Source organism: Terrapene carolina, unplaced genomic scaffold, assembly GCF_002925995.2.
Source record: "Terrapene carolina triunguis isolate 2854851 unplaced genomic scaffold, T_m_triunguis-2.0 Scaffold42, whole genome shotgun sequence".
In the NCBI taxonomy this organism is placed as follows: Eukaryota; Metazoa; Chordata; order Testudines; family Emydidae; genus Terrapene; species Terrapene triunguis.
The window spans coordinates 26,699,678-26,771,766 of record NW_020664393.1 but is presented as its reverse complement, the minus strand read 5'-3'; the positions used below and the strand labels follow the sequence as shown (position 1 = coordinate 26,771,766).

Here is a 72,089-nt window from a genome sequence, read left to right as displayed (position 1 = left end):
AATCCATCCCGGGGTTTACAGACCCAAAGTCCTCCAGGGAATATGACAAATCTACATGATGTTTATGAAAGCTAGATTTTGCATTCTGATCTCTGGTTTAGATGACAGATAAAAATCACACATAGCCAAACAACTCTCTAGTGACTACACAGATGCAGATGCTGAAGAGAATCGGTTATTCAAGAAAAAAATCAGCATTAACTTATGCAAGAAAATATTCCTTCTGAATCCATCTTTTCCTGAAGAGAGAGATTTTAGAATGTAGTGGTTGGCACTATAGAAAAACCTTAGATAGATTAGAATGAGCAATATCTCACTGTGTTGTTTTCTAGTGATTTCACACTTTTGATCAAACAATGCCTCTTTTGGATAACAATACCATATTTGTAAAGCACTTCAGATTGATGGGCAAAACCAATACATAATGCAGAAGCTACAGAAATATCTTTAAATCTAGACATAAAGCCAATTATTGAAGACCCAAAGGATGCATCTGACAGTATCACAGGGTGCTTAGAAATTACATATTGTACTTAAAATATAATCAACATTTTCTAGTAATCTAATAATTGATAAAAGTACTTCATGGTGACATAAATCTATATTAAATAGTCTCCAGAAATATGTCCCTGTCTTTTTCCCAAGCTACTTTTCAAATAATTAAAATAAAAATAATAATTGCAATCAAATTCAAAAAAATTATTCTGTCCGCCATTAGGGACACAATTGCGCTTTAAAGTCATAACTCTGCACTGGAAGTGGTGAGAAGGTGCTGGACAGCAGTGGGAGCTCCAGCGAAAATGCCTCCTGGCACTTACAGCCAGTGCACACCACAGTAACAACTCTGACACCCTTTCAACAAGTGCAATCTGTGATTCCCCACACTCAGCTAGCTCTATTGACTGGGGCAGAGGAGAAAGGGCCATGGGCCATAGTCCCCTCCCGTCTGAAGAGACTAGAAGCAGCACTGGTAGACAGGTGTAATACTATTTCCAAGACATATTGCATCTGGCCCATTAACAGAGATGTGAAGATCGATGGGTGGCTGAGAAGTCTTCTAAGCACCCTAACCATTCTCATTTGTGCACATACACCAAGCCAGACACAGTCGGATCCTAAATTTACAGAGTTGTTATACTTCGAATGCAAAAGTGGGAAAAGGTAAAAAATGTATATTTCAAACAATCTAACACAGATGGTAATGTGGGGTGAAATACCTATAGAGTGACTATCCTGAGTTCATGATTTCCTATGTCAAGACAAGAAATTATAAATGACAAATAAACCAGAGGTTTTCCTCCTCTGGGGGAGGAGAGGGGTAGAAGAAGCAGGCAAATAGTACACACATGCAGCCCAGCAAACCCATTTTGTCACTGGTTATATAATCAAGTTTTATTACAATTCAATGGTTGATTCAATGGAATGTGTCACTCTGAAGAACTAAGTATTTTGCAATCTCTTACTGCCATCTTATGCCATTCTTTGTCACTGCACAAGAGATCACATATGTAAGACTGTAATATATTTGTATATAAAATTGTTCTATTCTATAAGTTTTTACAACACAAGTATTTGACTTCCTCACAACTCATCATTTTAGGGCCCTATCCTGCACTAAGCACTCCTATCAAAATGCTGTGTGCTCTGAACTCCCATTGAAGTTGATGAGAATTGAGGACACTCAGCATCTCAGAGGATCATGCTGTAAGGACTACTTGACAATAAACTACATTCACTTGTCCCTTTCTAAACTATTTCTTCATTTGCTCAATACTTTCCAAATATTTGGCCCAATTTGCATTTATACTAATTTGCATTGATTCTCATTTACTGCTCTGACAGTGTAAAGAGGCTTTACTGTAAATGAAAATCTGGTCCAAACCTGCATTGGACATGATGAGAAGGCATTGAGCTGCAGTGGGAGCACCAGCCAAAACTCCTCTTGGGGCTCACAGGAAGTGCACACTATCGTAACAGCTCTGCCACCCTTTTAGCAAGTGCAACCTGTGGTTGTTTTATAACAAAAAGTGATGTATATGTGATGAACAAATATGAATAGTAGATTATCCATAGTAGATTATACATCCAGTGATGTATATGTGAACAAATATGAATAGTAGATTATCCATACAATAAAACTACGTTGAGAGAATGCTAAATTAATCCAAATGAGGAAATGCCAAAGTTACGGTTGCATGTGCAATATTTACCGTGACCCCTTGTGCAGATGCTTTACAATACATTATTTTAAAGTGCAGCTCTGATCTGAAAGTTACCCTAAAAATGACATCATGGGATTCCATGTTTGTCTCCTTTCAATGATTCCATATAGAATTTGCTTAATTTACAAGTGAAAGGATGCTTTTTTTCTAACAGCAAACCCTACAAACTCAACCTAAACTCAAGAGCTAGCTGCAGAGGGTTCTTTCCCTCTCATGCATCATCAGCTGTAATAAAGGTTCCACTGGCCAAATTATTCCCCCCGAGATACATGTGCAAAACCACTAAATACAATAGATTTGCTCAGATGTAATAGATTGGAATTTAATAAAATATCCTGTTGAAGAACAAATAAGAATAGAATCCATCTCTCTTTCTCTTTCATCTATGTTGGTTCATATAAAAATTAAAGCAGAAATTAAAATACAGCTCAGCTCCTCAATGCAGCAAAACTAAACAATCTTTCCAATTCATTGAAGATTCTGCAATGCTCTTTCTTTTTTGTTGTCATTGTTTTCAGGCAATCAAGTATTATGCAATATAAACTCAATTTTCTTCTAATGTGTTGACTTTGAGCATTCCCAACCATCTTAATCCCAAAGCACAATGCTGCAAGATAACATTGGTATTGATTTTCCAATATGTGCTAAAATAACTTCTTTTTAAACATACTTCAGTGATCATTCTAATCTAAATGATAGTGCAACCAAATGAAGGCTGCATATCAGGTATTTTGCTTTGCTTTTCCTAGCACTAAGACAACTGCTGTATTTCACCTAATGCCATATTTTCAAGAGAACCAAATAATGGAGTTGTAATCTACCATGAGGATCTGAGAGCAGAAGTTTACCCTTCTACTGCCAGTTTCTAGAGAAGTTAAAATATCTCAGAATATCTACATGAATATCACAAGAAAGTGCAGCCAAATTAAGGAGGAAAGGTGATTTTATACCACTTTTACACCCCTCTCCACCTATCCTGGAACAGGTCATACTGGCTCTCTGCCACTAGGTGATTCTCTAGTGCTGGGGAATTCCCTGATCACTTGGTTAAGCCTACTTGCAAGTGGAACAGAGCACAGGATCTGGCTTTGAAACTTTCCCCAAACGCCCCCAAATTGATATAAACAGAAACATTTGATTTGCCTTGAAATTCTCTATTTCCTCTATACTTGAGCCACTTCTAGTAGGTCTATTTTTTCAAAAGGAGAAAATAATTAAAAAGAAGGGGTCCAATTCACCTTTCAGATGTAGAACAAGACTTCTGACATCAAAGGAGATTAGAATCAGGCGCAAGGATGTAAAAAATTACAAAGTTTAAAAATTAGCAAATCCTCGCTATTCAAAATGGTATTACTGTTAAGCATGAACGACTGAAAACAAAAACGGTAAAGTTTCTGGGAATTAAGAGGACAGCCTATATAACTTCTTAGCCTACATCTCACGCTTCCAGGTTACCACAAGTGCAGGGCGGGAGCTAGGAGGAGTGTAGGACAGTTATAATAACAATAAAAGGCAATAAAGATTTATTTATTTTTATAAAATGTGTTTTCAGTTCTACACGTAACTGTGTCAGGAAACAGGATGATTGAGAGGATTGGTTGAAACTCAGATGAGGTCAAATAGTCACTGAATGTTGTTAGCATCTGAGGTCAGTAAGTGATCTACAGTATGGTGATCTACATAAAATCATTTGGTGGTCTAATTTCAGTTTTTAGGGAATAGGTGTTCACGGTACATAAATGAAAAGAAAAGAAAAAAAATAAATACAGGCATCATTGTGAGACAGTGTGCTATATCTTTATATTTGTATCAAAAAGCCAAACAACAGGGAGCCTGGGGGAGGTTTTTAGTTAGGACGATCAGACAAGAAGTGTGAAAAATCAGGACAGGAGATGGGGAGGAGGGTAATAGGTACCTATATAAGACAAAGCCCCAAATATTGGGACTGTTTTTAAACATTTTAAAAACCTTATTTACTTTACATACAACAATAGTTTAGTTATATATTATAGACTTATAGACAGAGACCTTCTAAAAACGTTAAAATGTATTACTGGCACGCGAAACCTTAAATTAGAGTGAATAAATGAAGATTCGGCACACCACTTCTGAAAGGTTGCCGACCCCTGATTTAGGGTCTCATTCAGCTCCCTTTGAAGTCAATGAAGTCTTTCCTTTGACTTCAGTGGGAATTGGATCAGGCCTTGAATCCTTGGTCTCTTTTGCAGATGTTACCAATAATGATCAACTGTGGTAGTCTTTTGTATTGTGTACCAGAATGAATCAATCAGCTCATTTAATCAAGACTGACAAACAGACACCAGATAATGACCCGAGTTGTTGCTAATGTTGTATGCTGAGTTTGAACCAGAAACAGAGAAATGGAAAGCTCTATTTCTTATTACCAATCAGTCTCTCTGTTGGCCAAATTTAAAACTGAGGGACAGAACATGACATGCTTGGGTCCAGTGCAGGTGAAAATATTTGCAGCCTTCTAAAACTGCCATATCCCCTCAAGCCAGAGGATTCCAGCTCTGCAAACCAAAATATCCAGGGGAAGTTGGCCTGGAGGAAAACAAAAAACAAAACAAAGCAAAAAAACCAACCTTATTTTCTAAGTTAGGGAGATTTAGCTGTTCAGGAAAGGAGCTCTTGAGAAGTTGCTCTCCATTTCCCAGCAATGTTGCAACTTCTAATCCATAGGACATTTCATCAGCTGTATGTGTGAAGTAATCCCTGACCCTAATGGGGAGATGGACTGGCTCAACTTGACCTTCAACTGAGCAAGCTATATAGTTTTAAAAGTTACTTATGGACCCCAGGATTTCTGTAGGGAAGGGACAGGACTTAGCTGAGGAGAAGAACAGGAGGCATTCCTTCCTCTTCTGAGTTCTGTAGGAGGGAAGAACCCCTCGTTTGCCTTATGAGTCTCATCAGCCTCCCTCCCTTGAGCCTTAAGAGGATTGTTGGTTCCCCACATCCCCCAAGAGACTCAGCGGGCTCATCAACCTTCCTCATGAACCTTCTGATTGAAAATGTTTTTTCCATTGGAAAGCCTCCCTACTAATTGATTTATATTTTGAGGTCTATCTCTGCAAGGAAAAATGCTAGACACTTTTTTGAAAAAAACAAACAAACAAACCCAAAAGTTTAGGTCTCCAGCAGTTATCTGGCACTCTATACTATACTTGCTGGACCCAATTTTACAATTTACTTTCTTAAATTTTGGCCCTGAAACAAGACCTCAGCTATGGGAATCCACTAAATTAGATTCTCTCTCTCTCTCTTCTTTCTGGTGTGGCGTTTGTTTCCCAACAAAATGGGGGAAATGAGACTTTTTCAACTTTGGTGATTACCGCTTTTTAACTAATTCATGAGTTAAAATTCACTTTAAAAGTTTTGTAACTCTACCTTTGGCCCCAGATCTCATCTACCAATTCTGAGTCCAATATGACTCTGTTGTGATTTGGAATGAAGTGGGCAAAACTGGACTTATAGTGAATGTTCAGTTGCAAGGTTTGTATGAAGTGATAGATGTTGTTCTAAATAGGTGACCAATTCTGCATGCAACCACTGTAGCATATAACCGGTCAACATATAGATAGTCTTTATAAGACTTCTATTGACAGGACGCTGTTACAGACTTTGGAATTATTGAAAACTGTTGCTGAAGGAATGACAGAAAAAACAAACAAGACTTCAGGCATCATGGCCACAATACCTTTTCCTTTCACAGAGGACACTTGGAAAAGCTTTGACAAAGGCTTCTTCTTTTCCACTCAAGGAACCTTGAAAATCTTACATTTTCTGTTAAATGATGCATACTTCATTGTTTAAAAAAAAAAAAAAAAAAGGTCGAACTCTGTATATCTCATCCACCTATCCAACCATGTTCCTTTCATAGAGACAGAAATGTCTTCTACTTCTTTAAAATAAAAACATTTATTTCCCTAGGAAAAAGAGCCAGGTTTTAGCACACTTCTCCAAGATCCCCTTGTCTCATATTCTGTCACTAGCTTTTCCATTTTTTAAAAAGTTAATTATAGGCAGGCACAATTGAAAATAAAGCTGGCAATATCTAGTGCCACACTGGCAGGTTCAGGTCAACAGTTCTCTCTTTAAAGAGTACTACAAAACTAAAACATCAATCAAAAAAGCTTATTATACACAGATCTGGCATATATCCAGGTTCTTGAGTGACAGCTTCTCAATAAGAAAATGTCATGACCCATGTATATTTAGAATGGTGCCTTTGGAAAGCATTATTAAACAAACATTGCTGAGTAATATCAGTCAGTTCAGATAGCACATCAGCCCTATTGTATCACACTCGCACTACTTTGCTAACACAAATTAACTAAACAGAGAACATCTTGTGATTCAGAGAAATTTGTTTTCCTTATTAAAAAAAGATTTCCACAAACCAGTTTTGCACATAATGTGACTTGGTAATTTGCCTTAGAAAGGGTTTTCCAGGACATAAAGAATTATTCTTTCACTCTGATACGTTCTTGAAGTATTCCTAGCAGGTTATACTATGTTCCTAGAAAGCTAAACATAATTAAGAATTTAATTTTGGGTATGGTTATAGATATAATGAGTCCAAGGGCCAATGTTCATAGCAGATTTTGACCAATATAATCTGTCTGGCATAATACAATTAACTTAGAAAGAAATCAACTTCAATCATCTCAACAGTTAGGCAAACAGGAATAGTGCTTAACACATAAAAGCCAACTTGAACAGTATGTGATTTGGCTTCACTGGATTATCCAACACTTATTGAAAAGCATCACTGAGAATTCCTTGATGAGCAGCATTCAAAATTTAAGATGTGCCCAGTTACACATATATTGGTTTAAATAAATCCCCTATAAACATATCAGCTAACTGGAAAAAATAATGTTCTGCTTTCACTGAGTGCTTTAGAAATCATTTTGGATTTGATGTCACAGCATAAGAGAGTTTAATGATGAAGAACATACATTTCTAATTACCACTGTATTCTGTATTTTCAACTTTTCTTTCACTTTTGATTAGTTCTCTGCTTTGAGGCAGTAGTGTCTAAGAATATATTTAGAAATAGTACCTGAAAACCTGTGCTATCACATAAGTGCAGCAGTTAGCCAAGTAATCCACCATCTGTGTAGTCTCCCTCATAAAATCAAGGAAATTATTGTGTGCAAATTAGCTGTAGATTATGGATGATGATTGGTTGAGTTACATCTGAAATCACAACGGTCTAGGCCTCTTGGCATGGCATAGAGACATGCTTTACTCTAGTTATAAATCTGTTCATTATTTGACAAATGCTTTCTGTGACCATATTACTCACAAGCTACAATCTGGGATACCTGTGCAAAGAAAAGACTAAAATTAATTAGTATCCTCTGTTCCACACATTTACTGGTGTCTTTTGGTGACTGAGACAAAAAAAAATTATTTTGTGAGAGATAATCTATGTGTGTGATTTTGGATATTTATCTAAGATATTTCAAAAGCACTTGTCTCCTTATTATCAAATGTTAAGCACCAGTTTCATTTTAAACCTATGATTTTAACATGATTTGAAAAATTAAAGTTCTTAAAATGTCATTAATCTGACAAACAATTTTTAGCACTTCTTCACAGTACATTACAACATACAATTATTTACCTCAACTACCTTGTGTCTCTAATATCCTGGGACCAACACGGCTACAAATACACTGTATACAATCATTAACTAATTAATTCTAGCTATACAAACAGTTTTCTAATGTTGGAGATAAAGATATCTGATCTTACATATTAATAATCTATAAGTTACCTGGACTAGTCTTGATGAAAGAATAGCTTTTCAGGGTGATTATAGGACAGGAAAAGTTATAGAGCAAACAGTTTGGATCCTAAAGCCAATGATCCTCACCCTCCACCCTAGACTAACTTGCAATGTACACAGACACACACACTTGGTGCTTTAATAGAGCCGATTTCACAAAGCTGAAATGAGCCAAATGAGCTTGGAGGAAGAATTTAATAAGAATAATTGGGAATTGTTAAAGAAAGACCTTACTAAATGCACAAAAGTCACAACTGAAGAAGAATGCTGTACTGGTAAAAAAATAAAATAAAATAAAATAAAAAAAAACACACACACACAAACTGGTTTAGAGGGGAAATTTTAAAAAATTAAAATGGAAAGAACAAATGGAAGAAAGGGGAAGTTAATAGTAATGAATATAAATCAATAGTTAGGAGTTGTAGAAAACTGATAGGGGATACCAAGGGACACAAGAAGAAATCTATGACCAGAAGAGTTAAGAACAATAAGGAGTTTTTTAAAATATATTAGGAATAAAAAGAATCCTGACAATGGTATTAGTCCATTGCTAGATGGAAATGGTAGAATCAATAATAATGCAGGAAAGGCAGAGGTGCTCAATAAATATTTATGTTCTGTATTTGGGGATGAGACTGCAAACATCTGTTTTATCACATGGTGGTGATAGCACTCTTTCCTTTCCACTTGTCTTTGGAGGATGTGAAACAGAAACTACTAAATTTAGCCATTTTTAAATCAGTAGGTCCAAGTAATTTGCATCCAGAAAGTTTGGATGAGCTGGCTGAAGAGCTCACTGGACCATTAATGTTGATTTTCAATAAGTCATGGAACACTGGGTTTCAGGAGACTGAAAGCTAATGTTGGGCCAATTTTAAAAAAGAACAAACAGGATGACCTGGGTGATTATAGGCCTCTGTCAGCCTGACACTGATCCCGAGCAAGATAATGGAGCAGCTGATACAGGACTCAATTAGTAATGAACTAAAGGAGGCTAATGTAATTAAAGCAAATCAACATGGGTTTATAGAAAATAGATCCTGTCAAACTAACTTAATATCTTTTTTTGATGAGATTTGAAGTTTAATTGATAGAAGTAATAGCATTGACATCATATACTTAGACTTCTCTAAGATGTTTGACTTGGTGCCTCACATTTTGATTAAATAGTGTAATATAAAATTAACAAGACACACATTAAATTAATTAAAAATGGGCTGATAGGACTCAAAATGTAATTGTAAAAGGGAATCATCATCAAGCATGTGTGTTTCCAGTGGGATACCTCACGAATCAGTTCTTGGTCCTACACTATTTAACATCTTTAACAATAACCTGGAAGAAAATATAAAATCGTTGCTGACAAAGGTTGCAGTTGACTTGAAAATTGGGGGAATTGTAAATAATGAAGAGGACAGGTCACTGATTCAGAGCGATCTGGAATGCTTGGTAAATTGGGAGCAAGCAAACGACATGTTATAATATGACTAAATATATATACATCTGGGAACAAAGAATATAGGCCATACTTACAAGATGGGGGACTCTATCTTGGGAAGCAGTGACACTGAAAAAGATTTGGGGGTTATAGTAGATAATCTGATGAACCTGAGCACCCAAAGTGACGCAGTGGCCAAAAGAGCTAATGTGATCCTGAAATGCATAAGCAGGGGGAACCTTGTGTAGGAGCAGAGAGGTTATTTTACTTCCTTATTTGGCACTGGTGTGACCACTACTGGACTCCTGTGTGATCTGAAACTCAAAAAAGTGTCCTATAAAAAGTGGAAACTAGGTCATATTACACAGGTTGAAGATAAACAAATAAACTATATAGGGACAAAATTAGAAAGGCCAAGGCACAAAACGAGATTAAACTAACTAGAGACATAAAGGGTAACAAGAAAACATTCTACAAATACATTAGAAATAAGAGGCGAATGGAAGGACAGGGTAGGCCCGTTACTCAAGGAGGAGGGGGAAAACAACAACAGAAAATGTGGAAATGGCACACGTGCTAAATGACCTTTTTGTTTCAGTTTTCACCAAAAAGTTTAGTAGCAATTGGACATCTAACATAGTGAATGCTAGTGAGAAAAAAAGGTAGAATCAGAGGCTAAAACAGAGAAAGAACAAGTTAAAAAGTACTTAGACAAGGTATATGTACTCAAGTCACCAGGGCCTGATGAAATACATCCTAGAATACTCAAGGACCTGACTGAGGAGATATCTGAGGCATCTCTGAAAAGTCATAGAAGATTGGAGAGATTCCAGAGGACTGGAAAACAGCAAATATAGTGCCAATCTATAAAAAGGGAAATAAGGAAAACCTAGGGAACTACAGACCAGTCAGCTTAACTTCAGTACCCGGAAAGAAAACAGAGCAAATGGAGCAAATAATTAAGCAATCAATTTGTGAACACCTAGAAGATAAGGTGATAAGTAACAGTCAACATTGATTTGTCAAGAACAGATCATGTCAAACCAACCTAATAGCTTTCTTTGACAGGGTAACAAGCATTGTGGATGGGGTGAAGTGATAGATGTTGTATATCTTGACTTTAGTAAGGCTTTTGATACAGTCTCACATGGCCTTCTCATAAACAAACTAGGGAAATATAAGCTAGTATAAGGAGGGTGCATAACTGGTTGGAAAACCCTTCCCAGAGCATAGTTATCACTGGTTCACAGTCAAGCTGGAAGGGCATATTTTGTGGGGCCCCACAGGGATTAGTTCTGAGTCTAGTTCTGTTTAATTTCTTCATCAATGATTTAGATAATGGCACAGAGAATACACTTATAAAGTTTGCAGATGACACCAGGCTGGGAGGGGTTGAAAAGTGCTTCAGAGGATAAGATTAAAATTCAAAATGATTTGCACGAACTGGAGTAATGATCTGAAGTAAATAGGATGAAATTCAATATGGACAAATGCAAAGTACTCCACTTAGGAATGCACAATCAGTTGCACATATATGAAATGGGAATGAATGCCTAGGAAGGAGTACTGCAGAAAGGGATCTGGGGGGTTATTGTGGATCACAAGCTAAATATGAGCTCACAGTGTAACACTGTTACAAAAAAAGCAAACAGCATGCTGGGATGTATTAGCAGGAGAGTTGTAAGCAAGACACGAGAAGTAATTCTTCCGCTCCACTCCACGTTGATTAGACCTCAACTGGAGTATTGTGTCCAATTCTGTGCGCCACATTTCAGGAAAGATGTGGACAAATTGGAGAAAGTCCAGAGAACAGCAACAAAAATGATTAGAGGTCTAGAAAACGTGATCTATGAGGGAAGATTGAAAAAATTTGGTTTGTTTAGTCTGGAAAAGAGAAGACTGATAGGGGACATTATAACAGTTTTCAAGTACATAAAAGATCGTTACAAGAAGGAGGGAGGTAAATTGCACCAAGGGTGGTTTAGGTTGGACATTAGGAAAAACGTCCTAACTGTCATGGTGGTTAAGCACTGGAATAAATTGCCCAGGGAGATTCCACAATCTCTATCGTTGGAGATTTTTAAGAACAGGTTAGACAAACACCTATCTTTGGTGGGTAACTTGTGGCCCACGCCGCTTCTCGCAGTTCCCATTGGCTGAAAACAGCGAACCGCAGCCACTGGGAGCTGCGGACGGCCGTGCCTGTGGACGGTCAATGTAAACAAACTGTCTCGCAGCCTGCCAGCAGATTACACTGACAGGCCGCGTGAGGCCCGCAGGTTGCCCACCACTGGTCTAGATAATGCTTAGTCCTGCCATGAGTGCAGAGGACTAGACTAGATGACCTCCTGAGGTCCCTTCCAGATCCACAATTCTATTATTCTAGTTCCAGTGTCCACAATTCAAAAAGAATGTTCACAAATTGAAGAGGGTTTCAGAGAAAAGCCAGGAGAATGAGTAAAGGAGTAGAAAACCAGCCTTATAGTAATAGATTCAAGGAGCTCTACGTGTTTAACTTAACAAAGAGAAGGCTAAGGGGTGACTTAATTAAAGTCTACCAGAACCTACATGGGGAACCAATATTTAATAATGGACTCTTACTAGCAGAGAAAGGTATAACGTGATCTCATGTCTGGAAGTTGAAGCTAGAAAAAAATCATACTGGAAATAAGGTGTAAATTTTTAATGGTGAGTCATTAACCATTGGAGAAATTTACCAAGGGTTATGGTAGATTCTTCATCACTGACAATTTTTAAATCAAGACTGGACGTTTTTCTAAAAGATATGCTCTAGGACGAGGGGGCCAACCTGTGGCTCTGGAGCCACATGCGGCTCTTCAGAAGTTAATGTGCAGCTCCTTGTAGAGGCACTGACTCCAGGGCTGAAGCTACAGGTGCCAACTTTCCAATGTATTGGGGGGTGCTCACTGTTCAACCCCTGGCTCTGCTACAAGCCCTGCCCCCACGCCAACCCTTCCCACCCCCTCCCTCCCCAAAGCCTCCTACAGGCTACGAAACAGCTGATCAGGAGGTATGGGGAGGGGGAGGCGCTGATCAGCGGGGCTGCTGGTGAGCGGGAGGCCCTGGGAGCTAATGGGGGGCTGCTGACATATTACCGTGCAGAGCCAAGACTAAGGCCTTGGCTACACTCAGGACTTCCCAGCAGCGCTGTGAAGCGCGAGTGTAGTCGTGCTGCCAGCGCTGTAAGTACTCCACCTCTCTGAGGGGAATAGCTTTCAGCGCTGCGGGCTCTGATTACACTGGCGCTTTACAGCGCTGTACTTGCTGCGCGGGGGGGGGCGTTTTCACACCCCTGAGTGCAGCAAGTTGCAGCGCTGTACAGCGCCAGTGTAGCCAAGGACGAAGACTCGGGCGCCCTTAGCTCCCAGCCAGGCAGCCTCCCCCAGGCCACACCGCCGGCTGATCGGCTTTTCGGCTGGTGGCCGGGGCGCGTGGACTGCTGCGAACGCGCGGGCCTGTCATCCGGTGGGAGAGGCCTGCGGCGGGACCACAGGCCTGGGCGAGGCTGCGGCTCCGAGAGGCGAGGGTCAGGCCAGAGGCGCGTGCCACGGAGCTGGGCCGCAAGCGCCTCGGTGCCGGTGGTGGCGGAGCTGCACCCCGCGGAGGAACTTCCGAAGGCTGGCGGAGTCTCCCTAGCTATCATGGCGGAGTGTGCTCGGGCCCCTCCGGAGAAGCTTCCGCATCGCTCTGGAGCCGTGAGCAGTTAGTTCCGCCCCAGTAACAGACATATAGCAGTGGCGGGCTGACCCTGGGTGCGTCACGTGACCCTCTTTTATCATTCCCATGATGCCATGGGTGGGAGGAGGCTTTCCGGCCACCGTGGCGTTGGTTGCTATGGTGCTGTAACGGGCCTGCAGAATGTCGCTGTCCGCGCTGCCGCTATCTCCCGCCCGGGTATTCGCGGAGCTTTTAGCCCCGCCGCTCGGGGGTCGCGGGCGGGAGAACGAGCCGGTGCCGGGGCTCCTCGGCGGCCGCGGCACCCCAGTGCCGCCAGGGCGGGAGGTTCACGTGAGCGGCAGCGCGGAGCTGTGTGCGGCCCCGGACCGGGCGCGGGTCTCCATCCGGCTGGGGAGCAGGAAAGGGGAGGCCGAGGAGGCGCGGAGCAGCGTGAGCCGGCGGCTGGAGTACATCGCGCAGAGCGCCCGGCAGCGCGGGGTGCAGGTGAGAGCGGGCCGGAGACACCCTGCCCCCAACGGGAGCCCCCAGCTGTAAACTCCAACACCCTCCCCGCCGCGCTCCCCGCCTTAAAGCTCAGCCCCTCGGAGTGCCCAGCCCTAAACCCCACCGTCATTCCCCCCTCGCGAGTCCCCAGCCTCAAACCCGCCACTGGGTCTAATCCTTCTCCACCCCAAGTCCTAAACCCCGCTGAGCGCCCATGCCCAGCACCTACGGCTGCCAACTTTGTAATCCACAGAACCCAATACCCTTGTCCCACCCCTTCTCCGAGGCCTCGCCTCCTGCTCGCTCCATCCCCCCTTCCTCTGTCACCCGCTCTCCCCCAGCCTCATTCACCTTCACCCGGCTAGGATATGAGGTTGGGCTGCTGGAGAGTGAGGGCTGTGGCTGGGGGGGTGGGCTCTGGCGTGGGGTGGGGGATGAGGGGTTCAGGGTGCAAGAGGGGGCTCCGGGTTGAGGCTGAGGGGTTTGGAGTGCAGGAGCAGGTTCAGGGCAGGGGGTTGGGGTGTGGGAGGGGGTGCAGGCTCAGGGTATGGGCTCTGGGGTGGGGCTCAGGATGAGGGATGTGGGATGCAGGAGGGGGTTCAGGGCTGGGGCAGAGGGTGGGCAACAGGAGGGGGTTTGGGGTGTGGACTCTGTCCGGGCGGCGCTTACCTCAGGTGACTCCCGGAAGCAACTGGCATGTCCAGCTCTGAGGTGGAGGGGTAAAGGGGCTCTGTGTGCTGTCCGCAGACACTGCCCCCAATGGGCGCTCGGGGTGGGGGCAGTGCGTGGAGCCCCAGTAGCCGCCCCTGCGCCTAGGAGCCGGACATGCTGGCCGCTTCCAGGAGCCGTGTGGAGCCAGGGCAGGCGGAGAGCCAGCCTTAGCCCCGCTGTGCCACTGACTGGACTTTTAGTGGCCCAGTCAGCAGTGCTGAACGGAGCCGCCAGGGTCCCTTTTTGACCGGGCGTTCCAGTCGAAAACTGGATGCCTGGCAACCCTACCTAAACCCCAACACCCTCCCCACCCCACCACCGGCTCACTTGCCCCGGAGCACCCAGCTGATCTCAGTGGTTGTATTATCTTTCCATTGACTTCATGTTCCTTTAATAAACTCTTTACGAAAACAACAGCAATGACAACAAGCAGAGTTGGTGAGGGATTGCAAACAGTGCAGTGATTGGAGTATGTGTTACTGACCTGGAGGAGACCTATACATGCATTAAATGCCAAAATTGAGCTATAAACCAGAGATTTTTCTGTATTCTATCCAACAAGGGATCACTGATTTTATTGTCCCGTTGTTCATTACAGTTAGATGTAACAAAATATTCTAAGAGCCTCATGAGGTGCACTGTGGGTTCCATCAACATTTCACTGGCATTGATGTGGGGGGGCATTGGGTGAGACATGTCTTAAATTCTCAAACAAAAACTAAGACAGCACTTTGCTGCATTTAAAACATTTTATTTTTAATCTTTACATCCATTTCTTCAAAGCTTTTTATTTTTGGCATTTTATTTCAAAATCAATAAGTAACACAAACTTACCACAAACTGGAAGCGTGTATATAGGGGGTAATAGATGTGAAGGATAATTTTGTTAGTTTTAAAATCTGACGGCTCTTTAATTTATACCTCCTTTTTCTGGCTAGGACTTAGAAATCTCCTGTGAAGGAGCTTCCTTGCACAGTGGGCACTGCTTTGTGGAAGATTTAGAAGGAAACTTGCCTTTAAATTCAGCTCACAAACTTATCATGAAAATTTGCACGTCCATGTCTAAGTTTTACTTGCCCACACTCATTTTCATGGTGTGGGTAATATTTTGCAAGGCTGCCTTAAGGATCTTTATCTAAGCCAATCCTGTCTCAATATCTGTGCTTTTCTTTCTCTCCTGTGAAGTAGTTGCTGCTTTCCTTGCTGAGTAGGAGGATTATGCAGCCTTCCTTTACGTTCACCTCATTGTCATTGTGCACTAATAGATATTCTGCTGCAGAGTGTGTTAGCTATACTCTCTGTTGCTAATATGTTAAGAGTGGCACTAACACTTTGCTTGCTGGCCCCTCTGTCCAGTCTGCAGCACTCATTTGTTCCCTTGCAGCAACAGAGCATGGCACACCCTTCTCTCTTCTTCCCTCATCCCTGCCTATGGTTCTGACCCACTCAGAAAACAAATGGGCTAAAACAGGGAGTTATACCTCTAAATTCTTTCAGAGAAGAGGCAGCACCGTGGTTAAAATTTTACAGGGGAATGATGACAGTGATTGTGCTTTCTTTACAGGGAAAGTGAACTGGTTGTGGGAGTTGTACCTCTCTAGTGCAGACAGACCAGGGATCTTCCACCACAGGCTAGGACACATTAATCTGATGCTTTTCTCGTTGATATTTATGTTGGCAAAAATATAGCCGGAAGCAAAAAAAATGAGAGGCTGCCACTAAATCAGTTAAATAAATTCCCCAAAGAAGAACTCACTTTACCCCTAGATTGCTGGAAGGAATCTAGCAGAACTTATGTATATTAAGTTGGTTATCAGTCAGTTTTCTAGTGGCGAGAGATCCATGTCATAATCACAACTTTTTGCTATTCTCATCTGAGAAACCAAAGACTGAAAGTGAATGGAAGCTGAATTGTCTTCCTGCCCCTAGAAGCTGATTCTTCAAATCCGGGATGAGGGAGATAGTGACAGAGGAAGCTTGTGCTGCTGCCTGTACTATTCAGTACTTCTTATATGGATAAGTAGAAGATTGTAGGTTTCCAGCATTCAGCCACCTGTGGCTTCTGTGTGTGAATATAGTGCTCACATTTGGAAAAAAAAATACTTCACACTTATTCACTCCAGCAAGATATTTCTAATCCTATTAAGATATATGCAGCTGGCACATGATTCATACAGACAGAACTGAGTCTATCCTGTTAGACTCCAGTTTGTCCATAGTTCTGTTTCTCTTGCTACTTGTATTAAAATCCATCTGGGGAATCTCCCAGCATTGACCCTCCCTATTCGCTGCTCATACAGAATTAATAGTCTTACCCAAAAATATTCAGTGAGTTACAACAGCTGTCAATGGTTCCTTACTGAGAAAGTTTTTCTATTGAAAGTGCTCTTTACCGCTAAACTTTTGTGGGTTAACTATTAATCCAAGTAAGCTGCTTCAGGAGGTTACAGCCACACTGGTAAGCTTTTCAAATATGGATGGCATTTTTGAGTAAGTACAGGGCTGGGCCAGGAGGAAGCTTTGAAGTCATAGTTGCACAAACCCAGTTTCAAAATCAGTGTTTTACACACTATTTGGGAGGTGTCTGCAGCTTTAGCTCCAAAAGAATAATCTGAAAGCAAACAACTTTATCCAAGGGTTTATAGCATTTCAGGCAATTACACCATTATGAAATCTGCTGAATGAAATCCAGTAGATGAATGTGTGGTGCAGTTTGTTTTTTTCGTTCACACGTTCTTTATTATTGGGAAGCCCTTGACTCCTGGTTTCATTCCTACACCAGAAATAACCACCCTAATAAATTGTCCAACCATCTCATATTTCATTGCTAGGTAAATGAATACTACTTTTAAAAAATGTGGGAAGACCACAAAAAAATGAATCATGGAAGCCTAGCTTGTGGTGACCAAGTTGTGAATAACTGACTTCCAGCCTTGCCACTAGGGTAATTCAGAATAGGATGACACAAAGTGCTACAACACTTCCATGAATGACATGGAAGATGGGTAAACAGCATGCAAATTAAAGTAAGATACTACTCAAATTAGGAGGTGTTGCAAACACCAATGAGGCCTGAAAATTTTTTTACAAAATGAAGTCTGACCTGGACCAAGCCAAGCTATGTATCTGGGGAAAACCAGTCTGACACAATTTCTTTAAATTTATATCGCAGAAAGTAATGCTGGTGAGACATAAGAGTGAGAGTAGACCGCCATTGAGATCTGAACATCCAGTGTGATACAGTGGTAAAAAATGCCAATACAGTTTTGGACTGCAGATGTAGAGACATCAGATCATGGAAAAGGGAGGTGTTAATTCTCCCTTATACTTACTGAAAAGTCCACCTAATACCACATTCAGTTCTGGGTACCTCAATACCAGTAAGGTATCAGAGTCAAGGCAACTTACAGAAGAGTAACCTAAAGTCCCATTGTTTTTTATTGATTGTTTTTTCTTCCTGGAGCTGTTCCCTGTGGTATAAGTTGTATTGCTTTGTTTTACTCTGATTCAAATCACTCCAACACTGGGACTTCCTCCATTTGCATTGGAGATTATTCTACCATCTAACAACTCTCACTACTAGCAATTTGTCCTTCGCTGATTTTTATCTCATTACTTCTAATCAATACCATTATGGACCACACTAAAATTAATATCCTTTCCTGGTGTTTATACCCTTCCAATCTTTGTAAAGATATCTAAGCCCTCATGGGAATTACTAAACCAAGCTATAAATATTTACACCTTTTGTTAATCCATATCACCATTCCCCTTAATCATTTTTTGTTGTACCAGGGAGTTGGGCTAGATCAGTACAGCACAACCTTTGCAGCAGCAAGAGCTGCATTCGCAGGTTGCCAGGAAGCCTGAGGGCTGCACCTAATTTCCATATATATTTACATAGGATTTTTATCAGAAATAAACCACACCGTAGCATTTATTTATAGAGTATTGTAAGTGTATGCAGCATTTTACAAAACACAGAGTCTGCTTTGAGGGCTTAGAGAGAAGTAAAATGTTTGGGGAAATAGTCTTTTACTTAGCCACTAAGGCCCTCTGCCACCCCCTCCCCCCCGCTTTTTTTTTTTTTTTTTTTACACACATTGCAGCTGGCAGTTAATAGTGGCCACCTTGCTAAAAATAAGCAGTGACTTTTGTGATAGTGGTAGCATGAGGATTCAGGGTCAGAAGCTGTTTAAAAAACGAAACAAAACCCACAAACTTCATGCTACTTGAATTCTGGTTTAGACATTAATGTGAAAAGCAGTTAAAGGTTTGTTGCAATAATAACATGTATTCACATATATAGTTAAATAAGTATACACTGAAGGCTGGGACAAGACACCACCTTTACTAGGCAACCATTTGCCCTAAGAAATCCCAAAGTATTCTCAAATCTGTTGAGTCTAATTCTGCTCCACCTCTATTAAAATACACCTGTTTAGCAAGTAAACTTTTGTTGATCTCATGAGTTTGCTTAAGACAGGTTTCATGCTATTAAAGTAAGACAGACTTCTTTGCATTTGACTTGCATGCTGCCAATTTTATAAGCCTCATGTAAGATGCCATCACAAGGTGGATGAGAGAAAAGGAGGGATTGGAGCACAAATACCATTTGTAATTTGTGATTGCAGTATGCTTTGAATACCAGTTAACTTTATCTAAGTATTTATGGCTTTCAATTCCAGATTATCTGTCCAGGGTCATCTTTTAATTAGTTGGGGCTCTTGAGAGGTGTCAGAATACACTATTTCCCATGAGTAAATAGATGGGACCTCATCACAAAAACAAAACAAAACAAAACATAAAAATCTTACGCCAAGGAGGAGAAAAAATAAACATAGAATTAAAAAGTTGAGCAAACTTTTCCTGTGCTATTTCCATTTGTCCTTCTATATACTGTTTATCATAGTGCAAAGGTACATTGTGTACATTTCTCCAAAGCTTTTATCCAAAGGTTTTTAAAAGGCAGTTGCACCTGAGATGTTAATTGGTAATTTACAAATGCAAATAATGGTATAGCCAATTGCTACTGCATATTAAGAACATACATTTTCAAACTAAGTTTTTTCTCCCAACTGTGACCTCTGTCTTACCTTTCATGCTGAGTAAAATGGGTTGTTTCCTTTTCAGTAAGAACCAAAGTGAAGCAGAGCAAAACTTGACTACCTTCGGACATTTTCTTTTTCATAATTGGTTGCTCTTCACCTTGGCTTGACCTTTCACATTTTGTTTCAGGTTGCTTTTTCATGTTCAGGAAGGAAGGAGTGGTCATTCATTTCAGCATCTATGGTGCAACTAGCAGTGGCTGCAAAGTGGCTCCTCCTAGCAGAAGAAAATTTACAAACAACGCAGGTTTATGGTGGTAGCAGATTTTGTAGGATTTTCATGCTTTAAGAGTAGGGGAAAATGGAAAAGCAGAGAAAGACATAGCACCACCATGTAAGACATTTAGCCTTGGACTGGTAGCTCTTTGGGACAGGAACAATCTTTCCATTTTGTTTATACAGTGTCTAGTACAGGGGTTGGCAGTCTTTGGCATGCAGCATCAGGGTAATCCACTGGCGGGCTGTGAGACATTTTATTTACATTGACCGTCCACAGGCACGGCCCCCCGCAGCTACCAGTGGCTGCAGTTCATTGTTCCCAGCCAATGGGAGCTGTGGGAAGCAGTGTCCAGCACGTCCCTGTGGGCTGCCGCCTGCTGCTTCCATTGGCCGGGAACGGTGAACTGCGGCCACTGGGAGCTGCGGGGGGCCATGCCTGCGGACGGTCAACATAAACAAAATGTCTCACGGCCCACCAGCGGATTATCCTGATGCGCCGGGTGCTGAATATTGCCAACCCCTGGTCTAATACAATGGGATCGTCTTCCATGACTGAGATTCCTACATGCTATTGCAAAACAAATAAATGACCTTTTTCTGGAACAGTGGTGGTTTATTTCAGTAACGCTACAAAAATACAGTGGGTAAGTAAATTACATGTGTGGTTCTTTTGGGAATAGGTTTATGAACTGATGGAGTGGATGAGATAACATGTCTTGCATGTGATCTGTTAATTATTAATTCTGAACTGGAAAATTATCCTACCGTGAACCATTTCTTGCCCACTGAAACTTAGAAAATGGAACAGACTGTTACACAAGTTCTTAGACCTTGGCACCAAATGTAAAGCTCATCTTAAAGTGTTGCTAAAACTAATTTTTTCTGTGGCTAGTGTGATTAAACTGATAGCTCCTCAAGAAGAAAAAAAAACTTACAGCAGACATAAACAGTTAAAAATAAACCAAAAAACCTTTTCATTTTCAGCTAGTCAGTCATAATTTTAATTAGGAATTCCACTAACATCCATCCTTCCCTCACCTTCCTTTCTGTCAAGATAGAACATCATAAACAGGAGCAAAAAATCTCCACTGGAATATTATTGTAAAAGTTAATAATAATATAATTGAGCAGACATTTCTTCCACTAATCTTCATCTGGAATTGATTATTGCTGAAAACTGTTAATTTCAAATCTGGAGTGTGATGGGATAAAAATTAACTTCCTGTGGAATATTACCAAAACAGATACTGCACACAAAATGTCTTACCACCATTTATGTTGTAATAGGACCCAAAACCACAAGATGGCAGTGTCCTTAAGTACATATGCAACACATATAAAGTATCAAATAAGGCAATTGTACTTCAATCTGTGTAGAGAGAGGATAGGCTTAAAACATTTTGAATGGGGTTGGGGGACATTTTTCTTCTCCATAATTCAGATTACCAAGCCAGCTGTTCATTATTAGTCATGTCATCATGGTTTTTTCTATGTAATGTTTCTATGTAATGGAGGTTGGGAGAAGAGTGAAAAAGGGTTTCCTATGAAGGTCCAAATAAATGGACTACATTTCCCTACTGATATTAAAAAATATTGTAGGATTTGTTTAAAAAAAAAAAAACTTGAAGCTATTTTATAAGCTAAGTAAATTTTTAGAGTTGGATTGACTCAAGTTCTCTATCCACCCCACAGGCAGCCACCCTGCTAATTTACCTCAACCCTGTTCTGGCAAGAATGCTTCTGTCTGAGAAGTGCTATTTGGTCACTGTGGCCAAATCATCACTTGGCCTTAACTGAAGAGACTGCCAACAAGTTAACTGCACTTGAGATTTGTCTATTGGAAATTGTACTGAGATTTCCAAACTCATATTTTATAGAAAGGCTTGGAAGGATTAGCTTGTTATTGAAAAATATCATGAAACATCAATTCCACCATATACACACAAACCAATGAAAAAATATTTCAATTGATAATAATAAAAACTTACAAATAGGCAGGGTAAGAAAAATGCTGCTTGAGAACTTAGAGTTTAATTTAACGATAGTTTGTATATTTTCACAATTTGTGTTTTAACAGTTCTAAAACTTTAATTTGTTGAATCTCAACATCTGTCATTAAATAATTGACAATCCCACCCATAATTTTGTGTAATTGAAAATTTAAACTGATAAAAATGCTTAAAAATAAATATTTTGATATTCTCAATTATAAAAAAAAATTGATTCTGCCAAGTCTACTTTTAAGCCATTGAACGATGGTAATAATTTATGGAGCTGACTCAAATTGGTAACTTGAAATGCTTGTCATTACACAGTGCCATAGATGGGTGCATGCTACCTTATGTGTTTCTGACTCAAGGAATACATTGACAGAAGCTTCTTTTGTGAATGAGTAAGGGAAGGAGATAAACAGTGGAGGGGAATGCTGATCTTTTCCACTCAAGGAGGAAATCAGTACAGTTTAAATGGAAAATCTGCTTACCTCGATTACCAAATCCCTGAGCCAGCCACACTTTAGAGTTTTAGAAAGATTTAAATCTTTTACAATTCTTGATTTGTTATAAATTAAACTTTTTATTGCAATGCAGTTATTTTATAAAGGAGTGATTGTATTGTGTCAATTCAGAATGAAGTGGGGGCGGGGAAAGAGGAAGAAGAGATGCTGAAAGGAAATTTGTGATCTTAAAAGGAAAAATGCGGGTGTGGGTTTTGAAGCAATCGCTCTGGAAATCTTTGTAAATTATGCATTTTAAAAAAAGATAGAACATCCTTCCCTTTTCTAACAATTATTTTCTCTGAAGCACCCTGAGTTTTTTCCCTTTTAAATGGTGAAGCTGAACAATTTAGAGGCTCTGTAGAGTGAAGGAGAGGGTTTGATATGACACAAGCGTCAAACCACTGCAATGTTCAAGTGTAACTAGAATCTCTTTGTATTTTATTTGTATAGTGTTTCTCATGCAAGCATTCCTAGTGCTTTGTGTGATCGTTACTTTGAATAATACAGCTGCTGTTATGGCAAAGACAGTTAAAGGGGTTACTCCAAAAAGAAAAAAAAAACATTGCTCAATCATTATTTAAGTCACCTATTCACTACAAGCTGCTGCTTTTGAAATCTAGAATACGGATTTGGAAAGCACTTTTCACACACTAGTTCTCTTTAAATTTTAAACTCATTGTTTTGTAAGTCAGATGGAGTGTTATGCAGTGATACACAGCTTTGACTAACTGCCACTTATTAAAGGATTAGACTCTTATTAAAGGAAGAATTGTTGTCCAGAACACTAGACTTATCACTTTTCAAAAGAAACTTGCACTCTTTAACTGCCATCTGTATTCTAACTGAAGAGAGTGGTGTAGCAAATTTCACACGTGTGTTTCTGAGCTACCAGTAACACACCAATAGGGAAAGTTAAACTACCATGTAGCATGTGAACACAAATTCTTAATTGCTTTGGTTAAAAATTATACTCTTGTACTTTGTTTCAGGAAGAAAATGTGACTGTGACAAAGGATTTTAGTAGAGTAGAAAATGCTTATCAAATGGAAGCAGAGGTATGTATTAATCATAGCAAGAGGAATAACCATGCACCCAGACATAGTGAGTTTGTAGGTTTAGTCTTTTCTCCTCAAAACTAGGAAGGAACAGTTACATACAGTACAGCACTGAGACTTTCCTAAAAGAGCCAGTATGAAGTAGTAAAATTAAAAAGGCACCCCACAGAATTTTGCAAGAAGTAAGCTAGGTTCTGGGGTGACAGAGCAAGATTTTTTTTCATTCTTTGCTGTAGAGAGGAGCCCATTCACCCCATGATAACAGGGAAGCTATACTACATATGCTGGATGTTAAGAGAGCCTTGGCCTTCTATTTGGATAGGATGAAGGCCTTTAGGAAATCTCCCAAACTCTTCCTATCAATTGCAGAAAGATCAAAAGGCACAGCGATATCAGCTCTGAGGCTCTCTAAATGGGTCTCGAGCTGTATTAGCTACTGCTATCATGCTCGTAATTTGGTACCTCCACCTGGAATCTATACATTCCACGAAGTCGGTTTCCACCTCAGTCGCCTGAATTAAAGACATAACTATTCTGGAAATCTGCAGGGCAGAAACCTGGGTGTCTGCTCGTACTTTTGCAGAATATTATCCGATTACTAGAGACTCTGCTTCTGTTGCCATCTTCAGTTCCACAGTACTGTCATGCATAATGGATTTGACTCTAAAGTCCCAACCCTCCATTGGAGATACTGCTTGGGAGTCACCTACAGTGGAGCACCAATAGGGACACTACTCAAGTAATTACTCACCTTGTGAAGTAACAATGGTTCCCCACAACCAATCCACCCTCCGTCTACTTCAGAATTCTCAATAGGGGCTCTGCAGTAGAGAAGGACCTGAGGATGGTTCACCTGCACATTGCTAATTAGCCTCGCAGCAGAGCACAAGGGAGGGAGGAGAGCGCATGTGTGGACCAAATGGACACTGCTACTAAAGATCTCTGATCAGAGGCACAGGGTGCAGACACACCTACAGTGGAGCACATAGAGAGACACACATCTTGAAGAACCATCATTACTGCACAAGGTGAATAACTTTCTCTTATGTGAGTAATCCCACTAACACCAAGGGGACTATGTATGTGAATAGGGCTTTGCATGAGTAGGCCCTTACCAAGCAGGAAGTGCTGTACTGGGAGTCAATCTAGCTAAGGAAAAGCACCATTTTTTTCAGTCCATGAACCTTTGCAATGCAGCATGCTAATTAGACCACTATCCAATAGCTTGATAATGTGTTTTGTGGAGGGGGCCTGGAAGTTTGCATCACTGATAGTTACTTGCAACTCCATAGTTAAAGTACAGTTCCATTTTGCACTTAAAGGAGGGAGAGAGCTTCTTTGGTTTGTATGAAGAACATAGCATATCCACCTCAAATTTACAGCACCGCGTACAGAAAGAATGTTGAGAATTACACTTATTTGTTTTTAGGAGTTAAAATTAAACTGGGTCCTTTAAGAAATACGTCAGTATTTTGCCTTGGTCCTGAACTATCTTAACTGAATACTGCAGATGCTTTAAACTTCCCATGTAGTTGGAAGTAATTGAAGTCTTGTGAATGGGCTATATTTGAAAAATTAAGGTAAGCTATTAATGAGGTATCAAATTGTTTTTATATAGACTACAGCAAGGCTTAGGTCAACAGCTGAACTAATTCTTAAATAGAGTCATATTGATAGAGAGAACTCAACCAATCGCCAGTTTTTCTCTACCATTTTCTGCAACCCACCATCTCCCGCAGTTCTGCTAGGCATGGGACTGCTCTCCTCGCTGTTGTTTCCTGAGCAGGTTCTGAGCTGCAGCACAGCTTGTGCTGGCCAACCCTCCTCCTCCCCAATATCCTGCCTCCGCAGCAGCAGGTTGCTTAACTCACATCCTTTAAAGTTACTGCTTAGGCTGTTTTTTGGGCAGCTTGAGCATTTTGATTTGCTTCAAGCCTTCTTCTGGTCCAGGATTTGAGCAGCCTGGTGGACATAGCCACCCACAGCCTCCATTGCCCCTTCTCAGGCATGGCAGACCAGCCACGTAAGCAGTGGGCACAATCAAGAAGGTGCTCTGTATGCAAGGCGGCAGCTTTCTCGGGTGCTCAGCCAAAGATGAAAGATGCCCAGGCTGCTCCCAATCAGAGGACTTAACTCTGCTAGAACACAGAGCTCTGAATGGGACAGGCAATATTAGGTCCCCTACACACCCAAAGAGTAGTGACTCCACCACAGAGAAACCCAACCAGGAGACACAGGGCAGAACAGACAGAGGCTCTAAGGATGAAGAGGATTTCATCCAGCTTACCCAGGAGGTAAGTCCTGAAGTAAAACAGGATTGCAAAGATATGAACCCTACTCAGATACCGGTCCCAACAGGTCCTGAAGTGGGCCCTTGTTTCCTGAGGGAGAGATGCCAGGCTCATAAATTACTACCTTCCCAATCCAGGTCAAGGAACTCAGATAAGGAGATGCCACCCTGGAGGAATAGGACTCTGATGGAGAAGACTCTGAAAGAGAATGCTGTAGAAGGCTTTGGGCTCTGCCTAAAGCAAGTGGCAAGAAACTGCGTTCTGGCCATGCCAGAGTAGCCATGCTCACAAACCATGCCAAAAAAGCCCAGAATGAACAAAAACGGAAAGAAAGTACAAAAAATCTTCCCAGCACTTCTCCTCTAACTCAACTTCCTCCTCTACCGAGGAAGGAGAGCTGTCAGGTTCTGAATCTGAGCAGGACTCAGGGAAAATGTAGCAAAAATATTCCTCCCCCCAAAAAGTTTGAGGTCATGTGCAAAAGATTGTGTCCACAATATTTATCCAACCTCAGTAAGCTCCTGAGCACAAGCCTTGAAGTAAATACCTCCCCTCAAAATCCTCCCTCAAGGTTCTGATTCCCTTGCACTCCTTTTTTGGAGGCATGATTAGGGAGAAGTGAAAAACTCAGCAGGGGTAAGACCATTAACATATATGACCTTAGATTTTTACAAACTCCAAGAGCCTAAAAGTTCTATTAGTGAGGTTTCAAAAGTAGATGCTGCAGTAGCATCCTTAGCAAGATACATGATTATTCTGTCTGAAGGGGAATTCTTTCCTAAGGACCCCACAGATAGGGAAGTGGAGGCCACCCACACTCTGGCAAGTCAAGTATAATTAGGCAGGCCAAAAAACAACTTGAAGAGCAACTAGCAAAAGACACAAAAACTAACAGCAAAAATTGTATTAAGTGCTTCAGAAACAAGCCTATCTAAGGGCTTGTCTACACTGGCAATTTACAGCGCTGCAACGTTCTCGCTCAGGGGTGTGAAAAAACACCCCCTTGAGCGCAGCAAGTTTCAGTACTGTAAACCGCCAGTGCACCAGCACTGGGAGCCACACCCCTCGTAGAGGTGGGTTTTTTAGAGCACTGGGAGAGCTCTCTCCCAGCGCTCTGCCGTGACCACACAAGCCACGTTAAAGTGCTGCCACGGCAGCGCTTTAGCGTTGCCAGTGTAGACTAGACCATACAATCAGTGAGGCCTCTGGATGATCAAAGTGCTAAAGAAGTCCTTAAGCCAGACAGGATTGATACGGAGAAGCTAAATGAATTCTTTGAATCACTGCAGAGGATGTGAAGATAGTCCCACACCTGAGCCAGTCTTTTTAGGTGACAGATCTAAGGAACTGTCCCAGATTGAGGTGTTGATAGAGGAGGTTTTGGAACAAATTGATAAATTAAACCATAATAAGTCACCAGGACCAGATGGAACTCAAATATGAAATTATAAAACTTCTAATGTGGTATGTAACCTATTCAATATTGATAAATGCAAAGTAATGCACATTGGAAAACATAATTCCAACTAAACATATAAAATGATGGGGTCTAAATTAGCTGTTACCACTTAAGAAAGAAGGTAGTTCTCTGAAAACATCCACTCAGTGTGCAGCGGCAGTCAAAAAAGTGAACAGAATGTTGGGAATCATTAAGAAAGGGATAGATAATAAGACAGAAAATATCATATTGCCTCTATATAAATCAAAGACCAAGACTATAACTGTTTAAAAAAGAACTTGATAAGTTCATGGAGGATAGGTCCATCAATGGCTATTAGCCAGGATAGACAGGGATGGTGTCCCTAGCTCTGTTTGCCAGAAGCTGGGAATGGGCGACAGCGGATGGATCACCTGTTCTGTTCATTCCCTCTGGGGCACCTGGCATTGTCCACTGTCTGAAGACAGGATACTTGGCTAAATGGACCTTTGGTCTGACCCAGTATGGCCGTTCTCGTGTTCTATTGCTTAAATCATCTTCTGTACCAAATGATGGGAGGATAACTAATGTAACGCCAAGTTTTTAAAAAGGCTCCAGAGATGATCCTGGCAATTGCAGGCCAGTAAGCCTACCTTCAATATCAGGCAAATTGGTTGAAACTATAGTAAAAGAACAGAATTATCAGACACATAGATGAACACAATATTTTGGGGAAGAGTCAACATGGCTTTTTGTAAAGGGAAATCATGCCTCAGCAATTTATTAGAATTCTTGGGGGGGAGGGGAGTGTTAACAAACATGTGGACAAAGTTGATCCAGTGGATATAGTGTATTTGGAATTTCAGAAAGTCTTTCATAAGTTTCATCACCAAAGGCTCTTAAGCGAAATAAGCAGTCAGTCATGGGAAAAGAGGGAAGGTCTTTTCATAGATCAGTAACTGGATAAAAGACAGGAAACAAAAGGTAGGAATAAATAGTTTTCACGGTGGAGAGAGGTAAATAACGGGGGCCCACAGGGATCTGTACTAGAACTAGTGCTGTTTAGCATATTCATAAATGATCTGGAAAAAGGAATAAACAACGCAGTGGCAAAGTTTGAAGACGATACAAAGTTACTCAAGATAGTAAGTCCAAAGCTGACTGCAAAGAGTTACAAAGCGATCTCACAAAATTGGGTGGGTGGGCAACAAAATGGCAAATGAAATTCAGTGTTGATAAATGCAAAGTAATGCACATTGGAAAACATAATCCCAACTATATATATAAAATGACAGTGTCTAAATTAGCTGTTACCACTCAAGAAAGATTTTTGAGTTATTGTAGATAGTTTTCTGAAAACGTGCTCAATGTGCAGCAACAGTCAAAAAAGCTAACTATGTTAGGAACCATTAAGAAGGGGATAACGATAAGACAGAAAATATCATAATGCCACAATATAAACCCATGGTATGCCCACAATTTGAATATTGTGTGCAGTCCTAGTTGCTCTATCTCAAAAAAGATATTTGAGAATTGGAAAAAGTATAGAGCCAGGCAACAAAAATTATTAGGGCTATGGAACAGATTCCATGTGAAGAAAGATTAAGAAAACTGGGACTGTGCAGCTTAGAAAAGTGGGGGGAGATAGAGGTCTATAAAATCATGAATGGTGTGAAGAAAGTAAATAAGGAAGCATTATACCTCTTCACATAACACAAGAACCAGGGGTCTCCCAATTAAATTAATAGGCAGCAGGTTTAAAACAAACATAGGGATCTACTTCTTCACACAGTGCATAGTCAACCTGTGGAACTCATTGCCAAGGGATGTTGTGAATGCCAAAAGTATAACTGGGTTCAAAAAAGAATTAGATAAATTCATGGAGGATAGGTCCATCAATGGCTATTAGCCAAGGTGCTCAGGGATGCAACCCCATGCAATGTGTGTCCCTAAATCCCTGCCTGCCAGAAGCTGTGACTGGATGACAGAGGATGGATCACTCAATAATTGCCCTGTTCTGTTCATTCCCTTTGAAGCATCTGACACTGGCCACTGTTGGAAGACAGAAAACTGGGCTAGATTAACCAGTGGTCTGATGCATAGCCCGTTCTTATACCCTCAGAAGGGATTTTGAGGAATCCTTGCCATTCTCAGAGCATCTCTCACAGCAACATGCTTTGTGAGAGCTTCACTAACCTAACTGGAAGACCGTAGGGCCCTGAAGGATAGGGGTCACTCGACTTAAACTTCCTTGAGAATGGAGCTTTCCTGACCAACAGCATTTGTGGCTGATGCTTCATGGACACAATGAGCTTTTCAGCTAGAGTCATAACATCCGCCAGTTCAGTGGGCAGGCATCGTGTATGGATGGCTCTGTTGCAAGATGGTAGAAACTCACTCTAAGTAAGTCTATGCTCCAAGTTCACAGGATGTCTCCTCTGCTGAAAAAAAGGGAGATACAATTGTGACAGAAAATGCTGCTAAATCTGTGCAGTCCCTCCTTTCTCCCCTGAATGCTTTCAGGAGGGAGTACAAAAACTCCTTCAAGCAGAAGCACTGCTTTTGTCTCTCTTCATTGCAGAAGTACCTGAGGAAGGATAGCAGATATGCCAAAGAAAATTCCTTGAGCCAGAGCTCAAGAGGAAAGCCCAGAGGTGTTCACATAGCCCTCAAAAGCCCATCCTGACAACGAGCGGATATGCCTCTGTCCAGGAACTGAATCTAGGAGGCAGAATTTCCCAATTTTTGGAAGAATCGTTTATAATCCACCACAGACAAGGGCGTAATAGATAATAAATCACAGATACTCCCTTGAGCTACAGGCCCCACCCCACCATCCAGTCCATAAACACATACACACTCCTCCACCGATCCCACAAGCATGAATTGAGCTGGAATGAAGTCTCCTAGACATCGGAGCAATAAGCAATTCCCCCCAAAAGAAAACTCCTGAGGTTTCTTTCTACTCCATCTTCTTCATCATTCAGAAGCTCACAGGGAGAGTCAGAACCATTCTTTATCTCAAGACTCAACAAATGGATGAAGAAAACAAAATGCCAAATGGAGACCCAAGTTTCTACAGTCTCATACCTGTATCAAGGGATCTCTTTACCTCAGTGAGCCTGCCAGACACACATCTGCATATCCCCATCCACCTGTTCTACTGCAGGCTTCTGAGATTTGCTTATGGCACAGAGCATTATCAGTACCAGATCATCCCATTTTGTCTTTTATAACCCCCCCTCAAGGTCTTTACAAAGATGTTGGTAGTGATCATAACCAGGCTTAAGTTGCAGGGGACTCTTACCTATACCCCTTTCTGGATGACATTCTAAGGAGAGCTTCAACCTAGCCTGCAGCACAAAAGGCCATAATGGAAACTCTGGACCTCTTGCAAGCCCATGGCTTTGTGATAAATGTCAAGAAAAGTTTCTCCCATCAACAAAGATAACCCACCTGGGAGTGGACATGGACACCTCAGTGGCAAAGATCTACCCATCACTTGACAGGTTCCAAAAATCATCTTCTTCGAGTGATGTCCCTGTGGGTGCTCCATTTCAGGTGTTCGTGTGCCCCTGTGCTCGTAATTGGAGATTGATGGTACCAGTGCCTGGTTGGATCGCATATGCATGGTCCCTGTCTTGCGCTGCTTCAGGTGTTTATCTGATGCTGTATGACCATCACACCTGCTCATCTGTGCAAGGGCTACCTGGTGGACCCTAAGTACCACCCCAGGTATGGGCATCCCTGGATGCCACCTGTGCCTTTCCCTCCACAGTAGCCATTTTGGAGCCTGTGGACAGCATACTCACCACAACAACAACACAGACTTGCCAGCCCACCCAGAGCAAGCACACATCATTCACCCCTATCGACAGCACAGGGACCACCTGAAACTAGAGAACAGGGGGCGGAAGAGGAGGCAGAATTCTTTGAAAAGGACAATCCACCTGAAGCTCACTTCTCTTCATCTTTGCCTGATGACACTATCATGCCCCCGCCTTCCATCACAGGAGATGATTTCAAACAATTCCAAGACCTCTATAAGAGAGTTGTGAGCTCACTGGACATTTCCCTTAAAGAAGTCCAGGAGGCACAAGATAAATTAATAGACATATTGCACACATCAACATCCTCCAAAATCACCCTTCCTATGAATGATGCGATTATGGAACCAGTAGTTATTCTGGCAAACCCCAGCAACGATCCCACCCACATGCAAGAGGTCTGATAAAAATTACTACATGCCCACAAAGGGAACTGAATTTCTCTTCTCACATCCAATGCCGAACTCATTAGTGATTGACGTGGTCAATGAATGGGGCAGACAAGAATACCCAGAAACACGCCCTATGACGAAGATTGGAAGCAGCTCGACCTTTTCGGCCGCAAAGCATACTCCTCAGTGACCTTATACTTGAGAATAGCTAACTATGAAGCATTACTAGCAAAGTATGACTACAATAATTATGCAAAATTCTCTGAATTTATTGAATTTATTCTGGAAGATAAAAAAGAGCAATTCAAATCAATTCTATCAGCAGGTCAACTCATAACCAGAACAGCATTCCAGGATGCTCTGGATTCTGCTGATACAGCAGCGAGGTCCATAGCCACCATGGTGGTTATGAGAAGGGCTTCCTGGCTTCATCTCTCTGGATTTCCAAAGCCGATACAGTCGACAGTTGAAGACCAAAGAATCTAAGCTCTTTGCGGCCAAAACAAACGAGTCACTACACACTCTCAAGGACTCGAGGGCAACACTGAGATCTCTCGGCATTTACATACCTAGGACCAAAAGAAAACAGGGAAATTGTCAAAGATCCCGACCCCCCTCGCTATGTACAATGCCACAGATATTATGAGCATCGGGACAGAAGCAGAAAACATTGAGGAGAGAACAATCTACTCCCTCAAATACTATGCCCTAGCCATTGCCCTCCAGACAACAGATTTGAAGCCTTGGTTGAGGGCCTGAGAACCCCGTATCTTTCAACACTGGAGCCATCTACAACTTGCAAAACCTTTGGAAATTGCCTGCTTCCATTCTACCAATCTGGAAAAATATTACAACAGACAGATAGGTATTGGAAATTATCGAGACTGGTTACTCCATCTGCTTTACCTCCAAAAACCCCTACCCACCCTACCTCCCTGTCCCTCTTCAGGGACCCCTCTCATGAACATCTACTGTGAGAAGAGATAACCCACCTCATACATCTAGGAGCAGTAGAACCTGTACCAATGGAATACAGAGGAAGGGAATTTTTTTCACACTACTTTCTCACACAGAAAAAAAGCAGGAGGGTGGAGACCCATCCTCAACCTACAGCGAGTTATAAATTTGCAAACACAATGATTCAAAATGGTCACACTAGGCACCATAATTCCAGCACTAGAAAGGAGAGACTGGTTCTCAGCCCTCAACCTCTAGGATGTGTATTTTCATATAACCATCCATCCATCACATCAGAGGTTTCTCTGCTTTGCAATAGGACAAAATCATTTCCAAGACAAAGTCCTACCCTTCAGCCTATCCACTGCCCCGCGGGTATTTTCAAAGGTCCTAGCCGTTGTAGCTGCCTACCTCTGCAGAAAAGGAATCCTGAAATTTCCATACTTGGACGACTGTCTGCCGAAAGCACCAACATGGCAGACAGTGTTAGAGTCCACCAAACAGGTGATAACTCTATTTATGAGGCTAGGCTTTCAGTTAAACATAGAAAAATCCACTCTGACACCAGCACAACAACCGGAGTTTATTGGGGCATACCTCAATTCTCCTGAAGTAATGGTCTCCCTACCAAGAAAATGATTTCTGATTTTACCCAACCTGATCTCCATGACACGAAACAGTCCACAAGTGTCTGCCAGAACCTGCCTACAACTTCTAGGCCACATGACTGTTGTGACCTTCGTCGTCAGACACGCGAGGTTACACCTGCAGTGTTTACAAGCCTGGCTCCGGACAAACTATGTCCCACACAGGCACAATATAAATGAGCGTCTCACAATGCTGGACAAAATAAAAGACTCCCTTCTGTGGTGGACACACACATACAACGTCTGGATGGGGGTGCCCTTCAAACAGATTCCACCAACGCTTACCATCACCATAGATGCATCCCTTCTCGGTTGGGGGGCACATCTAAACCCACACTCTATCCAGGGCTGGTGGTCCACAGTGGAATCTCATCTTCATATAAACCTTTTAGAATTACGAGCTGTCCGAAATGCGTACTCCCACTTCTTACCAATCATCAAAGACAAGACTGTACAGATCCTTACAGACAACATGGCTTGTACGTTTTACATAAACAGACAAGGGGGAGCATGATCACACTCCCTATGCATGGAAGCCATGTGACTCTGGCAATGGTGCATCAAGCACAATGTCCATATTGCAGCATCGTACCTACCTGAACGCCAGAATACCACAGCAGATACCCTGAGCAGGAACTTTTCTCAGGACCATGAGTAGGAGCTGGATACATGTGTTCCTAAACATTTTTCAGACTTGGGAGTTCCCAACAACAGATCTTTTTGCAACCACACAAAACACTAAATGGCTGCAATTTTGCTCCAGAGCAGGACTCAGTCCATACTCTCTCAGTGATGCCTTCCTCACCAAATGGAATGCTCCCCTCCTATACGCCTTCCCTCCCACCCCTCTCCTAGTCCGAGTGCTTCACAAAATCAGACAGGACAGAATCAGAGTGATCCTAATAGCCCCCATATGGTCTCGACAAATGTGGTATCCTTACCTTCTACAGATGGCGGCGTGTCCAACACGCACACTCCTGCTTCTGTCTCGGCTTCTGTCTGAGGACACAGGACGCGTCCTCCATCTGGATCCTCAAAAACTCCAACTCAAAGCATGGTTACTTCATGGCTCTCGGGATCTGAAATGACATGCTCCACAAACATACATATCATTTTTTTAAACAGTCGAGATGTGTGTCCCCCTGTGGGTGCTCCACTACCCTTCCTCCTCCCTTCTACTTCGGAGTTTCCCACTAATGGTCTGCAGTAGAGAAGGAACAGAGTGGGGGGTTGGTCGCACAGTGCCAGATAACCACCTGAAGTGGTGCGAGATGGGGGTCGCACATGTGCAACCCAACCGGGAACTGCTGCCATAAATCTCCAATTATGAGTGCAGGGGCGCACAAACACCTAAAGTGGAGCACCCACAGGGTAACATCTCGAAGAACCTATGTTACTCCATAAGGTAACTTTCTCATCTCATCTCTATCCTGCACAAGTGGGTGTAGAATGGCTTTTCTACTATCAGAGACTACAAATATACTATAGGAGATAACAAAATGGGCAGAAAAAAATCTCCCTCCCCAGGTGATACATATAAAAGGGAAGTTGAATCAGAAAGCAGATTGGCTCAGCCATTGCACAGTCAGCAGAATAGTGCCTGAACCAGGAAGTCTTCTCTCTGATCTTAAAGATGCTTGGTTTCCTCTTGGTTGATCTGTTTGCAAGTTACAAAAAGACCAGCAGCTGAAATACTTTACCAGGGAATCAGATCCCAAGTTCCTGGGAACAGAGCCCTGTCACACAGGTGGCCAGAAAGCTTGTGATATGCATTCCTGCCCTTCCCTCGCATAAGAAAAATAATTCAAAAGATAAAGCAGAAGCAAGTAAAGGAGATAGTGATAATTCTGTATTCGTCAAAGAAGCCCTGGTTCTCTGACCTGCTAGAGCTGAAACTGCAACCATCATTACAGCTGCCACCCAGACTGGACATCCTTGCCCAAGGCCCTTTCCTCCACCCAGACCCAGACCATCTTCAACTGAGAGCCTGGTTATTGAAAGGGAAACGTTAATAGCACTAGGCCTATCTTCCAAAGTGATCAGGAGTTTGCATGAGTCCAGGAGAGTCTCCATGATAAAAGCTTATTCCTCCATCTGGACCAAGTTCAGCATTTGATGCCAGAAGAGCAATGCTAATCCAAGAGATCTGGAATTCCAGCTATCCTGGACTCTTTCAAATAAGGTATGGATAAAGGTCTTCAGTCCAGCACCATAGCACGCCAGGTATCTGCCACTGGTAGCATTCTATTCAGAGGATCCTCAGGTTCTTTGGCACGTAATCCCAAAGTAGTCAGATTTGTCAGAGCAGTCAAACCAGTCTTCCCTAAATGGGTCCCACCACTGGTGTTGAAGGCCCTAGCCACTCACCCTTTCAAGCCCCTGACTTGTATATCAGCATTTTGTCTCTCCATCAAAATCTGTTTTCTGGCTGCCATCATGTCTCCTGGGCAAGTTTCAGATCTGGCAGTCCTATTTATGCAAGGACCCTACTGAGTGTTCCATGAAGACAAGAGGGTACCGAGAACTGCAGTTGTTTCTCCCCAGCGTGAAATCTGCTTTCCGTAGCTTGCAGGAGACTATCCTTCGTTCCTTCTGCTCAAAGCCACAGCACCCACCCAAGAAGCTGGGGCACAATTTAGATGTCAGAAAAGCACTGAAAATCTACATCAAGTGCACAGAATCCACAAGATCAGGCCCTGTTTGCCTTCTTTCACCCGAAATGTCAAAGGCTCAGAATCTCCAGGCTGTCTCTGGTTAGATGGATCAGACTGTGCATTGTTGAAGCTTACAAAAAGTGTCAGGCACTTCTCTTTCAGAAGCTATCCAGGCACACTCCACGAGATCCATGGCAACCTTGTGGGCCGAATGAGCATGTGCCTCTATCACAGATATATGCAGCGCAGCCACATGGTCATTGGTTAATAGCATTGTCAAACATGACAGAGTGGACTTTCTGTCCTCTGCAAAAGCCTCCCTTGGCAGAAAGGTGCTCCACGCAGTGGTCCTGTAATGCCTTTTGGTCAATCCTCAAGCGGGAGGAGGTCTATTTAACTATTTTTCTATTTATCTTTTCTTGTCTCTCCCCACTCCTGTACACTGCTCACTACTTCTCACGTGTAACAAAATTGCGGGAGACACTGGGCTGCAGAATGAAAAATTTCTTACAATAATTTCCTTTCTGCTAGCAGCACCTCCCACAATTCTACCCACCTTGGTGGCTTTCTGCTAAGGATCAGCCTTTTATTTGCATATTTACCATGAAGGGAGTTGGCCTGCTGTACAGTTAATGCATTTGTCATTGATGTTATGCTTATAAATATTTTTCTCTAAGTTTTCCACACAGCTTTGTAATGACTCACCTGGCAGCAAGTGGGGAAAGGGGGCATGGCCAGCATGAGATGCACTGCAGCTTTGAATCACCACTGAAAGCTGCGGAGAGGAGAAGAGCAGCCCTGTGCATAGCAGAATTGTGGGAGATGCTTCTAGCAGAAAGGAAATTATCGATTAATTTTTTTTCCATTTGATGCAACAATTCTATGAATTGTAATGGCTCAGTGGTAAGAGGAAGACTGGACAGATGCAGTAAGTTCTTACTGGCAGGTCACTTGGCCCAGCTGTTACTGTGTTTAAAGAGTCATGACAGCATACTAGCTTGGGCACCAGTGATAGCTCCTTGGCTCCACTGTGCATTGAGTTAGTGCTATAGCAGGAGCACAGGGGGAGCCCTCAAAGCACACAGACATCAGAACTCACACTGGTTCTGGGCCCATCCTATTTACATAAGTAGAGTTCTCTAACAGCCCTCTAAACAAATGAATCATTTGCAAATTGAGAGTCACATTCACCAGTATGCCTTTTGGATGCTTCCCAGAGTCATGCAAATGTAAAGTAGCTGTAACCCCTGTTTAACTGCATGGTTTTGGTGTACCAATAAATCTGCCCTTAAGTGAATAAAGAAATTCTTTAAGGTTGATAGTGCATATCATATCATATATTGCATGGTAGCATTCTCTGTGTGTTTCTTGTTTAGTGTTTGTATGAAACTAATAGTTTTAAAAAAGACTAATGAAATTCCCAGACAAAAAGCTATGTTACAACAGAGTTAAGAGTATACATCAGTTACCTGAGGACAAAACGTTTTATCCTGTAGTGATGACACAGTGGGGAAGAACTATGAAAAAAAATCATGTCTTTAAAAATCAGTTAAATCTAACCATGAACCCTAAACACTAAAATGTCTGAATCATAATTATATAGTTTTTGCATGACATCAGTACAGGGCAGAGTTAAGGTTGTTTTGGTGTCTTAACTGTGCACTCCTTAACATGTTTTGACTTTTTAAATGTAACTCAAATTCCCAGAATTGTAATGCTTGGTTTTGGGATAATTACAACATTCCTGTAATTTTTATTTTTACCCTTACGTTACTAAGATATACTCTCAGCCTTAACTATTTTTTGGAGGGGAGGAGCAGGGGAACACAGATTTAAATAAAAGTTCTCTCTCTTGGATTTTAACCTTAAAAATGTGATGTGGACTCCTCATCTCAAAAAAGATATACTGGCATTAGAAAAGGTTCAGAGAAGGGCAACTAAAATGATTAGGGGTTTGGAATAGGTCCCATATGAGGAGAGATTAAAGAGGCTAGGACTTTTCAGCTTGGAAAAGAGGAGACTAAGGGGGGATATGATAGAGGTATATGAAATCATGAGTGGAGTAGAGAAAGTGACTAAGGAAAAGTTATTTACTTGTTCCCATCATATAAAAACTAGGGGCCACCAAATGAAATTAATGGGCAGCAGGTTTAAAACAAATAAAAGGAAGTTTTTCACACAGCGCACAGTCAATCTGTGGAACTCCTTGCCTGAGGAGGTTGTGAAGGCTAGGACTATAACAGGGTTTAAAAGAGAACTAGATAAATTCATGGAGGTTAAGTCCATTAATGCCTATTAGCCAGGATGGGTAAGGAATGGTATCCCTAGCCTCTGTTTGTCAGAGGGTGGAGTTGGATGGCAGGAGAGAGATCACTTGATAATTGCCTGTTAGGTTCACTCCCTCTGGCAGACAGGATGCTGGGCTGGATGGACCCTTGGTCTGACCCAATATGGCCATTCTTATGTTCTTGAAATTTAATATTACTAAAAGATTAGTCACTAAACACTAAGTTTAGTCTTCTTGTAAGTGCATGTAAGAGTGCCTAGAATTACATTGCAATTTTCCTTCCTGCATATCCTCTTCACCCCATTTACCTAGTTTTCTGAATAATCACTCTTGAAGTAGTAATTGGCATTTGTCCTTGCCTAAACTGCCTTCAAAATGTAAGAATTAGGGACACGTGGCTCGTGACATCTTAAGGGCACGTTTTCTTTCTCCAAATTGCTAACATACCAAAAATTCTAGAGTTCCTCACAAAGAACATATTCTGAATCTATTATTTTAATTCTGCTGCAAAACAATGATCAATTTGCTGGAGGGCTGCGGGCATCTTCTAGGCAAGTAGTAGTGGAGGTATAGGGCTAATACCCTCAGTTGTTCTTACATATCAGGTTTGCAATATACCCTTGTAATTAAGTCGCTGAAAAGAAAGTCACTTTTCTAATCCACTTATGTTTACTAACAGGTCTGCATTACATTTAGTGATTTTGGAAAAATGCAGAACGTTTGCAACTTACTCGTTGAGAAACTGGGTAGTTCTGTTATCATCAGTCCACCTCACTTCTACCATACAGCAGAGTCTGTAGACACCCTTCGGTAAGTTCCCCCCTCTCCTCTCCACAGAAATGCACAGCCTCAGGAAGCATTTATGTAATACATAATCCACACTGTTTAAAATGGGAAACAATAATAGTCTCCCTGTTGCCACTCCTGCCTTATACTTAAAGGAAAATTCAAGAAACTTAAAAAAGGTTACACAATTTTTATAAATCCAATTCCATTTAGCTCGCAAATGGTAAAGCTTAATCTTTCATGGAGGCTGCAGTGTCTTTGTATAAAGGCAGGAGGTAACAAGCTTTTCCATGATTTCAATAGGAAAAACAATCTGCTTTTAACATGCTCAGTCAGCATATCTGGTTTTTCAATGGAGTTAAATCAAAACAAATTAATTTTAGTTTGGGATTTGTATGGGAAGGTACAAGCATTTAACAGGCTCCATCCACTTCCCCAAGTGCTGCAGCTGTCCTTCCTTCTCTTAGCTGCTGACAACAAACTTTGAAATATACCTTTCTAAAGAAACTCCATTTCATTTACTTTGAGGAGAAAGAAAAACTTTCTAACATCAAAACATCCTCCTACAGCACCCCAGCCATAAAGGGAGAGTTAATTTGCCATGAAGGACATGAGTCAAGCACTCAGTGGTTGATGAAGGAAGGCGCCTGGGGAGATTAACTACATTTATCTGTTCCTCTTCCCCTAGTTTTTCAATTCACAATGAGATGAACTAAAAGAGCATTCAAAAGCCTGCTTTTCCCATTGATACCACCAAAAAACCCTTCTCCATCTCATCTGAAGTTCACACTCTTCAGATGGGCCTGGCTACATCCAAGAAACAAGTTCAGTCATCCACTGCTTAAAAAAATGTTGAAATTGCCACAGAGGTGTGGTTGTGAGTAATATGTATTCTAAATATCTAGCTATGAGTTTGTTAGCACATTGGAGTTTTCCCTTACAAGCTTCCTCCTCCACATGCTCCCCATGTTTAACTATCAAGCATATGAGTGGGGAAGTAGATGTGCCTTGCATCTATGTAGTCACAAAAAATAATGATTTGGCAGGAGTTTCTGTGCTATGGTTGGATCAGCTAAGCTCCCTTGCTTTTTACCTCCCAGGCGTCAAGTGTGTCTTGCTGCTGTTGGGAACACACGTCGAAAAGCTCAAGAGGTCTGTCGACTGTTCGGCCAGTCACTGGGAAAACCGCTGCTTATCAGAGAAGAGGAAATGAAAGAATGGGAAGGACAAATAGACAGTCACCCATCCAACTCCTCAGACACACTGACTGTGCAGCAGAGAATCCAAAGTGCTACTATTTATGCTTCTTCAAAAATATTTGCTATTTTTGAGATAAAGGGAAGAGAAAAGAGAAAAAACAAGCGTATCTAGAAGCATGTTAAAGCATTTTTCTTATTTGTCTCTGACAAATCTTGGAATAAATTTATGTACTTTAAAGTACAAATTTATTCAGTTTTTTCAGACCTGTATCTTCCTCTGTAAATGATCAGGAAAAACTAGTTATAATATTAGTTGTCCGCCCCCCTCCCTTTCCAAAAAATAAGACCAGATTGTTCTCAGAACTACCTGGAAAGAGAGAAATAGTTTTATCATGGTTTTTCAAACAAATTGAAGGTGGACACCCCAAGCTACACTGAAATCATTTCAGAGTGGAAGCCGTGTTAGTCTCTATCAGCAAAAAGAACGAGGAGTACTTGTGGCACCTTAGAGACTAACAAATGTATTTGAGCATAAACTTTCATGGGCTAAAACCCACTTCATCGGATGCATGCAGTGGAAAATACAGTAGGAAGATATATATATATCTATATATATATCTATATATATAGATATATATATATATATAGACACACAGAGGACATGAAAAAAATAGGTGTTGACATACTAACTATAACGAGAGTAATCAGTTAAGGTGAGCTATTATCAGCAGGAGAAAAAAAACTTTTGTAGCAATAATCAGGATGGCCCATTTCCAACAGTTGACAAGAAGGTGTGAGTAACAGTATGGGGGAAAAATTAGCTTGGGGAAATAGGTTTTACTTTGTGTAATGACCCATCCACTCGCAGTCTTTATTCAAGCCTAATTTAATGGTGTCCAGTTTGCAAATTAATTCCAATTCTGCAGTTTCTCGTTGGAGTCTGTTTTCGAAGTTTTTTTGTTGGAGTATTGCAACTTTGAGGTCTGTAATCGAGTGACCAGGGAAGTTGAAGGAGGGCTCCAAGGCTTTATACAGACTTCATGCCATCACTAGTATTCCTCCCTTTTCTCCCACCCTTATTTATAGTGGGTAGAGTTGGGCAGGACACCAGTAGGAAGCTCATGTGTATAGCTTTTTGGTATGCTAAAGTAAAAAGGCCTCCAGCACATTTATTTTATCTCTTACACCTGGAAAAAGACTGATTAAATATCAGGTTTCTTAGATATTAATGTGTGTCCTAAGAGTTGGTCTAAACATACTAAACAAAGCAAAGATAAGTAGCTCAGTGTACACTCCTTCAAAAAAGTACCGGTAGATATTCACATTACAGATTTACTTACTGCAAATATCTGCAAGAACTTGTTAACTTTTAGTCCCAGTTGGCCTCCATCTAGATCAATGCCCTTCAACTAGAGTGAATATATTACTTTTGAAGAAACAGTGCATGCTAGATTATTTAGCTTGCACAAAAAGCTAAAATATTTGATGTGCAGAACGTTTGGTGCTGCTAGTTGCAATGCAGCTATATTTAAAGCTTTCATCCCAAGCTAGTGAGAACTAAATTATTCATTGTCCTCAATTCACAATATTCTGATTATATATATATATATATAGACAGAGAGAATGTTTTACTTGAGTAACCTCAACATAATGCATCACTCAATATGTAATGCATTCAGTTCTAATGGAACTGAAATAAGCCATTAACATATGCATCAAAATAAGCCATTAACATATGTTTGATACAGAAGTTCAATTTTATTTCTTTAATGAAATAATTTACAAATCAGTTTTACCCTGGTTTCCATTTGTCCCAGTTTAAAAAAGAAATGTACTGTGCAGTTGTACATCACATGCACAATTTACATATAATGTTAAATACTTCAGTCATGAGGGTAGATTTTTCTCAACCATGGTTGCATAATGTATTTAGATCCATCATATCTACTGAAGTAAGTTGTCAGATCAGGATTGTGTATCTGCAGAAAGAATTTTACAAATTGGTTGGTAACAACAACATTACTGAAAAAGGCTTGGTGGTTTAATTGTACTGTAGCTATTAAGATTAGTTTTTAAAAAAACTCTTGAATAGCTCTTAGTTATTGTTTCTGTGGCACAAACTCAGTGAAGTTAAAACTTAGAAAAGCATGTACAAGTACACTGTATATATTTTAGTTTTTCAAGAGGTCAGAGCACTTTTACAAATAAGCCTCACTTCCGTCAGGTAGTTAGAGATAAGGAGACTAAGTGATTTGTCCAAATTGGACTGTCAGTGGAATCCAGAAACAAAGTCCATCTTTTGCAACAGCCTGTTCACAACAGACACCAAATTGGTATTTTAGAAAATCCCAAGGTCAAACAACTGGACCCTAGGAAGGTGAAAGTAGGCAGCACCTAAATAAGATTATTAGCATTCTATACCCATTGAAGATATGTATACAAAAAGTATAGCAATATCATTCCATTTTCACCTGTACAATTTATGTAACATTTGCATATCTGCTTTTCCTATGACCTTTCTCTACCATTGCAGAATGTTGACCTATTTATTCTATATTGAATAGGTCAAAGACCTTTTTGATTACAAAAGGGTAATAAGTTAAAATTACAAAGGACTTCACGCTTACAAAGAAAGATACTACCTCTAATCCCATAATAATTGTTATCTCCTCCTCAGGAATATAAGCTGTAGACTTGCCAAAGCTGTTGGCTTGGTTAATAAGAATTTGGTAGTGAGGAGTATCTCTTAGACCCTGTAAAAGAACAAATAAAAATAAGCCACAAGAAAGTATTCACATGAACATGTTATACTTCAGGAATAATTCCCTTAGACACAAAGTCCTATCCCCCTAATATCTTAAATCAAAATTGAAGAAAAAATAAAAAGAGTCTTGTAACAAGTTAGCATTCTGGAAATACTTGACCTTTTACACAGGCAGACTGCTTTTATTTTGTGGCAAGTTTCATCACCATTAACTTCTGTTTTACATTTAATATAGTTATACATTTCTTATTAAAACCATATCATAAAAACCTCCTTGGCATATCTGAAGCACTTCTGAAAAGTTAAGATCACAAAGGACAAGATCCTCAGACTGTGCTGCCTCAAGTGGAGAAAAGGGGACTTAGAACTGCTAGGGAAAGAGAAATTTCTTACCTGACAATTTTCTGTTACCAGCTTCTCTCCAAATTTATTACTAATGGGCTACTGCCCCCCACCTATGCAATTCGGAGACAGTCCAGTGCTGTTGCTGGAAGCTTCAGGACTAATCGCCACCCTTCAGCTCGGGCCACCAAAAGAGTTCTTCTACAGTTGTAGCAACCCATTATTAGCATTAAGACAACTTGAGATAATGTATTAAATTAACCTTAAGACAAGTCTCACTTTAGAGAAAATTTTCAATTTATATTCTGGTCATTTCATAGAATTACAGAATATCAGGGTTGGAAGGGACATCAGGAGGTCATCCAGTCCAACCCCCGGCTCAAAGCAGGACCAATCCCCAACTAAATCATCCCAGCCAGGGCTTTGTCAAGCCTTACCTTAAAAACCTCTATGGAAGGAGATTCCACCACCTCCCTAGGTAACCCATTCCAGTGCTTCACCACCCTCCCTAGTGAAAAAGTTTTTCCTAATATCCAACCTAAACCTCTCCCACTGCAACTTGAGACCATTACTCCTTGTTCTGTCATCTGGTACCACTGAGAACAGTCTAGATCCATCCTCTTTGGAACCCCCCTTCACTCTTCTCTTCTGCAGACTAAACAATCCCAGTTCCCTCAGCCTCTCCTCATAAGTCATGTGGCCCAGACTGTTAGGGTGGGTTAAATTTGGAGAGAAGCTGCTAACAGAAAAATTATCTGGTAAGAAATTTCTCATTCTGTTGCACAACTTTTCTCCTCATTTATTACTAATGAGACGTAGAGAACAGTGAATCACAGAAGTTGGGGGAGGAGGGAAAGGATAACCAGTTAATAATAATAGAACAACAGGCAGGAATGAAAATCTCTATCCCTCCCCCCATATATAGTTTTATAAACTAAGAAGTTATGCGGGAACCAGCCCAGTAGCACATAGCCATGTTTCTACAGTGCTTGGTTGCAAGGTTCCAACTAAATGTCCTGGAGAAACTTTTGTCTAGCTGAGACCACCAGCACTTTGTGATTGTTATATTTGTATTACAATAGCATATAGAGGTCCTGGCCCCATTGTGCTGGGCATTGTACAGAGACAGTCCTTGCCCCAAAAGAGCTTTCTCAGAGATATGCTCTAGGAATTATTTTGGGGAAGTTCTGTGGTCTGTGTTATACCGGAGATCAGATACGAGATGATCACTGTAGTCCCTTCTGGCCTTGGAACCTGTGAATCTATGTTTCCCCTTGCACCAGAAACATAAATTTGACCAGATCAATTAATGAAATATCCTGGTTGAGTTCTAAATGGCTACCTAACTATAGCAGAGGTTAATGGAGAATCCATGATGAACACTTCTATTTTGGTGCCCAGGCTGTTAACTGTAGGTGTTCCTGGTCTAAGTCCCTGCTTCAAGCGATATGGTGTTTTCTGCAGACACAATGTGGGATTCTTAGATATCTAGCAAGTCCAAAATGCCATCTGGGCTAGTGGAGGACTAGGAAGAAGACTTCAACTCCTCCTTTTCCTTTCTATATCCTTTATATGAACCATCTTAAAGGTAGCAGATTATTTTCTGTCCATTGCCACAGAGAAACTTTGACCCCTGGTTACTCCCTGGTTTTGGACAGGACATAAACTCTTGCCTCAGTCATAAGCCAACCTCTAATGGCAGGTAAAAGGAGACTTCCTCTGTGAGTCCTGTAATTGAGGGGTTTCTACTGATACAGTTGATACTGGCCACTGTCAGACAGGATACTGGATTTGATGGAGCACTGGTTCAATCCTATATAGCCATGTTTGTGGGGTGCTTTTTTGTTTTTTTTTAAAAAACCACACATCCTGATAGAGATGTCAAAACCAACTAAAGGAGATTTTGGAAGTTTGTCTTCCAAATATGAAAACGTCAAGTGAAAATTGGTTTTTCAGCATGTTTGTACTTACCAACCCACAAAGGGACATTCGGGTGTGATCTGAGAATGACACCTAATTTTGCACTGTGCAAAGTGCCTGGATCTTTGTCCTCAGAAGGAAATTTCTGCAGGTTCATTTTGAGAAACCCACTCAGAATTAAGTTGATGCATGGCACCAACAATCCTAGTCATTAGAAATAATTGACTACTGATGACTCCTCAGGAAATGATTGATGCAATGAAGTTTTGGGTCTTCTCAAATCTTTACCATTGTGGCAAAATGACGGCCAAATCCATGTCTGTTTTGACTGCGGAGTGAGTAATTCTCTGCATTGGGAACAAAAGTCTTTTCTTTATTTTGAAGAACTGGTAGCTATGAATCCTTTCCAGCAGCAGTCCAGTTATGAATGGGTCTATTTCTCTGGACAGGGTACTGACTGATTGGCATGTTTATGCCTTGGTGTAGGTGCATAACATGCAACCTGTTTCTTGCTGTGATTGTTACCAGCCATTTAAGACTCTGGGTGTAGAGGGTGGGTCTGAAGGAAGAGTCTTTTGTACAAGAATTGTGAGCTCTTGCACACAAATACTCTTTTTCTCTTTATCGTGCTGAGGATTTTGTTGGTTTGGAGGAAAATCTGTCTAAGTTTCTTTGGGAGCTTCTGCTCCAGATTTTTCCTTCTGACAGGGTAATGGTCCCTTCTTGGACACCCTTGATGTTAGTAGCAACCAAGAGATTGCTGTGCTGGCTTTGATAGTGAGGGTTGTGGCCTCTCTACAGTCTCAGCTACTAATTTATTTAATGTTTCCTCCAATAGCGCCTCCCCTGTAAGTCTGAATGCACAAAATATCAGTTTAGGATGAGTGATGGCTATTCATGGGTGAAACATGGCTTCCTTATAACCACCAAGTTAGAATCCATTGCCAGGATGGGCAGGGATGGTGTCCCTATCCTTTGTTGCTAGAAGGAATGGGCAACAGGAGATGGATCACTTGATGATGACCTGTTCTGTTCATTCCCTCTAAAGCACCTGGTATTGGCCACTGAAGAAGACAGGATACTGGGCTAGATGGACGTTTGGTCTGACCCACTATGGCCATTCTTATGTTCTGAACCTGCAACATCTCACTCCAGTCAAGGATCAGACCCCTAGATAAATCACTTGTTTGCCATGAAATTGGCTTTCCTTACTAAATATATGAAAAATGTTTGGTATAAGTGAGGCTTCAGAATTACTGTGCAGTCTGTCATCACTCTTATGGTCTATGGGGTCTTTTGGAAAGAAGTACCCTTCTGAAGTTGTGACTATGTCTTTCACTGGTGGCAGTACTGCTGCATCAACAGCAGGCTCCCAACATTTATGAAATTTCTTTGTATTTATATTAATATTTTAGTTTAATATTTGGTTTAATTAGATGTCCTTGTTTTGATCTTATGATACTCTCAAAAGAGGCATGAATAGAAAATAACATCTCTAATAATGCTTAAAAGGGAAGATATTTTATTAATATTGATGAGTTTGCAAGCCACTGTCATTCTGTTCTGAGAAAGTCTTGTAAGTTGCTTTGGCGGTTTGTTGTTGCTCTTGGTGTTTGGTTTTGTTGTTTTTTGTATATAATGCACGAGTGGTACTTCTTCCCCTGGCTGTTTACAGGGCGAAGGTAATATGCTATTCATCCTGGCATAGGGCCCACACAACAGAAGAGGAGTACTGGTAAACATACCGGATTGTGGAAGTAACTTGCTGGATGTTCCTGGAAGTCTGAAAGGCTGTCAACCTGCTCCCCCAGGTTGGCTAGCACCCAATTAAGTATTGCAGGGGCAACCTAGTACCACTCAGGGCTTTACTCAGTAAATCTGAATTATTTTGAACATGGGAAGGGATTTCTCATGTACTCCTCTGTAATCCCATGAATGTGCAGCTTTGTGGGATGTAGAATCCTCATGTGCCTGTGTTCTGGTCACAGACTGCCTGCAGTGCCCCTACAGCAGTGGTTCCCGAACTTTAACAACCTGTGAACCCCTTTCACTAAAATGTCAAGTCTCGTGAACCCCCTCCTAAAAATGAATATTTCCAGAGATTTTCTCCTTTACCTGAGTATAAATTATAAAAGCAGTGATCGTGGAAATATAAATTTTTTTTTATGACATGCTTATTACACACTATTTATTATTTATCATTACAGTATTTTTATTACATTATGAAAATGGCAACACTCTTCCCAACTCTCACTTTTGTAGCTTGTATCAAGGCGCCTATGTTTCATCAAGGAGTATCAGATGTGAAACAGCATGAAGGTATTTAAGAAGCCAACTCAAAGAATTCCTCCTACACAAGCATTCAGGTCTTGAGCAGTCCAGGCAAACAACGCACATTACAACAAAGCTTAAACTTGTTCTTCATAATAATTTTATAAACAATACTAGCTGCCTATTTAATTTTAAAAACAACAAAAAATATTTACCTCCCTTTCCATTTCTTATAAGGAGTCTTGAAGTTTAAATCTCCTCAGTGTGATAGATATGCTTGCTTTGATCTGCTTAGCTCTTGGAAGTCCAGGGGCTCCGGGCTGCTGGCCCCGTGCTGCCCGGGGTCCTTAGGGACAGCTCTGGCCGCCATTAGGGAATTTTTTCCCGAGAACCCCCTATAACATTTTGCGAATCCCAGTTTGGGAACCACTGTCCTACAGCTTTAATGTGGAGCCAGCCACCTTGTGGAGCTGGGGAGGGGTGGAAAGAGAGACCCCTTTCCCTGGCAGAGCAGGGGTTTATGGCTGATGATCAGAAAATACAACTCCCATTCCACTGCTGCCTCAAATCTCAGCCCCTTTCCCTGGCACAGTGAGGGTCCTTGGGCTGAAAGCCACTGGTACAATTTGCATTAACTGTAACCGGAGGCAGGGCTGCACAAGACCAGGTTTCTTTGCAGAGTGGAGGACGGGCATGGAGCATGATACAGAGCACTCAGAGACTCGATGTAGGAGAAAAACACCAGCAAACACTCCCTCAGGAGGAGAAGGCAAAAGAAGGGTTAGACACCTGATTTTCACCCCACTTGTTCATTAAAAATACTAATTACTGCCTTGCAAAGGACACACTCACTTTTGCTTCTCTGGAACCTGGAGGCTCTAGAATTTTCAGAATTTACACAAGTGTCATGAGAATCCACTGACTCTCAATGGGAGGAACAGGAAAGGAAAATGTATAGAAGCTCTACTTCTTTCCCCAGGGAGCTGAGGCCCCATGTCCGTGTGTGGGTGGGGCAGGTGCAAGACTACTTAGATCCTTTCAGGGAGTTTTCCCTTCCAGCCCCAGGTCTGTTGTGGGACTTACTCCCTGAATAGGCCCAATAGCTTTCTCCTCATCCTTAGACTCTCTCCCTGAAAGCTCAGTAACTCTGGACTGGGTTTTTCTGTGTTGGAGTTGTGGCTCCTCAAGGCAGTGTGGGGACCCAACATACCAATCCAACTCTGAGCCCCAATCCCTAGCAGTGCGAGGGTCATCTAGCTGGGAACAGGCAGGGCATAATTCACCCTCTGTAGCGTCTGTAAATGCTGCCTCACATAGGGAACCTCACTTAGAATTAAGACAGGTGTTTGCAGGACAGCTCATATCAGGCCTGAGTAAGGGCAGAGTCTGGCAGGGAGGCACCGCATTGGCAGATCCAGGTGGTTGAAACCACTATGCTGCTATTTACCTGGTCTTGGGTGGGAAGTAGGGGGAGGAAGATTACAAGTTGCAACTGCACAAAAACAAAAATAAAAGGCCAGGCACAATGGTTGGGAGAAACTGAACCACCAACTTTTTGCAACACTATAGAGAGAAAATCTGGTGGCCGGAGCTGAAGGGCAGAGCTTAGTCCTGGAGTCTCTAGCAACAACACTGAAGAGCTTCTGAATTCCACAGGTGGGGTCATTAACCCATTAGTAAAAAATGGGAGAAGCTATACAACAGAAGCATGTGGTGGCATAAAGCTGGTATAGCCAACTTTGCACCACCAGCTCCCTCCTTCACAGTGTGTAAAAGGAAGGGGCAAGGCAAGAACACACTATTTTCCTCCAGTGATTGTGGTTCCAGTCCTGGGCATACATTTAGAGCATCCAGCTCAGCTCCCAGCCTGCCCATGGTCAGGGAGGCAGAAAGGTGGGTTATTTGTATTATCTTAATATCTAGAAGTACCAGTCATGAAGCAGGGCCCCATTGCACTAGGCTGTCCTTGCCCAAAAGACCTTACAATCCAAGTATAAGATGAGACAATAGATGGGTGCAGACAGGAAGTACAAGAAACAATGAGATGGTATTGGTCAACATGATAGGCTGCTGGTGCACTAATAGACACCTAATCCTTGTCAAGTTTTTATAGACATCATCACAAAAGAGAGTTTTAAGGAGATTTTTAAGGATGATGATGAGGTAGCTTTGTGGATGTCTACAGCGAGGTCCTCCCAAGTGTGAAGGGCAGCATAGAAGAAATCATGAAGGTGCATATTTGAAAGTTTAACAAGTGGGAAATGGAGCATGGCGTTATGGGCTGATTGGAGGCAGGAGTCGACATCTTGATAGTGAATGAGAAATGATAGGTTATGACGGACCTTAAAAGTGAAGACAAGTAGCTATGTTTGATGCAACAGAAAAGGAGAGGCAGAGAAGGGATTAAGAGAGAGGTGATATGGTCAAAGGGGCAGACTAGGAGAACGATCTTTGCAGCAGCATTCTAAATGGATACGAGTTGGACAAGATTGCCTTTGTCAAAGCTAGAGAAAAGGATGTTGCAGCACTGTGGACAGATAGGAAAGGTCATATCTTAGATGTGTTATGCAGAAAGAACCTGCAAGATTTAGATAGATGTAGCCTTCATGTGTGGACCTACAGAGGTCTGAGTCAGATGATGCCCCGTTTATGGGACTGGGTGACAAGCAGACTGGGGGTGTTTTCCATAATGATTGAGAAAGGGGAGGTAGTGGGGAGGATTGGAGGGTAAGATTAGCAGCTCTGTTTTAGCCACATTGAGCTTGAGTTGACAGCTAGACATCCACAAAGAGATGTCCGAGACTGGCAAAGTTTTAATTTGGACAGAAAGACAGGTCTGGAGTAGAGAGGTAGATCTGTGAGTCATCAGCACTAAAAATTTTTGTTTACAGATGACATTACCCAGCAATGAAGTGTAGAGGGAGAAGACAAGGGGACCAAAGAATCTGGAGAAAGAGATCCCTGTGGACTCCCCTCCCGAAAGTTGGAAGAAGGATGAGGACACTGAAAAAATGATTAGGGAAACAAACGGAGAACCAGGAGGACAGTTACAGAAACCAGGGTAGGACAAGGTTTCAAGACGAACAGTACGGTTGACCATGTTGAAAGCAGCTGGCAGGCCAAGGAGAATGAGGAAGGAGTACTCATTCCTAGCCAAAGCTCAGAAGAGGTCATAAAAGACTTTGTTGTGAGTTATTTCAGTGGAGTGCAAGAGGCAGAAGCCAGATTGGAGAGGGTCTAGGATAGACTTGGATGATAGAAACTCCAGAGAGTGCATTCAGTGAGCTTAGAGATGAAAGCTATAAGGGGAATTGGCAGTAGTAGGCCAAGGTGTGTGTTTTCAGAATGGGAGAGACTTGTGCATGCTTGTATTGTGAGGGGAAAGAGACAGAGGAAAGTGGAGGCGAAGGAGAAAAGTAAAGAAGGAGATGAGAGTGGGTATGAGCAGGGCTGCCCGGGGGGGGGGCAAGTGGGACAATTTGCCCTGGGCCCCGCAGGGGCCCCGCGAGCCCTGGCCAAGAATCCCTTCCCTGGCTAGAGGCGCCTTTTTAATTTTTACTCACCTGGCGGCAGTCCGGGTCTTCAGCGGCACTTCGGCCGCGGGCCCTTCAGTCGCTCCAGGTCTTTGGCGGCACTTCAGCGGCGAGCCCTTCAGTTGCTCTGGGTCTTCAGCGGCGGGTCCTTCAGTGCTGCCGAAGACGCGGAGCGAGTGAAGGACCCGCTGCCGCCGCAGACTCGGAGCGCTGCCCGGTGAGTACAAGCGCCGCAGCGGGTGGCACCTTTTTTTATGTTCGCTCCCCCGCTTTGCCCCAGGCCTCCTGAATCCTCTGGGCAGCCCTGGGTATGAGAGAGATCAGGAAATGAGAGGGAATGACTGGGGCAAGTGGAGGAGAGCAGCTGAGAAATTTCTGCATCTGTGACAGGGAAGATGGAGGAGAGAGTTGTAGGAGGGGAAGGGGAAAGAGAAGACAAGTCAGGCGAAGGGGGAAAGTCACATTGTATTTTGCCAGTTTTCTCTTGGAGGAAAACTGGCAAGATACTGTGTGGAAAGAGCCGTGGAGGGTATGAGGAGCGTGTCAAAGGTGGCAAATAGACTGCTGGGATTACAGACATGGGATTCAATTAAGTTGGAGAAGTAGAGTTGTTTAGCATGGAAGAACTGAAGGAGGAGAGAATACATTTGTTGTGGAGGAAGCCTTGTCACAGGATTTGAGCCAGAGATGCTCCACTGTAAGAGAGAGGGGCAAAAGAGTTGAGGATAAAGAAGAATGAAGCATGAAGAAAATCAACAACTAAATCAATGGAAGAAAGGGAAGAGAGCAGAATAAGTCAACACTGATGGACTGGAAGTCATGGAAAGGCCGAGTGACAGGGCATAGGGTAAGGACTGCTGGGAAATATTGAAAGAGACCCAAGTGATGGTTGGAGAGGGGGAACTCAGCAACAGAGATTAGAGAGAGAGCAGTGCTTTGTGAAGACCAAGTCAAGTGAATGACCCTTTTGATGAGCAAGAGAGTCAAACCAGGGCTGCAGATCAAATGAAAAGGTGAGGGCGAAAAGACATGTGGCTAGGGGTCGAATGGTCATCAATATGGAAGTTGATATCACTGAGGATGAATGTGGATGACTGTGAGGAGAGGAAGAGCAAGAGACAGGAGTCACAAGCAGAAAGAAGGCTGAGGAGGAGGAGTTGGGGTACCGGTAGATGACAGCAGCATGGAAGGAGAGAAGAGTCGGATGCAGTGCTTTCAAAAGTGGGGAGGGGTTAGAAATAGCAGGAAAGGGAGCGGAGAAGCCCAACAGCACCACCATGGTCTGATCTAGGGTGGGGAGTTTGACAGGAGAGGTCTCCATAAGAGACCTGCAGAGGCAGTGTCAGATGAAGGGATCCAGGTCTCTGCAAGAGCCAAGAACTGGAGGAAGTCAGATACAAAGAACTAGAGATGGAGTGGGTGTTCCAGAGACAGCAAGAATAAGTGGAAGGAGGGGGTGGTGTGAGGTTAAGAACAGTGGCACAAGAAGGGCAGAGCTGATGGCAGAGGTGGAGAAGGTGGGGTGGAAAGGAGGGTCAGGATTGGGGCAAATGTTATCAGAGGTAAAGAGGATGTGGGACCTAGATTTGTGCTGTGGGGGAAAGAGGAACAGGTAGAAATGGTAGCAACTGCAGAGGGGTAAGGGTAACCAGAAAGAGGATATGGAACCAGAGGAGGACAGGAGGATGACAGATACTGTGAGGCAGAAGAGGGTAAGGTGAAAGACAGGGTCAGTGTCAGGTGGACAAAATTACAATTAAAAAAAAAAAAAAACAGGTCTGAAAGTATGCTCTCTGCCTGGTGCCAAGTCCCTGCAGTCTGGGCAAAGTGTTATGGGCAGAGCTCCCCAATTACAGTGCTCTTTGGCGTAAAATCATCTTTGTCTCCCTGCCACCTGAACTTTGCAGAATGTGAGCTCAGTGCAGCTGAACATCAAACCCACAGAATACATAGTGTTGCACTATTACAGCAACACAATCAACTTACATTTGACCCCCATTTCAGAATATACCAGAAGACTCAGGCTGTATAAAAGTTTGAATAGAAATGTTTCACAATATTAAGAATTCCAACAAAAACAGTTTTGAAACCCAAACAGTTTAGCACTTAAAATGAAACGGAATAAACACAATCTATTCTTGGACAATGAAGACAGTTTCAGAGTAGCTGTAAGCAGTGATAAGTAAATTGGATTTGAAAAATTCTCAGTCAGTTCTAATAATCAGTAACACAAGGAAATAGATCACAACATGTTAAGCTTACACTCTTCCTTTAAATACACTGCAGTGTATTAAAGAAAGGAATTGTAATTCATTAGTGTGTCATGACATCCATAACTATTGAAGTTTAAACAATCAATACTGCCGCAGCATGCTCCGCTCTGGTGGCAGACAAAGAAGAGTAGAGGGACTGTTATCTGTGCAGATCATGGAAACAGGATTCAGTGTATCAAATTTTGAATTAAATGTCTGAATTATGTGGTTGAGCTATATTTCCACTTCTGCAATCAGAGTTCCATAATTCAATTATTTGTTTATTTTTGTGGTCTCAGTAAATAAGTTTAAAATATACGAAATCTCCCAAAAGACTAATTTATTCCTCTTTTTGTTGTGAAATACCAGTTTAAAAGTGAAAGCTAGAAAATAGTCAGAATTTTTCTGAATATCAGCATCTTAAAGAATTCTGAGCAACGCAATTTCCTCATGTTCTACAGGTACAGACTCTGCCTAGATAGGTCTAGGCTGATATAAGTAAGGTTTTCATCACCAGCAAAATTTAGCTACTTGTTTGGCTACGATATTCAAGACAGCCAGCCTTATCCCATGTCAAGAGTTGTGCTGCTTTCCTAAAAAAGCTAGCAAGTAATTCTATCCTTGTCTTCTCCTCCCCTTTCCACACCCAGCACAACTCTTCCCCTTACCCCCATCCTCAAACAAAAAGCAGCACAGAACCAGCACGTCTCTGCACCACAGTGCTCTGCCGGAGGAAGTTAGACGTAACACAACATGGATATTAACAGCACAAAACTATTTCTATTTAACATTTGATGGTTTCACAGCCTCAAAACCAGTGCTACTGTCAAAAGAGTGGGATACGTCCAAAGATACAATATTGTGGGTGTTCTCCCTTCTTCCTGCACCCCGTCCCTTTTTTTTTTTTTTTTTTTTTAATGTTATCCATTACAAAATAAACTTTGTGCCAGTTCTAGATGAAGTGTCAAACATCCTTATGATGCTGTGACCTCTAGTACTAATATTCAGATCCGTACTCAGATGTGTGAATTTTCAGTAGTTTTCTTTTACCTCATTTTAAATCCCTTGGTTTTTACTGAAGTCAACCGTCATACATTCTTAGTCACTTTTTCACAGTTATGCTGTTTGATTTAAAAATACCCCCCCCCAAACACACTTTAAAAAACAGTTAATTAGAAAGGCATCAACAAATTACTATGGTTTAAAACTGACAAGTAACAGCTATCTCTTATATAATGGTTTTCATCAGTAGATCTCAAAGTGCTTTACAAAGGACATTGATATATGGAAACTGAGGCAAAGAGTAATTGGCCCAGGTTAGTAGTAGCAGAGATAGAACTAGAACTCAGGTCCTCTAGAGTCCTAGTCAAGTGCTTGATCCTCCAGGTCATATTACTTACGCTAGGAAAGCATATTTATGTAGCTTGAGTATGTAATGTCAAGATTACTTCATTACTCTTAATGAAAGCAAAAAGTAGTTATAGAATCAAAGAACCCCAGGGTTAGAAGGGACCACAAGGGTCAACTAGTCTAACTCCCTGCCAAGATGCAGGATTGATTGTATCTAAATCATCCAAGACAGATGGCTATCCAGCCTCCCTTTGAAAATCTCCAGTGAAGGAGCTTCCACAACCTTTGTAGGCGTCTGTTCCATTGTCCTATTGTTCCTACAGTTAGGAAGTTTTTCCTGAGATTTAATCTAAATCTGCTATGCTGTAGTTTGAACCCATTGCCTCTTGTCCTGCCCTCTGTGGCAAGAGAGAACAACTTTTCTCCATTTTTTATGGCAGCCTTTCAAGTATTTGAAGACCACTATCATGGCCCCCCTTAATCTCTTCTTTTCCAAATTAAACATTCCTAGTTCCTTCAGCCTTTGCTCATATGGCTTGCATTCCATCCCTTTGATCATCTTTGTTGCTTGCCTCTGGATTCTTTCCAGTTTCTCACATCCTTTCTATACATTGGTGACCTACTCCAGCTGAGGCCTAACCAACGCCGAGTAGAGCAGTCCTATCACCTCCCATGACTTGCATGCTATGCCTCTGTTAATGCAACCTAAAATTGCATTTTTTTAATTTTTTTTTTACAACAGCATCATGTTGCTGACTCATGTTGAGGTTGTGATCCACCACAACTCCCAGATCCTTCTCAGCAGTGCCATTCTGTATTTGTTCATTTGGTTTTTCTTCCCTAAGTCCTTTCATTTGTTTTTATTGAATTTCATTTTGTTGTCTAGCCAAGTTCTCCAATTTATCAAGATCCCTCTGAATTTTAGCACTATCCTCCAAAGTGATTGCAACCCCCCCTTTCCCCCCCTCCCCAGCTTTGTGTTATCTGAAAATTTGATCAGTAAGCTTTCTGCTCCTAAATCCAGGTCATTAATAAAGATGTTAAACACCAGACCCAGAACAGATCCCTGTAGAACCCCACTTGAGATATCCCTCCAATCTGACATCGTTCCATTAATAGTTATTATTTATTTGAGGTTGTTTAACCAATTATGTGTCCACTTAATGGTAGTTTGCCAAGTTATGCAGGCTTCCTTCCTCTAACTATTCAAACAAAATCAGGGAGAAATATGTTTCAAAATAGTCAGATATCGGAGAAGCATACGTCTGTTATGTTATGCTCTCCAAGCAGCTTTTAAAATTTGATTAATTCTATTGGAAAATACTGATGTTGGAGCCCAGTGGGTTTGCCATCTAATCTGTAGGGATTTTACAATGGATTTTCTTACCATTCAATGATGTCATCAGCTGCTTTTGTCTTTCCCTTTCTTTTGCTATTTAGCCATTACTCTGGCACCAGACCAATAGCTACCTAGGAAGTTGCTAAAGATTCTATACATCTGATAGTAGGAACTACTAAAAGTTAGTCAGCCAGAATCCACTCTCTCAGAAAACCATCTACAATGGCTTTAGTCTTCCCTGATTTGCATAAATGTCCTAACCAGTGTTCATTTCTGGAGTCTGGCTTTGAGACACTTTCATGGCGGTAGAAAGTCACAGTATATAAAAAAGGGAGGCTAGGAACAAGTTATCTGAATTATTTTGTATAAATATTAATAAAGCAGGAGTTAAATACTTTCAGACCTGTTTCTCTGGAGGATATTTATGCTGCAGCCATTCTTCTGGAGCTCTAGCTTTTACGTCCCAGCCAACAATGACTCCTGAATAGCCAAATCTTCTGTGTATTATCACCTGTCCCACATTAAACTGAACAGATTCTGGCTTTGGACTGTGAATGTGAGTTGATTCTAGTAAAACAAGAAAACAGATTTATCAAGGAAAAAGTGTTTGATCAAGTACAATAGCAAACATTTAATAGACTTTACTCTGTTGGACATCCAGTGACAAACAAACAGATTGGGCAATTAGATTACTTAATAAAGTAAAACTGGGAGTATGAAGACTAACAGTCTTTAGTACAAACAGCTAGTTTGCTGTTAAAACCAAACAGCATTTGTTCAGGATGTTATAATAATATTTCATAAATATTCATTTATGTTTTATGTTGTATCCTGGAATTAAATTAATGGGATTTGGGAAATCATCAAGACAAAATAAATATGTTGACAAGTATTTGTTTTCTTCAGTCTTAATTAATGCAATATTTTACAGTACTACAGAGAAATGGTTCAGACTCCATAGTTGAGGCTATATGAATTTATCTATTTTGTGTTTAATTGTGACACTCTCCTTTCTAACTGAAAATAAAGCTGCTTTCTGCCTGAAATTTCTTCCATTCAGTCTCTGTTCAGAGGTGATTTTTGAAGAAAATAAGAGCTATTTGAGTTTGAAGACTGATAAAATGGTACCTTTTCTTTTTCTGTTTTAGTTCAGTCATAAATCAAACAGCTATGAGAATATCAAAGATGTTTTAGACACCAGTGCTCCCTGAACAAGCACATATGAATACTTTTAGCAAAGTGTGAGAGATGGCCTCTGCTTGTTTGTCATTTAGGAGATAAGTATAGATAAGTCTCTGAAACTGTCCAAAATAAAGTTCAAAAGGATTGAAGACTGCAGTCTTTTTTAGAAATGAAGTTTTCCCCAGTACCTGCAAAATAAGCATGGATTTCTTCTTCATCTTCAACACCTTGAGTTCTCTTTTCTCCATAGTACCAGTTCCTAAAACAGTGAGTGTGATCAAACAAGTTTGTTAATGTTTGAGTACTTGGATTGGATTTATAATAATCGGAAAACTGGATAAAGTTGTTTGAATGAGGTGATGTTACAAAATGGTTGATACAAAATTCAATGCAGTTTGAAGCGAATGACAATCTTAGAATCTTATTGGACATTGTAAAAGACAAAGTGATTTGTTCAAAGAGGGCAGGAGAGTATAAATATAATGCATTGGAAATCCACTTTGGATATTGTAATTCCACAGTTGCATGTTAGATCTCCCCATTATAAACACAGAAGACAAACAGGTATTCTATAGATGAGACGATATGATACAGAATTCCTTTGGAGTCACACTGTGGTGCGTATTGTAAATTGTATATGGAAACGTTTGAAGACATGTTGGTATGTGCATTCAAAATGTGTTTTCCGAGTAGTTGCCATACCCAATGTTGTACTTTTGCAAATTAAGATGCAAGCTATCTAAAAATGCCAAATGGAGTTAAACCATTTTCTAGTCTAATAGTTCCCATCCTCTAAGTATATAAGTACAAAAACTTTAAGTCCTTAAAATTAAATGTGGTAAAACAAGAGCCCTTTGCCCCTTTTAAATATTTGAACAAAGAGTTCACCTTGACCAACTCTAAGTTGAATGCCAAGTTACAGCTCAAACCGAAGATATACTGCTGAGTTGTAAGAGTTTATATAAACACAATAGGACAAGTTTTTGAACATGGTTTAAAGGAACAAATCAAAAACTGAATTAAATTAAAGCCCTTCTTTAGGGCTACAATGAATGCAGCTTCCCTTTTATGCTAGATCTTAATCATAGCCCAAGAAAGGTTGTGGCTTTCATTTAAATTTCAGGTTGGAGGGTGGTATTTTAAAAAAGAAGAGCTGGCTCCTTTTACTGTTGCGCTGTCTGGTGAAAGGAAGAAAGACTAGGAAGTCAGAGACCTACTGCAATGCACACTTTGGTGGGGGCACAGTGAGGTGGTTCAAATCTCTCTGCTGCCCTTGTTGTCAGTGGTGTTGACAGCTGTGCTCTGTAAGCTAATGGCATCTTTTGTGCAGCTTTTAACAAGTGGTGACAACAGACACCACTTGGGATCTTTTCCCATGTATGTCAGCCAGCTCTCTGTCAATACCAAGTGCGTATAGGTGCTTGCAGAATCTCCTCTCCATATGTCATTGCTAAGCCCCTCCCAGATCCTGCTTTGACAGGAAGTAGGAGCAAGTTCCACCAGGTTCCTATAAAAATCTCCATCTGAATGAACTCTGTAAGGTTTTAAGGTTAGCAAACACTTTCTATTGCAAACACTGAAGTATAAGTGTCCTGATCTGCTAGGTGAAATTGCACCCACTATGGAAGGTTTGGGAAGTCCAGAAGTGTTAGTTTTTAGAATACTAAGAACTGATCATTTAAGAAAAGGTATTAAGAAGAGAAAGCGATCTTATGGGGGCTAAATAATCCTCAATGCAGTCCTTTTGGGACTGTGGGAGACCCTGGATATAGGGTGTCTGGAGTCCTATACTAGGTCAGAGAAAGTTGGTGAGAAGTGGGGTCTTTGTGGACTTTTGCAGGCTGTGCAAAGAGCTCATTTCCCCCAGAAACCTCCAGGGAGGCAAAGCTCTAATTCTGTGAATTTTCTAGGCCTCAGGGGTCTAAGCAGTGGTTTTTAGAACTCTGCTTGGACCCTTTATAAAGCCTTCATAAAAATACATGAGTTAAGAACTCTGCAGGGTTCCAAACAAACATGGAAACCAGTTTTAATAACTAAATCCCCACAATGCCCCCAAACTAATGAAAGGCACCAATCTTCACCAAGACATAAAAATGAAGTTTTTAGGCCACGTCACTTTGAAATTATGATCCAGAAAAGATTAGACAATATCCAAGCAGCAAGTTTCCCTCATTTTTAACCTTTATATTGCCCAGGTGCTTTGCCTGATTTACCATCAAACCACATAGAAATATTATACCCAGCATAAGATGACCATGCACATTGAATTTTAAATGGATCCAACCTGATCCTGCAAACATTTATGCACGTGCTTAACTTCATGAACATGGGTAATCTCACTGGCTTCACTGATAAAGAGATTTAAATTAGAAGATTAATATAAACATTAAATTGATGCTGTGATTTATCTTCAGTTTGGAGGCAACCCCAAGTTGAATGTTCAAACAAAGTAAGCGCAAAAAGGTCTTTTTAAACAGAGAAATTATACCCCAAGACTATCCTCCTCAAGAGGAGGAAATTTTCCATGGCAGATTTTTTCCTTGTCATTCTTATTTCACTTCTATAGCACACTCTCCAGTAATAACAGGCCAAGAGACAGGGAAGCTGGAGTTAATGGTAGGATCAATGTAAAACTTACTATAGCATAAATATGTAATGTCCTACCTGGTCTTTGATATCCACAGCTTTAGATGGTCTGTCCATGCATCCAGACTCAAGTAGGACTTTATAAATCTGTTCCAATAGCCAATTATCCTTTAGTAATAAAGATGGTTGTCACATGGTATGAACATTTGATAGTATACTGTATAAAATTGCTTTACATAAATTTAACATACAAAAAATTGTTTTTATATGAAAAAAGAGAAGTCACTGACAGAACATTTATTTGATAAAGACTCTGTTCTCTAGACACATTGAGAAATAAGCAGATAATTTTTCAATGGTCACTTGCACCAAAAACAACCTAATTTTTGAAGATGTCCATTTTTATGCCAAGATGCTTCCTGCCTTTACTCAGACTGTAGGAAATTGCGATCGGTGCTTCATCCTGTCCAGAGTCCTCTCTTCGAGAGTGGTCAGCACCAGATGCTTCACAGGAAGGCAAAGAAATGACAAAATGGACAATTATGGAATAACCTTCCTGTACAGTTTTTTCTAAACCTCACAGTTAGTGGTTTTCTCATGCTATAAAATATGAGGGTGTGTTCTGTTCTCTGATCAATTGAAGTCTGGGTATTCTCATTCATATAGGCAGTTTAGTCTGTTCAATCCAACTAGGCTTTTGGCTTCAGTGATGTTTTGCAACAATATCATAACTAATGTAATAGTAAGATTTTAATATTTGAATTGCAAACAGGTTATGTATCACTTGTACAGATCTCTCCCCATGCTGCTCACCTTTAAAACATCAGTGGATACACCAATACCTGAAATTAGCATAGCCTTCTCTTTATATTTAGGATGAAAATGTTTGTGGTGACTGTTGGTAAACAACAACTTTTTAAAATAAGTAATATTGTACTAGTCACTATGTATTTCATTCTTCTCTGATTGCTGTCCTAAGTCATTATTCACGCTCTACTACATTGATTTTTATTGCTAAGGCCAATGCACTAAATCATACTCCAAAAGGAAATACATTTGAATAGTAAGTTTCAACAAGACAAGGGAAAGTCAAAAATAGTGTTATTAATCAAGCATTTCATTCTCATCTTTTAAAGAGATTAAGCACATAGTAACACTTATTGGAATCTCCAGGGGCAGAAGCATATTGAAATATAGCAATGCCGACCATACACACAAGGTTTTATATGGAGAAAAACAAAGGCTATTATTCAAATGCCGTAGGACATCAAACTGCTTAATAAATTCATATTAAAACACAAAAATGTATGAGATACGATCTGAATGTATTCTTGTAAGAATGACAGGAGGGCATCCCCATCCCAAGCTTCCAGGACAAAAGTGCAATAAGGGAGGAGGGAGAGAGAAATCTAGCTTTGAATATATTAACGTGGTGGGGAGAAAAAATGTTACAACCTTTGCGTCACTTGGAGGCGCTGAGCAGAGTCTGTTCCATACCACTGGGATATGAAATACTGTGCAGGAAGTGCAGATAGCAGCACACAAATCTGCAGAACTGTAGCTGTATTAATCTGAGGCATTCCAACAGTGAAACCTCTTCAAAGATGCTTTCCCTCTCTCTGTAATCTGCAAAGTAAAAAAAATAAAAAATAAAAATGAGTGATTACTAACATCACATTGTTTAAATTCCATTCACTACATATTGTTGAGTCACAAGATATTTTGCACCTTGGACTATACTTCAATTACACTCAAAGTTTGTTACCTACATTAGAAGGTGGTTCACAATGAAGTTTATTAATAAGGTGATCTAGCCTCACCACACCATGCAAATAAAAATCTAGTGAAGGGTCACATATGAATATATTCCTTTCCTCCTTTTGAGAGTGGGTTTTGAGATGAGAGAACAGCAGGTTATGTCCTCTCATCCACTCTAGACTTCAAACAAGAACCTGATCTACAATACCCACTAAGACAGAAAGATACACTCTGCTTCCTGTACTACCTTAAAGATAATTAAGTGAATTTAATGTTTGAGAGATGTGCTGCATGAACAGCCCTGAAAAACAGTCCTGTTTAGACACAACATTTCCGGCATGGACAGTGGAACTATGGTCTTTAGTATTGCACCCCACCAGCCTGTCTTAATGGTTTCCTGGAGAGGTCTTTTTTTAGGATGGTATTGGAGTGTACACATGGTAACTTGCCAAGACGGACATACAAGAATGCCAGCTGCAATGGTGTTTTTGTCATGGTCACATCAGTGCGTTACACAGAGGACTGACACCATCAATTCATTTCAGAGACATTCTCCCTCCCTCTCCACAAATGCACTTTTGCTTTTGTAGGAAAAACCATAAGTCACTGACAGGGAACATCATCTTCCCTAAAGACTCTGTACTTTAAACACATGGAGAAATAGTTTTTGGATGCTGTGACAATGCGATTCTGGCGGAACCCAACTGAGAGTGCCAACTCAGGACAAATTGCTCAAACAGGGCAGGTACAGCCCAAGGCTGGGGTTTTTCCACCTCTAAGGCAAACCAAACCAGCCAGACTAAGGGGACTTCGGTCTCACCCCACTGGCTAACCACAAGTCTCACAAGCAATTTCCTTAGACACTCGTTTCCCAGTATTACCACCAGTACCACTCGTTATGGGCACAAGTGGTTATGAAAACCAATATCCCAGTAAAAGAAAAAAAGGTTCTCCTGATCCCAAAGGACCAAGCCCCAGACCCAGGTCAATATACAAATCAGATCTTACCCACAAATCACGCTGTTGCCAATCCTTTAGAATCTAAAATCTAAAGGTTTATTGATAAAAGAAAAAAGATAGGGATGAGAGTTAGAATCGGTTAAATGGAATCAATTACATACAGTAATGGCAAAGTTCTTGGTTCAGGCTTGCAGCAGCGATAGAATAAACAGCAGGTTCAAATCAAGTCTCTGGAATACATCCCCCGCTGGGATGGGTCCTCAGTCCTTTGTTCAGCGCTTCAGTTTGTAGCAAAGTCTCTCCAGAGGTAAGAAGCAGGACTGAAGACAAAATGGAGATGAGGCATCAGCCTTATAAAGTCTTTTCCAGGTGTAAGAACACCTCTTTGTTCTTACTGTGGAAAATTACAGCAAAATGGAGCCTGGAGTCACATGGGCCAGTCCCTGCATACTTTGCTGAGTCTGAAGGCATATTTGCCTTCTCTCAATGGGTCCATTGTATAGCTGATGGTCCTTAATGGGCCATCAAGCAGGCTAGGCAGAACTAATCCCAGTTTGTCTGGGATGTCACCCAGAAGCATAGCATAAGTTTGCCATACAGACCGTATAGAGCCAATATTCATAACTTCAACTACAAAACTGATACACACATATAGACAGCATAATCATAACCAGTAAACCATAACCTTGTCTTAGACACCCCATTTGACCCCCTTTATACAAGATTTGGGTGCCACTACAGGACCTTGGTTGCAACAATGATCTATATTGTCCCAGTTTATGTCAATAACGTCACAGATGCTACCTAGCTGAGATGGATTTCACCTGGCAACCAACAAGTGCCTGCACTATGTTTAAACATCTATCCGAATTTTCTATATTAGAACAAGAACTTCCTTGCTGAGATTTTGGAAAGATTGCCTGAAAGATACCCAGTGTACAGGTTTACTTCTCCTATAGCTTCTTCTCTTCATTTAAACATCCCTTCTTCCCCTCAAGAGAGTCACTTTTATAACATGTACTCCATTTCTCTGTTTCATTATTCTCCTGTTCTGACTCTTCATGCCATATTGCCAGGCAAGTTATTATTTCTGTTGCTCCTATTCCAGTTCACACTATTTAAAGTGTCCTTTTATTAAATACTTTAGCACTCATTTACTCTACTATGTTAACAATTTGGGAAGTTAGAATTGTGGAAATACCTGGCAAAAGACTGATTTATGACGCAAAAGATGAAAGCTGGAATTCCTGAAGAATGTTTGTGGAGAGTTGGGGAATTCAACAGAAAGCCCTGCTTATAAGATGAATTAATTTGGGGGCCCAATGTCTTCAGTCATGCATTGCCTTTCCTTTTTGACTAGCAAAGTGAATGTGTCTCCTAACATTAGATTTTAACAGTACTTGAGCATTGTTTGATAACAAGCCTTGCATCCAGGAATCCCACTCTGAAGGAAAAAAAACACACACATGCTGCCTGAAGGTTCAGTAAAACAGTCAAGTGACAAGATAGCAACATTCTGTCCTTTCATGCTGGAAACCTAGATTTGACTGTTCTCAGGAATGCATTGACAATTGCTGTTGGTGTGATATTTAGTCTCTGGTAAAAAAAAAAAAAAAAAAAAAAAAAAAAAAAAAGGAGGAGTCCTTGTGGCACCGTAGAGACTAACAAATTTATTTGGGCATAAGCTTTTATGGGCTAGAAGCCACTTCATCAGATGTATGAAGTAAAAAATACAGGAGCAGGTATAAATACATGAAAGGATGGGGATGCTTTACCAAGTGTTAGGTCAGTCTAAGGAGATAGATCAATTAATAGCAGGATACCAAGAGAGGAAAAATAACTTTTTGAATGGTAAGAGAGTGGCTCATTACAGACAGTTGACAAGAAGGTGCGAGTAACAGTAAGGAGAAATTAGTATTGGGGAAATTAAGTTTAGGTTTTGTAATGACTCAACCACTCTCGGTCTTTATTCAGGCCTAATCTGATGGTATCTAGTTTGCAAATTAATTCCAGTTCTGCAGCTTCACGTTGGAGTCTGTTTTTGAAGTTTTTTTGTTGAAGAATTGCCACTTTGAGGTCTGTTATTGAGTGACCAGAGAGGTTGAAGTGTTCTTCTACTGGTTTTTGAATGTTATGATTCCTGATGTCAGATTTGTATCCATTTACTCTTTTGCACAGAGACTGTCCGGAGACAATTACACTGTTTGTTGCAGCAGTGCTTTCCTGTATATTTAAAAAGCAGAATTAGGAGGTAGCCTTCTAGAAGATACTAGTAGTTTGGAAATTGGGGGAAAGAAAGGAATTTTGAGAAAAAAATTGAAATTTTGGAAGATGAAGATGTTTATTTATTTACATACTCTCAAACACCTGAAAGGCCTGCCTGAAGTCAACTACATTTTAGCACTAAACCACAAACAGTCACAAGTATAGATACACCAGAAGGCCTAGCATAAGCTCAAATACATCTTCAGAAGCAACAATCTTACCATTCAGGCTGCTCCCAGTATTAGGAAGACATGTCTCCTTTACACATACTGAAAAGGGAGGCAGAGGGTTTCTTTGACTTTAAGAAAATAAGAGGTCTTTACCCTGCTATCTTCAGCTCTTACTGAAAAAAGATTCTCATTAGAACCCATACTGAAAGGAAAGCAGGTAGAAGAGCAGCTGAGCTTGGTGCACTAGCCTGTGGAGAAGACTCCGTTTCAGATATAAAATTGGTCACAAGTGAAACAGGCAGAACAGATGTTCACACATCTTACCAGTTACCACAAAATTTGCCTGATTCATTAAATATAGGTCATTCTCTACTCCACAGAAACCTAGGACCGTTAATAATGGGAATGTGATCATGTACAACAACTCAGGGTTATACCTGTATGAAAAGGAAATGGATGCACTGATTCTTGAAGAAAATCAATTACACAAACAATCCACAGATGAAAAATGGAATGGGAGTACATGTAGCTTGGTTAATATGACTCTTTTTTTTTTAGTTTACCAAAGACACATTTTACATATAAAAGATAGATTTGTTTAATTCTGCAGCAGAAGCATTTAAAATGCCAGTCAGACAGTTTGAACCCCAAATGTAGGTAATTTAAAAGACAGTCATAATCCACAAAATACGCTTGGATTTTTTCCCCTGACTTAAAGAGCTACTGAGGTTTTTAAAAGCTAACCCAGGGCAGGTCTCTTCACTACGGGGGGGGGGGTCGATTTAAGATACTCAAATTCAGCTACGCGAATAGCGTAGCTGAATTTGACGTATCGGAGCCGACTTACCCTGCTGTGAGGACGGCGGCAAAATCGACCTCCGCAGCTCCCCGTCGACGGTGCTTACTCCTACCTCCGCTGGTGGAGTAAGCGCGTCGATTCGGGGATCAATTGTCGCGTCCCGACGAAACGCAATAATTCGATCCCCGAGAGATCGATTTCTACCCGCTGATTCAGGCGGGTAGTGTAGACCTAGCCCCAGTATCCTCCTGCAGCAAGCAACTCAAACACTACATTGTGCTAAGGTGTAGAGCCAGACTAGTACTTTACCTTGGACAAAAAGAAAAACAAAGAGCACAAACGTTGAAAAGTATGGAGTAAAAAAAAGACCTCGAAAAGAGTAAATAGTTTAATTCTGGGGGAAAGATTTGTAGCCAAAAAGACTCTGGGATAAAATCTTCCTTCTAAATCCCCACATTTAGACTGGCGAGGGAAGAGTCTCTCCCTGCTAACAAAAATGAGCTCAAACCCCGAACATGATGGGGATGCTGCAGACCATCTGTAAATTCCCTGCTCGGAGATGCTGGGTGCTGCTTAAGCTACTATCCACGTGCCCCTGTTACCCCGCTCCGAAATCTCAGCCAGCTGGCGGCCTTGGAGACTAACTAGAGAGAGATCGACCCGCTAAGCAGCTAAGTGAGAGGCGCCGATAGCTGGAGCGCGCTGGCCCCAAAGGGAGACGCAGCTAATCCTGCCGGACAGCTTCGGCTCCAGGCATCCTGTGCCAGCCACCTGCGCGCCATTCACACCCAGCCCACCCCGCGCTCGCGGTCCGGGTGCACGGGGAGCGTGACACGTCGCCTGGTGAGAGACGCGGCCAGAGCTAGCCGGGACCCTGCCACCAGAAGAGCAGAAAGCCCCTTCCCCGCCCCGGAGCACGCGCGTCCCAGCCGGCCACTCCCGCCTCGCTGGCTCCGGGCGCCCCGGCACCTTCCCGGGCCAGCAGGTGCCAGAGCCCCTCGGCAGCGCGCCCCTGGCAGCCCCTCTCTGCAGCAGGGGGCAGACCTGGCCACTGGCTCTGCCCTGGGGACGCCCCCGCGCCCACTGACGGCCGCTATAGTGGCACAAACAGCCTGTGCCCGGAGCCCGCCGCTCCCCCTGCGCTGCTCCGGCTGTGAGGCGCACCAGGTACCCGGGGCTCCTCCTCCCCGTGGGAGCCGCGCCGCTGCCGGCCCGCCCGGAGCCAGGTGAGGCGCTGCACGCGAGAGACTCACGCGCCTCAAAGGGGCTGTAGGCTGCCCAGGTGCCTCGCTCGGCGGCGGGAAGGCTCCTGGCTGGGAGGTCGTGCCTGACTGTGGGCAGTGCTGCGTGTCCGGGGCCGCAGGGAGAGAGAAGCGAAACCGCTGCAGGAGACGCCACCAGACTCCTCAGGGAACTCCAGCTGGGGACACATGCAGGGGAGTGGCCTTCCTAGTCAGCCGCCTCCTCCCCCCCCCGCTAAGATCCTTTCACCAGAGCGATAACAGTGAAATGTTTGAAAAGGCCCCATCCCAGTTGAAATCGGGGGGGGGGGGCGGAAGTGTGATGGCCTCACGGCCTAACTTTAATCCTGGTTTGTAATCAGAATCCCCTTCTTCTAAAAATTACGGCTATTATTAAACATGTACATTAAGGCATCAGCCTATATTATTCCCCCTTTCCTTCCCCCAATTGCTGTCTGGAAGATAAAGGCAAACAAACACCCCACATCTGGTCAGTGCAAAAGTCAGTGGGACTCCATTCATACTCACCTGCAAGATCAAGGCCCACAGGGGAATTGACTGACTAGGCAGCAGTAGATAAGGCTCTAGGCTGAAATTCAATAGATTGCGGTTCTATTCCTGTCTCCCACTGACCTGCTGGGTAACCGCGGGCAAAGCACTTAATCGCTCTGTGCCTCAGTTTCCCCTTTGCTAGTCTTGTCAGCTTGTGGTGGTAGTATTTCAGACCAATCACTATGTGTTTATAGGATGCCTCCCACATTGTGGTCGATATTGATTGGTTCCTTTAGGTGCTACTATAATATAAATAACAATATACAAAGGGAAACAGTGGAACTGACTGTACACAGTGCTGACAAATGCACAAAGTAAACTGAGAAAAATACATTTTTCTCTACTCCCTTTCAGATAGTGTAGTGTTAGATGTTGCTTGTAACAATAGAATTTTCACATACAAGTGATTTTATTTCGACTATCGGGGTAGCCGTGTTAGTCTGTATCCACAAAAACAACTGGATTCCTTGTTGTTTTTATTTTGACTGCATCCCTTTAGGGATGTCAGCATTTGGGATGAGACAAATGAGAGCTACACTGAGACTTCTGCAAGATCAGGGCTTTCAAGTATCATCATTATGTTTCAGAGATCATGGTTTATACTTCTTATTGCAGAATGGAGCCTATGGGCAGACTCAGTAACGCTCTTAGCCTGTAATAACCTCTGTGCAGGGCTTTAAATATAAATTTGAATTCTGCAGAATCTGATAGGGAAACTGTAAAAGTTCCAGTAGAGCACAGCAGTTCAATCCCTGCTTAAGACACCAGTTCAAAATTTCTCTCTAAACATTTTAAGTATAATTCTGTGTCGCCTTTAGCAGACAAACCATTCTTAAAGATAACATACATAATGTTGTTTTTAATTGGTCTCATACCCTTTTTTGGCATCTTTATTATGCATTAAAAAAAAACTCTGAAAGCTTGAAAGTTTTTTTTTTTCCTTCCCCATCACCCTCCCATTGCCTTGTTTAACCTTAGAAATACTAGGAATGTAAATCTGATCTTTCCTGTTTTACTGGATGATTTATTGGGGAACTCAGAACCTGTATATTGTGATATTTCAGTCTCTTACTTTCTGCCAAATGTGGTATGGAGACCCCTTGCTCTGCTTTTTGCTGTGTACAGTAGAGATAGACAATGACACAACAGTGACTTCAGTTAGGTGTCTAATAATAATATACATTTCTATAATACTTTTTGTCCTGAGAGGTACCAAAGTGCTTTACAGATGGATGCATGCAGTACCACTGAAATGCACTCACTTCTAAGGAACTTAAAGTTTGGCTGATGCTAGACAAAACAAAACAGAGACTGCAGAGTTGTAGCTTGAATTATGCCAGTGTAGTGCTGCTTAAACTTTTTCATGTTGTAGACACTCTTTAAGATTAAGATCCTCCTCCAATGGCCATCTTCTCTCCCAAAGTTGATTCCACACTTTTCCCACAGCAAAGTATGCTTGGCTACATTAAAATATATATAAATATTGATTGGAACAATATTAAAGAGACAATGAAAAAGCTGGGCTGAGATAAGAGCCACCCAGGGAGCCCAGGCCATTGTGGGGAGCCCCGGACCCTCCACCTGCCCTGGACAGAGGGCTGGGGTGCCTGAGAGTAGCCCCTGGCCTGTGTTTCTGGCCCTAGGGTGTGCCGCCCAGGGCAGGTGGAGGGTCTAGGGCTGCCTATAGCAGCCCAGGCTCCTTGTGCAGCTCTTCGGATCCTTGTGGGGGAGAGGAAGAGCAGAGGTCAGGGCCCCATGGTAAAGGGTGGCTAAGGCCCACCTGAGGCCTCTCACTCCCTGGGAAGCTGGGGCTGCGCTTCATGGTGAGGGAGCTGATCGCCTTATCAGTGATAAGTGCTGCTGCCTGCTTTGCAGACCATCCAGCGAGATGAGTCGGGGTGGAGGCAGAGACAATGCGTGGGAAGAAGCTCAGCCAGCACCAAGCACAATGAGGTCCTGGTCCATGACTGAGAGTCCCAGGTACTATGATAATACAACCAGCTGCCCTGCTGCTTCCTCCCTCCCCAGACTGCACGGACACACTGAGAGCACTGCTGCCAGGGGGAGTGCTGCCTCGTTGCTGCTGGGTGTCCATGTCAGAGACATCCCAAGAAATCTGGGGGCCAGAACCTTTCATTTGTGCCCCCCGTCTAGCCAGAGTTACTGCCAAGGTACGGGATAAATTCCTGCCTTTCCCCACAGATGTTCCTGTTGCATGGAAACGGTGGGGACAGACGAAATCAGTCACTTTCTCAGTGGTGAGAAATGTAACATGGAGCTGAACAGCCCAGGGCAGGTTTTGAGGCAGCAAGCAGGTAGAGGTGTAGGAAATAGCTATTGAGCATATGTACGGGTCAGTGTTACACACTGAGCCCTGGTCTACACTATGAGGTCAGGTCGAATTTAGCCATGTTAGGTCGATTTTATAAGCAATGCATCTACACAACCAAGAGGCTAGGACTTTTCAGCTTGGAAAAGAGGAGACCAAAGGGGGATATGATAGAGGTATATAAAATCATGAATGATGTAGAGAATGTAAATAAGGAAAAGTTATTTACTTGTTCCCATAATACAAGAAGTAGGGGCCACCAAATTAAATTAATGGGCAGCAGGTTTAAAACAAATAAAAGGAAGTTGTTCTTCACACAGCGCACAGTCAACTTGTGGAACTCCTTGCCTGAGGAGGTTGTGAAGGCTAGGACTATAACAGCGTTTAAAAGAGAACTGGATAAATTCATGGAGGTTAAGTCCGTTAATGGATATTAGTCAGGATGGGTAAGGAAGGGTGTCCCTAGCCTCTGTTTGTCAGAGGGTGGTGATGGATGGCAGGAGAGAGATCACTTGATCATTGCCTGTTGGGTTCACTCCCTCTGGGGTAACTGGCATTGGCCACTGTTGGTAGACAGGATACTGGGCTAGATGGACCTTTGGTCTGACCCAGTACGGCTGTTCTTATGTTTTTAACCCCGTTCCGTCAACCTAAAGGGCTCTTAAAATCAACTGCTGTACTCCTCCCCCGCGAGGGGAGTAGCGCTAAAATCGACCTTGCTGGGTCGAATTTGGGGTAGTGCAGAAGCAATTTGACGGTATTGGCCTCCAGGAGCTATCCCAGAGTGCTCCAATGTGACCGCTCTGGACAGCACTTTCAACTTCAATGCACTAGCCAGGTACACAGGAAAAGCCGCAGAAAATTTTGAATTTCATTTCCTGTTTGGTCAGCGTGGCGAGCTCAGCAGCACAGGTGACCATGCAATCCCAGAATCTCAAACGAGCTTCAGCATGGACCCAACAGGAGACACTGGATCTGATTGCTTTATAGGGAGAAGAATCTGTGCAGGCTGAACTCCGATCAAAAAGAAGAAATGCTAATATATATGCCAAAATTGCACAGGGCATGGTAGAGAGAGGCTACAATGGGGGGACACAGCAGTGCCACGTGAAAGTTAAGGAGCTCAGGCAAGCCTACCAAAAGACAGAGGAGGCAAACGGTCGCTCTGGGTCAGAGCCCCATACATGCCGCTTCTATGATCAGCTGCATGGCATTCTGGTGGGGACCCTACTACTACCCCACCACTGTCTGTGGACACCTGCAAGGGGGGAGTCTCACGCAACAGGGAGGAGGATTTTGTGGAGGAGGAGGAGGAGAATGCGCAGCAGGCAAGCGGAGAATCCGTTCTCCCTGGCAGCTAGGACCTTCTCATTCATGGCCAGTACAGCTACTGGAAAAGTCTGTTAACGTGTCTGGGGATGGAGCGGGAATCCTCCAGGGACATCGCCATGAAGCTCTCCTGGAGGTACTCTGAAAGCCTTTGCAGAAGGCTTCTGGGGAGGGCTGTCTTATTTCGTCCTCCATGGTAGGACACTTTACCACGCCAATCCAGTAGCAAGTAGTCTGGAATCATTGCAGCACAAAGGATGGCAGCAAATGGTCCTGGGTTTTGGTTGCATTCAAGCAACATTTGGTCTATATCTTTCTGTGTTAGCCTCAGGAGAGTGATATCATTCATCGTCACCTGGTTGAAATAGGGAAATTTTTGTAAGGGAACAGGAAAAAGACCCTGTTCATGCTGGGCTGTTTGATCTTAGCTAAAAGGGATCATCCCTGAGAATAGCCACGTGGTGGGGTAAGGGTAGGGGTGTGCTGCACATCCACCAGAAAACTGCAACCCCTCCTTTTAAATGGCAAACCCAACTGGCATTGCTTACTATGGGAAAGGAGGGCGCTGCAGTTTGAAACCATTCCCACATGTTATGAAGGCGGAAGAAGCCAACCCCGCGTACGCTTTGGCTTACCATGGCTGCCTGGAAATCGAATTCTGTTGCCCAGCTGTGTGTGATGTGTCACCATACCAGCAGTTGCTCAATATAAAAGGCAAAATGTGACCTTGTACCTAAAGCACATGTGCTATCTGCTGTGAATTGCTTGATTCACTGTGAAAGAGTCTCCCTTTTGTTCTCAGAAATGTATCTTCTTAAATTCTACACTCCCTTTTTATCCCCCCGCTGGTGCAAATGTTTCTACGCTCCCCCTATCATCGCCGTCCCAGAGGTTATCGCAGATTAGAAGGCGAAAAACCGCACTCGTGATAACATATTTTCCAAGCTCATGCAGTCCTCCCGCACTGAGAGGGCACAGCTGAATGCATGGAGGCATTCAGTGGCAGAGTCCAGGAAAGCATACAGTGAGTGCAATGAGAAGAGGCAGAAGGCGATGCTGAGGCTAATGGGGGAGCAAACGGACATGCTCAGGAGCACAGACCACCACTGCATCCACTGTATAACCGCCTGCCCAAGTTCCATATCCTCCTCACCCAGACTCCCAAGAATGCGGGAGGGAGGAGGCTCCAGGCACCCAGCCACTCCACTCCACTCCAGAGGATGGCCCAAGCAACAGAAGGCTGTCATTCAGTTTTGATTTGTAGTGTGACTACAATAAGCAATGTGGCCTTGTCCTTCCCTCCTCCCCCACCCCACCTGGGCTACCTTGTCAGTTATCTCACTTTTTAAAAGAAATTAATAAAGAATGCATGGTTTCAAAACAATAGTGACTTTATTTCCTTTCCCAGCTGTGATTGAAGGGGGGAGGGTGGTTGGC

At 42.0% G+C, this 72,089-nt stretch overlaps 1 protein-coding gene across 1 annotated transcript; it reads left to right on the top strand.

The window, feature by feature from the left end:
• The first annotated feature begins 13,325 nt into the window (after nucleotides 1-13,325).
• IRAK1BP1 (interleukin 1 receptor associated kinase 1 binding protein 1) lies at nucleotides 13,326-40,201 on the top strand. The gene is made up of 4 exons (XM_024194652.2): nucleotides 13,326-13,663; nucleotides 23,188-23,253; nucleotides 38,405-38,535; nucleotides 39,612-40,201. Exons 1-4 carry the CDS (start codon nucleotides 13,361-13,363, stop codon nucleotides 39,880-39,882), a joined length of 771 nt encoding a protein of 256 aa, XP_024050420.2. The 5' UTR covers nucleotides 13,326-13,360; the 3' UTR covers nucleotides 39,883-40,201.
• The last annotated feature ends 31,888 nt before the right edge of the window (nucleotides 40,202-72,089 follow it).

What these genes read in the sequence shown, in the direction of transcription:
- IRAK1BP1 (XM_024194652.2), top strand. Translation starts at nt 13,361, where the DNA reads ATGTCGCTGTCCGCGCTGCCGCTATCTCCCGCCCGGGTATTCGCGGAG. An exon ending in CTTATCAAATGGAAGCAGAG is followed by an intron (nt 23,254 to 38,404) that starts GTATGTATTAAT and finishes GTTTACTAACAG; the next exon opens with GTCTGCATTACATTTAGTGA. An exon ending in GAGTCTGTAGACACCCTTCG is followed by an intron (nt 38,536 to 39,611) that starts GTAAGTTCCCCC and finishes TTTACCTCCCAG; the next exon opens with GCGTCAAGTGTGTCTTGCTG.